The 71,800-nt window shown below is 42.8% G+C and overlaps 2 protein-coding genes, 1 long non-coding RNA gene and 3 other non-coding genes across 9 annotated transcripts; 4 read left to right on the forward strand and 2 right to left on the reverse strand.

The window, feature by feature from the left end:
• Positions 1 to 11,557: 11,557 nt before the first annotated feature.
• LOC144696117 (synapse-associated protein 1-like) lies at positions 11,558 to 43,664 on the reverse strand. 3 transcript variants are annotated; one of them, XM_078567418.1, is made up of 9 exons: positions 43,496 to 43,664; positions 36,437 to 36,555; positions 31,243 to 31,309; positions 26,565 to 26,638; positions 22,206 to 22,345; positions 19,511 to 19,659; positions 19,234 to 19,292; positions 17,339 to 17,492; positions 11,558 to 15,115 (listed from the first exon to the last, which is right to left on the reverse strand). In XM_078567418.1, exons 1-9 carry the CDS (start codon positions 43,662 to 43,664, stop codon positions 14,988 to 14,990), a joined length of 1,059 nt encoding a protein of 352 aa, XP_078423544.1. In that variant the 3' UTR covers positions 11,558 to 14,987. The 3 variants fall into 3 exon arrangements, with proteins under 3 accessions (XP_078423544.1, XP_078423543.1, XP_078423545.1); XM_078567417.1 differs by having other exon boundaries at positions 11,558 to 15,118; XM_078567419.1 differs by lacking the exons at positions 26,565 to 26,638; positions 31,243 to 31,309 and having other exon boundaries at positions 11,558 to 15,118.
• Positions 43,556 to 46,397, forward strand: LOC144696118 (uncharacterized). Of its 2 annotated transcripts, none has more exons than XR_013580071.1 (5): positions 43,556 to 43,693; positions 44,810 to 44,901; positions 45,459 to 45,519; positions 45,893 to 45,946; positions 46,209 to 46,397. It is a non-coding gene; the product is annotated as an uncharacterized LOC144696118 (long non-coding RNA). The 2 variants fall into 2 exon arrangements; XR_013580070.1 differs by lacking the exon at positions 43,556 to 43,693 and adding an exon at positions 44,113 to 44,204.
• LOC144696176 (small nucleolar RNA SNORA16B/SNORA16A family) lies at positions 44,462 to 44,609 on the forward strand. Its single transcript, XR_013580093.1, has one exon. It is a non-coding gene; the product is annotated as a small nucleolar RNA SNORA16B/SNORA16A family (small nucleolar RNA).
• On the forward strand, positions 45,186 to 45,321 carry LOC144696177 (small nucleolar RNA SNORA44). Its single transcript, XR_013580094.1, has one exon. It is a non-coding gene; the product is annotated as a small nucleolar RNA SNORA44 (small nucleolar RNA).
• Positions 46,056 to 46,130, forward strand: LOC144696188 (small nucleolar RNA SNORD99). The gene has a single exon (XR_013580102.1). It is a non-coding gene; the product is annotated as a small nucleolar RNA SNORD99 (small nucleolar RNA).
• Positions 46,398 to 68,583: 22,186 nt separating the features above from the next.
• Positions 68,584 to 70,277, reverse strand: cited4b (Cbp/p300-interacting transactivator, with Glu/Asp-rich carboxy-terminal domain, 4b). The gene has a single exon (XM_078567420.1). The coding sequence runs from the start codon at positions 70,261 to 70,263 to the stop codon at positions 69,580 to 69,582; it is 684 nt and encodes a 227-aa protein (XP_078423546.1). The 5' UTR covers positions 70,264 to 70,277; the 3' UTR covers positions 68,584 to 69,579.
• Positions 70,278 to 71,800: the final 1,523 nt, after the last annotated feature.

Raw genomic sequence — 71,800 nt, forward strand, 5'->3', positions numbered from 1 at the left:
AGCAGCACATACAAGGTGTGCACATGGCGGGCTGCATTTTGAGGGGAACTCGGAGGTGAGTACACAGTAACGCTGCATAGCGCTCGCCTGGGTCACCTGTTGGACTTCAAGGTTGAGGCGCGTTGTAGGGGACGCAAGGGATGCCTGCGGTTGAGGCACATTTTGGAGGGGTGGGCAAGGGCTGTCCTGCAGTTGAAGGTAACGCACGGGCACATGCAGGGTCAGGGGGAGGGAAGAGGCTATGCTTTAGGGAAACTTTGTATTGTAGAGGCCGTTCCTCTGCAGCTAAGACAGTTCAGATGCAGCCACATTGAGATGATTGGAGTCGGGCCTCTAGCTTATCTGCCCACTCAAGGCAACGCAGAGGCATCAAAGTACCAGCAAGTGCTCCAGAGCTTTTCACACCCTGGGCACAGACTGGAAAGTAATGCCCATTTTAATGGCCTGCAGAACAATTGGACAACTGCACATGTTGTACAATCTCCTTGCTAAAACTGGCCATGGAGCAGTCACTGCTGGAGGTGCTCACAGCCCCTTGCAATATCAGCCTCCCAGTTTGGGCCAGTCTCCCCCATGGTTCAAGCTAACAGTGCAGCCTTGCAGTGCGGGTTAGGAGAATGCCTGTGCCTGAGTTGAGAGCACAGCATGCAGTCCAATGGGCAAAGCTGCCGCCAATCGGTCTGGTGGAATTGGAGGTGGGTGGGGTTTCAGGCAGCCATGCAGCGCACTAAACTCTGGCCATCCAAGTGGTGGCCAACACTCTCCAGGATGCATTAAGGGGCCTTCAGACTTAACCAAGACAAGTTCTTAGTACACCCATGCTAACCCACGCATCTCTCTCTTTCACCCTGAAGGAAGGGTACATCAGCATCATGGAGCCTGGTGAACTAGCTGTATGCCTCATGGCTTACAGAGAGTAAAGATGACTGAGAACAGAGTGATCGAGGTGCCTGGCTGTGCAAAGGGAGGAGCAACACCCTCTGGAAGAAAGGGCTGCTGGGGCTCCCGCACACACCGCTGAAGAGCCACAGCGAGCCATGGTTGGGTCTATAGATGCCGCCTGTAATTCCTGCAGATGACTGAGAACCAGTGTCGCCAAAGACTGTGCATGTCCAGGGAACTGGTCAGTCACATCTGCCAGCAAATGCAGGATTTGGCACCACAGGTAAATGGAGGGGATCCACTGCCAGGGCTCCACAGGTAACAATCTATTGGATATCTCAAGCCTCCACTCACAAATGCATCCATGAGGTCACAGATGCCATCTTTGCAAGGACATACAACTCTGTGCATTTTGCCCAGGACCAGGACAGCCAGGATGCAAGGGTGATTGGATTTGCCCAGATCAAGGGTTTCCCACAGGTGCAGGGTGCCATCAACTGCACTCATGTGGCGCTCAGATCTCTATCACAACAAGGGGTCAACTATGTCAACTGCAAGGGCTTCAATTCGCTGAATGTGCAGCTGGTGTACGACCACCACAAACGCATCCTGCACACGGTTTCCAGGGAGTGTCCATGACTCCTACATCCTGAGTTGGTCCCAGATCCCTGGAGTCTTCCAGGGTCCACAGAGGCTGCAGGGTTGGTTCCTCAGGGACAAGGGCTACCCGCAGAGGCCATGGCTGATGACACCCATGCAGCGGCCTCAGACTGTAGCAGGGCGAAGGTATAATGAGGCTCATGCTGCAACTCGCAACTTGTGGAGCAAACCATCAGGACGCTGAAAATGAGGTTCCAGTGCCTGGACCGGTCTGGTGGAGCCCTGCAATACAGTCCACAGAGGGTGTCACGCATCATCGTCTGCTGCGCCCTTTACAAACTGGTGCTGCAACAGGGAGACAAGCTGGCTGAGGAGATGGAGGAGCTGGAGGTCACAGGGATGAGGCCCTCGCACTGGCCAGATGAGGCAGGTGCTCCGGAGGCCCTCATAGCTGCTAGATTCGTGGAGGATGATGACATCATGCAGTGAGGAGACATCATGCAGTGAGGAGACACTCACATTGTATCTATGAATATTTGACTCCAGACTGGCTTATGGCAGCGCACATACCCTCTGTGATCAGTCTCCTATCACGGAGATGCAATGGAGGCCCTAATAGTCACTCGATTGCAGGAGGATGATGACGACATGTAGTGAGGACACTCCATAGATCTTCACATAGCCTCTGAGAATGTCTGACCTCTGTGCGGCCAAGGACATCTCGATTGCGCTCTGTGATCAGGGTCATATCATAGAGATGCAGCCATAAATCTTTAAATGCACCTGATCCTTTGTCTGCCTTCAGCACCTGACCTCTTCGGGAGCACAGTGTCACTGGTCACAGATACTGAAGAGATGGGGGCCAGACCCATCTTAAAGGTGCTGAGAGCACACAGAGAGAATGACGGAACTATATGACACCTGCCCACTACATTCTGGCAGCAAAGACAAGCATCGTCAGGCATCAGTAATGTTTCCAGGGAGTGTGAGGCTGGACCATCACTGTGGTCTGAAGGCTGCACAGAGCACAGGGAAGAGGCCCTGGACTGAGACACCTGCCTTTATCTTGTGCAGAAAGGTTTCACATCTGAGTGACATGAACACTGCTCATCAGAACAAGGAGCCATAGGCGGGGAGACATTCTTGGGAGTTTATTGATAATAGTGAACAGTATGTACAAGTGATTAACATCCGTGGTTGGCCCCCATCTCTTCAGTATCTGTGACCAGCGACACTGTGCTCCTGAAGGAGCTCAGGTGCTGAAGGTGGACAAAGGATCAGATGCTTTTAAAGATTCATGGCTGCGCCTCCATGCTATGACCCTGATCACATCTTCTTAACTTTCCTAACCCTGCCGCTAAGTCTTGTTGCTCCTTGGTCATCCACAGTGGAGGTGGAGGCAGCCTGCTGACTGCTACACCCTGTCTGTGATGACCTTGGTGGGAGTTGTCTGGATGGCTGAGACCTGGAGGGCCTTGGCCTGCTTTCGGGGTCCTGCTGTGTGGCAGTGGCCCCTCCTCAGCCTGTGGAGCTGGAGCTGCTGGGTCACAGGAAGAGGGGATTCGGATGGGCCGGACCTGGCTGGATGGCTCTGGGGGGTACACCTGCTGATCCTCCTCTCTATGGGTGCCCCAGACTGTCTCCTTGAGTAGAATGGTAAGCTGGAGTGAGATCATGCCACCCGACACCTGTCTCTCATACACACTGTTGGAGGCCAACATGGCATCAGCGATGGAGTTGAGCCCGCACAGCAGTGCAGGAGCGACGTCCTGGACAAAGGTCTCCATGGTGGTCGCCATTTTACCAGTTGACCTCGGTGCATTGGCAAGACGGCACTATCGCCTCAGCCTGAAGGCAGACGGACTCCTCCATCATGCCTTGCAATCTGAGAAGTGCAGTGGACATCCCTTCCTGATGTTCCAGAGCTTGCCTTTGCATCTCCAGCAACTGTGACATGACCGAGACCAGAGGCTCATCATCTGACTCAGACTCAGCCGATTTCTGGCCTCAAGCAGCCCTCCGAGTGCCGGGGACCTGGGAAGTCCCTGCTTCCGCCTGTTGTGGATCAGAAAGTGCGATGTGCTCACCAGATTGTGATCCCGGGGCTACTCTAAAGCTAGGTCCCACCGAGGTGTGTGTCTCTGCGCTGGTGGAGGGTGTGGGTGAGCGCTGTGACGGGACTTCAGGGAGGGTACCTCCAGATTCCTCTTCAGAGGTTTCTTTGGGACTTGACTGGAGACGCTGGGTCATGGACTCTGTCGGCTGTTTCCCAGATGTGCCTCCGGAAACAAGGAGAGATAATTAATGCATGGCAGTGGCCTGTGAAACAGGACACATCACTCACAGCATGGTTATCTGATGGATGTTGCACTGCTGGACTGTCACTTGGTAGAACACCGCTGACCTCACTGTCAGCACAGGACCGGTCCAGACGCTTACCGGGCAGCTAGATGGCTCTATTTTCAAAGTCCGTGAGGACCTTGGTTTTGGGATTCCGCCACTGGTCTGCGACCTCTCCCTCTTGTTTTGTGCCAGCTTGTCCTGCACGAATAGAGATGGAGAGAGTGTAAGCAGGACACCTGCCAGGCCAGATGATAAGTATGTTTGGCATGTGTGGGTGGTGAGTGGTGCCATGGACAGGATGGGGACAATGATGGTGAGTGTGAGAGAGTGAATGGTGATGTCCCTTGAACCAGCAGTGAGGGAAGGCCCTGTGGATGTGTGATGGGTTTGTGAGTGTGTGAGTTGAGAGTGATGAGAAGAGTGACTTACCCTGGCGGAACAGAGCAGATCATTTATCCTCTTTCGGTTCTGGGTGGCTGTCCTCTTTTGAAGGTCATTGGCGCTAACCACCGCTGTCCCCGCCTCCCATGCTGGAGTGGTGATGTTGCTGCTCATCCTGTGGCCAGGCGGGTAGTAGAGGACATCACGGCCAGCCTCCACTGTGTCCAAAAAGCGCTCGAGGGACGCGTCATTGAACCTGGGGGCTGCATGTCTTCTTTGCAGCAGTCGGGGGCTGGAAGCACTGAGAGGTGCGTGCATGGCTGGACTTTAATTGTGGCATCTGGTGTGCTGAAGCAGCGAGGTGATGGCGTGGTGGATGAACGAGAGCCTGCCCACCATGGGTTTGGCATGTTTTGCAGGAATGCAAAATTAATGGGGCGAGTTTGGGACAATATAGCTTGACATTGTTTTCCCGCCCGCTACTGCACTTTGTGCAAATCTGGGACAATTCTGCCCCATCTGATTTAACCTAACAACCCTTGGGTTCCATATTATCCAACTAGCTTATTTATCCAATGCTCTTTATGTGCCCATCTTTACAGTACAAAGTCTTAAAGAGTCATAGTTATTTACTACACAAAAGGAGGCCATTTGGCCAATCAAGTCTAAGCCAGCTCTCCTTGGAGCAACCCAGTCAATCCCAATCCCCTGCTCTATCCCTGTAGCCCTGCAAGCTTCTTTCCTTCATGTGCCCATTCAATTTCCCATTTTAAAATAAATTCCTTCACGGGATGTGGACATTGTTGATCAGGCTATCGTTTTTATTGCCCACCCCTGATTTCCCTTGAGGGGGTGATGGTGAGCTGCCTTCCTGAACTGCTGCAGGCCATATGGTGTAGGTACATCCAGGTGCTGTTAGGGAGGGAGTTCCAGCATTTTCACAAGTGACAGTGAAGGAACAGTAATATGGTTCCAAGTCAGGATGTTGTGTGACTTGGAGGGGAACTTGCAAGTGGTGATGTCCCCATGTATCTGCCACCCTTGTCCTTCTAGGTGGTAAGAGGTTACAGGTTTGGAAGGTGCTGTTGAAAGAATCTTGGTGAGTTGCTGCAGTGCATCTTGTAGATGGTACACACTGCTGCCATTGTGTGTTGGTGGTGGAGAGAATGGATTTTGAAGGCAGGGGTTCTGATGCCAATCAAGCAGGCTGTTTTGTACTGAATGTTGTTGAGCTACTTGAGTGTTGTTGGAGCTGCACTCATCCTGGCAAGTGGAGAGTATTCTATCACACTCCTGACTTGTCCATTGTAGATGATAGACAGGCTTCAGGGAGTCAGGAGGTGAGTTACTCACCCCAGAATTCCCAGCCTCTGACCTACTCTTGTAGCCACAATATTTATATGGCTAGTCCAGTTTGGTTTCTGGTCAATGGTAACCCCAAGGCCATTGATACTGGGGGAATGAACAGTGACAGCAGTGTGTACCTTCTACAAGATGCACTGCAGAAACTCATCACGGCGACTTAGACAGCACCTTCCAAACCCATGACCACTACCATCTAGAAGGACAAGGGCAGCAGTTACATGGGAACACAACCATCTGGAAGTTCTTGTCCAAGCCACTCACAATCCTGACTTGGAAATATATTGCCATTCCTTCACTGTTGCTGGGTCAAATTCGTGGAACTCCCTTCCTAACAGCACTGTGGGTGTTCCTACGCCGCAGGGACTGCAGCGGTTCAAGAAGGCAGCTCACCACCATCTTCTCCAGAGTAATTAGGAATGGGCAATAAATACTGGCCTAGCCAGTAACGCCCACATCCTGTAAATGAATTTTCAAAACTGGTAATGCCATTGAATGTCAAGGGGAGATGGTTAGATTTTCTCTTGTTGGAGATGGTCATTGCCTGGTACTTGTGTGGCGCAAATGTCACTTGCCACTTAACAGTCCAAGCCTGAATGTTGTCTAGGTTTCGATGCATATGGATACAGACTGATTTAGTATCTGAAGAGTCGTGAATGGTGGTGAACATCAGCAAACATCCCCACTTCTGACCTATGATGGAGGAAAGATCATTGATGAAGCAGCTGAAGATGGTTGGGCTGAGGACACTGCCCTGAGGCACTCCTGCAGTGATGTCCTGGGATTGAGATGATTGACCTCCAACAACCACAACCACTTCATTTGTGCTAGGTATGACTCCAACCAGCAGAGAGTTTCCCCTGATTCCTATTGACTCTAGTTTTGCTAGGGCTCCCTGATGCCACACTTGGTCAAATGCTGCCTTGATGTCAAGGGCAGGCACTCTCCCTTCACCTCTGCAATCTCTCACCATTTAGATAATATGCTTCTCTTTTATTCTTGAGGTCCCAGCACTGATCCCCGTAGCACTCCACTCATTAAATCTTGCCAACCATTTATGCCTATTCTCTGCTTTCTGTTAGCCAGCCAATCTTCTAACCATGCCAATATGTTGCCCCATATACCATGAGCTTTTATTTTCCGCAATAACCTTTGATGTGGCACTTTATCAAATGCCTTCTGGAAACCTAAGTACAGAAAATCAGGTTCCCCTTTATCTGCAGCACATGTTCCTTCCTCCAAGAAAAGTTGGTTAAATGTGATTTCACAAAACCATGTCGACACTGCGTGATTACCTTGAACTTATCCAAGTGCCCTGCTATATCTTCCTTAATAATAGCTTCTAACATTTTCCCTATAACAGATATTAAGCTAACCGGCCTGTAGTTTCCACTTTCTGTCACCCTCCTTTTTGAATAGAGATACGTTTGCTATCTTCTAATCTAATGGAACCTTCCCTGAATTGAAGGAATGTCAGAAAATTAAAACCAATGCGTCAACTATCTCATTATCCACTTCTCTTAAGACCCTACGATGAAGTCAGCCCGCAGCTCCAACAATTTACTCAGTACTACTTCTTTGGTGGTTGTAATTTTCCTGAGTTCCTCCCCTCCCTTCCATTTCCTGATTTATAACTGCTTCTCGGACGTTACTTATATCCTCTATAGTGAAGACTGATGCGAAGAACTCCTCCTGTTATTGCTTTCTGCAAAACTCTGCTTGAAGTTCCTCTTGGTTTATTAACATATCAAAACCACTTCTTACTGTTGGCTTGAGACTCTTGCAGTCACTCTGGCTCTTACTCCAATTACCATATTTACACCCCCAACAGTGTGTCTTCCAGTACATAAGAAATATGACAGAGTTATTAACAGAAGAAAAATATTACAATTTCTTGTTTTCTTGACAGTGGTCATAATAGCATGTTTGAACCAAGGCTGTAATGAGGTCAGGAGTTGAGTGGCCCTGGCAGAGCCCAAACTGAGCATCAGTGAGCAGATTATTGCTGAGTAAATGCCCCTTGATAGCACTGTCAATGACTCCTTTCATTAATGATCAAGAGTAGATGATGGGGCAGGATTTGTCCTTGCGGACAGGACATACCTGGGCAATTTTCCACATTGCCAAGTAGATACCAGTGTTGTAGCTGTACTGAAAACCATTAATCATTTCTATTGCCAACAACCTTGTGGGCAGGGTGCTCCAGGTCATTACTACTCGTTATGCAAAAAGTTCTTCTTCATATTCCCCCTGTATCTCTTGCCGAAAACCCTAAATCTGTGTACCCTAGATCTTGTACCATCCCCTCAGCTTATCAGTGTCATTGAGGTGAAAAGAGAGCATTTTTGAGTGAACCATTTAAAACAAATTCTGCTGTTCGCTGTTCTATCCTTGCTCTGTATTAGAATAACGTAAAACACATCTGTATTCTGACAATATGAAATGTAGTGAATTAGTTTTAAAAATATATTGGAACACTTATTATACAATATTTTGTTTACCAAATGTGATTTTTATTCAAAAGATCTGAAGAATATTTGACATATGTTAAAAGGTAATTTTAATTAGCAATCAAATTGCTGTTTTGATATAGACGTAAGTGTAGTATATTATATCCCCAAACCCATCTTGAGGCAGTAAGTAGTATGTTGTTACTGCGCATTTTTATTTTGACTGATTCCTTGAAAAGGAGTCTTGTTTTTTCACTAAAACAGAAGAAATCACAACCTAATGGAATGGATAAGGTTTTCAAAGACTTCACTGGTGTGACATTAAAGCATGGATCTGTTTTATTCAACATGTAACCAAAGCTGGAGGTGGATTTGGGAGCGAGCCATTGTATGGCTCAGTGGACCATAAGGTGATAATAATAAACAGAATGACAATCCCAAATTTGGTCCATGACTGTGTTAAATAAGTTTTTGGGAGGAGCACAATGAACAGACTGTTCCTGATCATTACCCAATGATCCCAAACACAGAGTGTATGTACATTCCTGGTTTAGGTTCTCTTAAGATCAATGATGGAATGTGTGCTACACTGTGTTGACAAGGTGGAAGGTGGTGTGGTAACACAGCACATGAATGTACCAAAACACTATGGCAAGGAGCTCGTACCCATGTCTTCACAGAACAGGATTGTAGATGGAAAAATCCATACAAAGCAAATGGGGTTCCAGAATTTATCTATAGGGTATTCAATGCAAACGCAAAGGGACAATAAAGAATCAGTTCAAAACATTAGTTAGGTCACACTTGCAGCACTTTTATAGGAAAGATGTTGGAGCCATAGAAAAGATGCAACACTGATTTGCTAGCACATGAAGGATGAGCATATATAGTTATGATAACTGATTTGAAAAGCTAGGTCATTTTTATTTGATCAGGGCAGAGTAAGAAGGGATGTTATAGAAGCTTTAAAAATTATGTAATGTAATGGAAATTTCCCCGAATATAGGGAATTTTGGAAAATTAAAACCAACGCATCAACTATCTCAATCACCACTTCTTTTAAGGCCCTAGGATGAAGTCCATCAGGACCCAGGGATTTGTCAGCCGTCAGCTCCAATAATTTGCACAATACCTCTTCCCTGGTGATTGTCATTTTCCTGAGTTCCTTTAGCCCTTCTAATTCCTGATTTACAGCTATTTCTGGGATGTTATTTGTATCCTTAATACCACTAAATCACCGACAAGGGAGCATAAATTTTGCATCACGATCAGAAGCATTGAAGAGATTCTCAGGATGGTGAAGGAGGAAAGATTGTTAGTGAATATCAAGAAAAAGTAACAAGGTTAGCTTGGCCATATCCTAATGCATGAGAACTTGCTGAAGGAGCTGATTGGAGGAAGACTAGAGGGATGTAGATGAAGAGAAGGAGAATAACGATGCTGGACAATTTGAAATTGAAAATGGGAGACCCCATATGAGCAACTAAAGGGGAAAATACGAAACCCAGGAAACATTACTACTACCACATCATTTTACAGTCAACCACAGGGAAAGGGTTTTAAGTGACAGCTAAACATTGCCCCTCAAGGAAATAAAAATATAAAAGGATAGGTCAGCTATTTACGCAGTGAATTCAAGAACAGGTTTTAAAAGTTACACAAGCTCGTTACTCAAAATGGTCCATCTCAGAGAACATCTAGTTAAATCGTTTAAAAGAGAAACTTCAATAAAGTAAATTAGTCATAAAAATCACTATTGAAATAACAAGTTAATCTGTATGATGGTGTTTTCTTAAACACGGAATTGCTGGGTCATTTATGGAAAAAAGTGTACTTTAATGTTAGCTCCTTGGGATGTTTTGCTGTGTCAGAAGCACGGGGTACAGGAATTGATGTTACACAGAAGTTCCAGCATATCTTAAGCTGTTTTCAGTTACACTAATTTCTGGATGAACAATTAAGAACAAATTATATATACACCATTGAAAAAAATCAAAGCATAAAAACACAAAATGACCCCAAAGTTCACAAAATTGGGCCTTTTAAATTATTGGATGCTGCAGAAATACAAATTTATAAGACAAATCCTCACTGCAAAGGATACTGTGGAATTGTAAAGCTTTCAAAGTGAGACCTTGTTAAATTATGGGAAAGTTGATTTTCTCTGAGTCATGGTGAGATTTGATACAATTCATGATATGTTATCAGCAAGAAATCAGAAACAGAAGATTCAGCTCAGTAATACAAAGTACCATCATTCTTGTCCACACACTAGTTTATTTGGTGGCAAATCATTAAACCATTGCAGTGATTTTTGGACCTCAAACTAAAAGGTATGTAAAAACTTGTTTATGCCTTGTTTATTTTAAGAATTCAATTGTTGTTGAAGTTCTGCGTATGTGTTGGAGAGGGGAGTGGGGCACATGGTGAAACCCTTGTTCAAATGAACAACAAAGCAAATAAAAGTGGACGTAACATACCTCTGGACATAAACTAGCCACTTGTAATCCAGATAGAGGCTGATTTTTATGGGCCCTTTGTGAGCTTCTTTAATGGCTTAGTGCACAAAGAAACCACAGAGTGTGGTACCAAGGAAGATATATATGTTGTAAAAGCAAAATACTGCGGATGCTGGAGATCTGAAATAAAAAGAGTGCTGGAAAACCCCAGCAAGTCTGGCAGTATCTGTGGAGAGAGAAACAAAGTCAATGTTTCCAGGCCAATAGGACTCTTCTTTGAAGCTCAATTGTTGAGCATAGTCATGACTGAGATGAATATATTTTTGGTTTTTAGGGGAATTAAGTAATATAGGGAACTGGCAGGGACGTGAGGTCCAAGCACAGCCATGTTTTTACTGAATGGTGAAGCAGCTTCAGTGGGCCATATGACCCTACTCCTGTTCCTTATGTTTTACATGATTCAGCAATTTAGCAAATAGTTTACGCTTGAGAAATGGAAGGTCCTGCATATATAAGTGCTAGAAATTGCAAGTATACGGATATATAATTTTAAAGCATAAAATAAAATTGAGATGAAATAAATAAATTGTCGTTCATTGCCAAGGAAAAGGGAGAATTTTATTTATTCTTTCATGGTATGTGGGTGTCACTGGCAAGGCCAGCATTTGTTGCCCATCCCTAATTTCCCTTGAATTGAGTGGCTTTCTCAGCTATTTTGGGGGCAGCTAAGTGTCAACCGCATTGCGGTTCTGGGGTCACATGTAGGCCACACCAGCAAAGGATGGCAGATTTCCATCCCTCATAACATGAGTGAATCAGATGGGTTTTTACAGCAATGATGGCTGCCATGGTCCCCATTACAGATACCAGCTTTCAATTCCAGATTTATTAAGTGAATTCAAATTCCACCAGCTGCCGTGGTTGGATTTGAACCCGTGGCCCCAGGTCATTAGCCTGGGCCCCTGGATTACTTGTCCAGTGACATTACCACTACACTACTATCTACCCTTTATCTAAGCATTTTAAACTTAAAATGTCTGGGTAAATTAAAATATAATTCTGTAATGTAAATACTCCAGCCACATTAATACATATTTATTTAATTAAATCACAATGGCAATATAGTTTGTGTAACAATCTCTCACACTCAGAATGTAATTGTAAAATAGTCTTTCAGATTACACACAGAACCAGATATTGAAAAAATGTGCAACATATTAAAAACAATGCTACATTTGTACTGAAGAAAACACAGGTAGGCTTGTGTTTGGATCATGAGCTTGATCTTCTACAGTCTCTTCACAGTATTTGTTCTTTAAATGGTTTTCGGGATGCCTTTATGTTTACAAGTTGTCTGAAGTAGCACCTGTCAAATTGCAGAACTTGTAAGTTTCCCAACTACATAAGGATTGTCTTAAAACTTGTGGCCACAGAGCCTTTTGACCGGAGAAAATAATATTTAATTCTTCCTTGCTCCCTCCCAATTTTTCTACCTCTCCTGAAGCTAATGGGTTCAGGCTGCCCGTTGATACATTTCCCAAGTGACCATTCTTTAGATGTGTGCCAAGGCAGTGAATGATGGGAAGCTATTTGGTTGCAAGGGGCACAGGGATTGAGAAGAACAGCTGAGCCAGATTCTAACCTCATCCAATGTTTATACACATATACTCTCTGGCAGGCTCAATGATAACAGGTGGAGACGTGAACTCCCGGCTGTTGTTTTTTTATTCATCCATAGTTATGGATAAAGAAGTGTATTTTACTACTCCAACGGCTGCCTAGGATGAGATCCAAGTCACTAATCCCAACATGGGACATTACACGTCCGTATGGCTCAGCAACACTAATTAACCCACTTTAGTAAAACAAAATTTGATCCAGTAACATGTTTTGATTCATTTCGTAGTTTACACTAAACATATAGAAGGTTTTCTGTATTTGTACATTGCAACTTCCACTTCATAGGCACTTGGCTATAAAGAACTTTGAGATTCACCAAGGTCATAAAAGACACGAGATAAATGCAGGTTTTTCTTTCTATCTGCAAGATTACTACTAACAATAAGACTTCCATTTATCTGGCGCCTTTAACAACCACAGGGCAACCCACAGCATTTCACTGCCAATGAAATAAGCATTTCTATGAAGTGATTATCGCTGTTGTAATGTTGTGCAAGAATTTCAGTGTTTGCCAAGTTCCATAATACCCAAAAAGTGCTTGAAAACAGCAGTTACGAATTTAAAATACTGAACTTTTGAACATCAAGTCCATGTTTCTGCATGTTTAAGAGGACATAAATGAAGGAGAAAATTTTGTTGAAAACAATTTTATAAACAGAATTTTGACCATTTAATGTCTGTTGGGGAAAAATACATAATACATAATTTTCCCTTTTTGTCTTCAGGGGAAAAAAAAAAAATCACAAAACACTTGGCAGAAACATACATTTTTGGCATACTAATGGAATCCAAAACATCTCTGCCCACACAAGTTAAACCATGCGTTTTTTGAATATGCATGTATCTGTGAAAGAATTTGGTCATTCTGTTCAGAGGGATGGGAATAGAAATTCCACATGTGTTTTCCAGCCACACAGTTTTCTCACTTCAATCGAGGGAAAATTGTGTTTTGATGAACACGTAAGCAGAGTTTTTACTCCATGATTTTTATGTTTTCTTTATGCATTCTTTTTAATTTTTACCTTATAAATATAGAAGAAATTTAAGTTGTACCAAACAGTGATAGTTACCTTTCAAGTGCTAATCCTGTCTTCATGCATTTTACAGTGCCTTTGTCAAAATGCTGCTAGGATATTCAGTAACGGCCATGTCAGAAATCAAGTTCCACACTATTTAAATAGTCTCCAAAACTAAAACAAGAGCCTATATTTTAACAACTTCTAAAGCACTGCACAAAGCATTGCAACAACTCTTTACTAAATCAGATACAGAATTTCACAAGAATAATTATGGCTCTCCAACCCACACCATTATGTCGCTCCATTGTTAAATGGCTAATCTTCTGAGCAGTGATTTTGTTGGGTTAGGAACTTCACAAGTCAGAAATATGAACTGAGCATTCCCCCACCTGCCAGTGACAATGATTCAAAGATACTCCAGGTAAACTAAAAACTGCTAAAAGATTTCAAATTTTGCACAGCATTTATTTTCACTTTACACTTTTTTTTTTGCAAAAGTGTTTCTTTCACACTACTCCCACTCCAGAATCCACTTGGGTGAGTCACTTTTCCATTTCTATTTGTCCCTAATAGGAATCTTTGGGTGAAATTTATATAACGGAATCTGTTAAAAAAAATAATTCTAGGCACAACCACAAACATATGCAATATACACAAGGCATTAAGGGCTTCAAAAAGAAAATCAAAGTAGATCTGGTAGACATTTTTACTTCACTTCCATATCACATTTTATATGTGAAAATGCAAGGAAGGCCTCGGAGCCCAATAAACACTGTTCACCCCGACACACATTCCAGTTTCACTGTATTACTAAAGTCTCGTATGCTTGAACAGAATAACTCTACAGGCAACAAATAACTTAATCTATCAATTAATAGATAATTAATTATCTATCAATATTTTGATAGATATCTAAATATCTATTTATATAATCTTTCAATATTTTAGGGTCGTCCCATCTAAGATAAGACAAACAGCACATGTCACAAATCAAATATGGGATCTTCCTGTGTTATTGGGAAGACAAATCCAGTATCTGAACTAGTTTCTAAAGCTCCTCCTGAAAACAAAACACAAAACCATCTTTGCCCAAGTCACTGATTGAAGTTCTGAACAAAATCTTGGCTCTGCAAAGAAGTTCTTCCTATTGGTTGCTCACTCGGTGTTTTCTTAAAATGGTCCAAAACAAGGCTACCAAGTTATACCAAATATTGACTATCTTTAGGGTACATTTTATTCTCCTTGCCTCCATAATCATTACTTCACCCCACAGGCCTTTGATGCCACGGCCTTAAGTTCAGAACCCACCATGCAAGGAACTGGGAATCCTGCATCTTACTTTGGTGTAATATCAATGTGCTATGTCGCCATGGACCCTTTGGTCAACTATGTATATCGGATTGGCTAGGCACAAAGAGAAGATTCTACAAGGCATTTATGTTTTTTTTAAAAAAAGTCACAGTTTATACAGAGAGAAATTAAATATTGTTAACAAAAGAAGTGACTTTCAGCACTTTGGCTACAATTGAAGCCTACAATACTTACGGCATCTTCCATTTCTAAAATGTTTTCCATCATTGGAAATGTACACGAAGTACATTTGTTTGCATCATCAGAGTCCAAAAAGTACAAAATGCGGTAATAATAAAGCTAGTGGTGCTGAGATATAGTTGAAGCTTAAATCCCACTGCAAGGAAACAAACAATTTATCGGTAGCATTCTGTATTTCTTCAGATAATGCTCTAATGGAAAGCACTGCCTCAGAAAAGCTGAACTCGTATTATGGGATCATGTTTTCCACCAAGAGACCTTTAGTCGTCTTCTTGAAGCATCTCCTCAATTTCCTTCTCCCAGGCATCACTGACTTTTGCTTTCACGTCAACAATTTCAAACTCCTGAAGTTCTCTTTGTAGCTCCTTCTCCCACTCTGGAATGTCATCTGCTTGAGATAGAATGTGATTAATCTGTGAACATTTACAAATATTAACAAATAAAGGTTACATTTAATAACAAATGCAACTAAAACCTCTGGACTAGGAACCAGCCCAAAAAAAAACCTTCAGTCAGGTTTCCTAGTCTAGATCAATATCCAGTAATTTGTCATTTAAAAAAAAATCTATGCTGTGTCACAGACAAGGACAGGATCAAGCCAAGTTGTAATGTTCCACAATTATTGCACAGGTCACTGGACTTATATATATTATATATATGAGGGCAATATGTTATTAAGTCGACCCAGCGTATAAGATGACCATAAATTTCCAGGCCCAAAAACCATGTTTTAAATATACTCGACATTTAAGTAGACCCCCCCCACCTTTTTTGCCATGACATGCTATCCTCATATTAGTAGTCAACCTCAATTTTTCATCCCACATATGCATGTTTTATTTATCGGTACTTTATAACCAAGCGCAAGGAATCAAGCAGGCGATACAAGCTGTATTCAGGAAGGCAGCTCACCGCCACTTTCTCAAGGGCAATTAAGGGTGGGCAATAAATGTTAGTCTTGCCAGCAATACCCACATTCTATGAACGAATAAAAAAATGTAGCCTTTAAATGTAGGACAGAGTCAGTTTGCTAAACCTGGTTATTAAGCAAATAAAGAATGCCTTGTTCTAGGAGGGTGGAGGTCTTATGGTGCAGTGGTAACATCTCTACCTCTGAGCCAAAAGCTCCGGGTTCAAGTCCCATCCTGGGGCTTGACAGCCATAGAAGGTGCGTTCGTAATGTGGCCAAAGCAGTTAACAGCTGCAAGTCCTTCCAATATGTCTGACGGCAGAGCAGGAGTGTTTCCTGGTCAGCCATACTGCAGAAGGCAACTGCAAACCATTGCAGTACTTTGCCAAGCATAATCATGGACCAATCCAATGGAAGTCTATGGTCACCAACATCCTCTTAGGGCATGGTACCTAAAGGAGGAGGAGAAGGAGTTCTACAACGCAGCTTTATTCAGAAGGCAAGGGGCAGAAGGAGCTAAATTTATTATAATTATTACTGCTGTCAATGTTTTCAGGGGAGGAGGGGAGCAAACATTTTAGAAAAAAGCTAGAGAAATGAAAACGAGTACTTTGGAAACAAAGTAACAATGTTAACAAAAGCAGCATACCTGTTACACATGAAAAACATGATTTCACAATGAAAGGTACGTTTACTAACAAGGGTGGAGCAGAGAAAAGAGTTAGGTGTGACAGCTGATGTACTGAAAATGGAATGTGATTTCTAAGTGACCAACACAATAGAGTAATTACCTATCAGTGCTTAGATTCTACTGCCAGTCTGAATTTAGGAAGTAGTTGTGCAAACATACTGAGACTGCATTTAAAAAGGAAATTATTCAGCAAAAAATTACTAAGCAATGTTGTTTCAGAAGTCCTCATAATAAACGCTAAGGTCAGAAGCATTATGGGAGAGCCTTACATTGAGTGCTTCCATTGACTGATCCTTGTTCTTATAAATTCCTTCTATTTCAAAATGTAATAAAACTCTAGAGCCATGCTAAAGGCAAATAAACAGAATTCCTGCTACACCATGTATGTCAGAAGATTAAGGTAGGCGGAATCAAACTGAAGAATTGTTTAGCGGTGCTTTTTATCATGGAAGAATGTAATTTGTAACAGTATTGTACCTTGGATACAAAGCAAACTCGCTCACTCACCAAAATCAAGAAATAATTACGGCTGTCCCCCATCATTAGTGGAACCAAACAACGGCTTCACGTACAAGTGTTTAAAATGTCGTTTTCTTCCAATAGCAGCACTTGACAAAAGGGTTGCACTTTATTATTTTAAATTACATAATCGTATTGTGTTTGATAAACTGTGAAAATAAATGCTTACTGAAAGAAACTGTATTCTCAAAATTAAAGCATAGAGCTTCAAAAATCAGACACAAAATGGTGAGTACCGCACTGAGCCATTGGGGCAATTTGGGGGGTTGCCTTGCAACTTGTATGAACTATGGTACTCAGATAAAAAATATTACAGTCCCGTTACTCTATGGGTACATTTTAAAGTGAGGTTTGCACAGAATGTCCATTTCCAGGGCAAGCGTGCCCAGAAATAACGTAGCTTTACTTTTTGTTTGACTATATATCATTTTTGCTTTGTCCAAGGACTAAATAAAATAAGTTTTAGCTGGATACTTTTCTGTTGCACCTACCATCTTCAATAGAAGCTGCCTGGTCACCACTGGTCATGCCCAATTGTTCCATGCCCCTCAAGAAGTCTTCCTGGTTTAGGGATGATGTGTCATATGAATCACTCACAAACTCATTAGCAACTGGACTTGTTGAAATCTTGTCTAAACTGTGAACCTATAAAATAAAGACTTTTTGTTTTTACAATAAATAATTGGAACGTATATTAAAACAATTCTTGCCATCTACCATGTTTTGCCAATACTCTGAACAAGGTCAGATACAAAACTGTCTTTCTTCATTACAACTAGGGAATGTTGAAGGCTGTGAACCATCCCAACGAAGCTAGTCCCTAAACTCACTTGACATCAACACTGAGGATCCCAGATAAATTGCCTTCTATTTTAAAATGTAGTAAAACTCTAGAGCCATTGGATAATCATTGGACAATCATAATAAACATGAAATAAAAACAAAAAATGCTGGAAAACCACACACCATCCTTACTTGGAACTATATCGCTGTTCCTTCACTGTCGCTTGGTAAAAATCCTGGAATTCCCTCCCTAACAGCACTGTGGGTTTACCTACACCACATGAACTGCAGTGGTTCAAGAAGGCAGCTCACCATCAGGTTCTCAAGGGCAATTAGGGATGGGCAATAAATGCTGGCGAGGCCAGTGATGCCCACAGCCCGTGAAAGAATTTTAAAAAAATTTCAGGAGGTCAGGTAGCATGTGTGGAGAGAAAAGAGTGTTAACATTTCAGGGAAACTAGGGATGCCAGAGAAGGAGAGATTAGGCAGGGTGACCAAAAACTAGAATGAAGTAATGGGTTTTGAGACTGTTTCAAGAGGACAGGTGGAGAGGCCAAGAAGTCAGGGAGGGATGTAATATTTAATGCATTTGTAGGCCAATGCATTAAATGGGAATGGTGGGTGAACAGGATTAAGTGTGGCACAGGGTACATGCAGCTGTTTTTTTGGACAAGTTGGACTTTTTGGAGATTGGGGAACAAGTCGAGTGTGGATGCGATCGTTGTACAAGAGATTCAGTGGTGGAAGGACTGAGGTAGGGCAAAGGTGAGCTACGCTTGCACTGCTGCAGATGCTCTGGTTGGTCACATAAATGGCAATAGAATCATGCAAAGGCAATCACATGGATCTGGGCAACAGACAACAGGTATTGGAGGAGTAAAATACAGAAAACAGTTTTGGTACTCAGACACTTTAGCAGCAATTTTTTTAAGTTGCGAGAATGTTAAGATAATTGATTCTATTCTGTGTTCATAATATGGTGGAATGGAAAATACTCTAGATGATCAGGCTTGTCTGAATATAAATTACTTTACTAGTATTACCGAATGAAAAAAGAATTTGAGTTTAGTGATTACTTATATTGTAACCCTGACAGCAATTTATTCCCATCAATTTTGCACCATTTTGACTTTATTTACATTTACAAACTGAATGTAGATTGAGAATTCCAGACAAAACAAAGCATCGCTATAGTAAATTTTACTCAAATCTATATATTTTCCTCTGGATTTCTCCCTCTCAAAATATCCATAACTAGCAGTACTATATATTCACAAGGGATGGGATACTGAAATCTTGATGTGTGGGTCTAGGTGCTGCACGTGGACTAAACTGACTTTGTCATAACTGGGCCCAATCTTACTCTTACCTGGGAACCAGATAAGCACTGCAGAAAGCAAATACTGAAGCTAACTATAATATTTGCCACTAATGTTGCAGCTAAACGTTGCCAATCCAGCACAAATACAGAATCAAATCTACAAGTCAGTGTTCTGTAGCATGAAGCATTTACTTAGTAATCATGGTATTGTGATGTTTCATAATTCAAGGAATAAATTTATGTAAATTAAACAAAATATATAAAAAACACAATAAGACTTACTTCTACGGATTCATTTTGTTGTTTCATTGGGACTGGAGGTGTCTTTGACAGAGCTGAATCTAGTATAAAGGAAGCAGACATATTTTTAAGACCATATCAACTCACAAAGTAGAAAATATTTTATACGTTGGAATTTGTCAATTTTCTTCCTGCTCCAAATCACAGAGTGCTATTGGCCTGAGTTTGGAGGGATAGAAAATGCATAAGCAATAATAAAACAAAGCATAAAGTGGCCCCTTTTGTTATTCTGACTTAAGAACAGAATACAAGTAATCACCTGTAACTGTGATGTTTTGTCTCAGATGATGCTCCGACTCCTCTTTGGAGTTTTCAGCCTGCTGAGCAGATAGGGACAAGAGTTGTGCAGATTGTTTAATGAGAGATACTCGGTAGAAATAGTTTCTCCAGAACTGCTCTTCTTTTACACTGCAATGAAAGACAAGAAAGTTTGTGCAAAACACACTTCCAGGCATAGGTATGGGTATTACTTATGTGACATTTCAGAAGCTTCAAATGTGCATCACAAAACAATACCAAGCTTCACACTTCAATAAATGTGTAACACAAAATATACAATATTCTGATTTTCCTTATGGTAACCAGGAATGGGAGGAGGCTAGAGTGGAGCTTAAACACCAGCATGGACTGAGTGGGCCAAATGGTCTGTTTCTGTGGCATATATATCTTATGAATGGAGGGGTTTTATTATGATCTAACTGTTTGCTCCATTGTCAATAGTAAAATGGACTGACTTCACCCCCATCCCCCCAGCAAACCCCTCCACCCTGCTTTTCCTAGACAAGCAATGTGGTAAATTATAATGGAGACCATTTGTTATGCCAGTGTAACAGAGATCAGCTGACACAGCACAATTCATCTAAAACCAGCCTGGTCTATATGGCCAGTGCATTTACTAAACAACCCACCAAAGCACCTTAAATGACGCTGTCTAATGGATGTCAGTGTGATGGAGAAGGCTGTGGAAATTTGGAATTATGGGAAGCCATCTTGTCTTTGGAAAAGTTTTTTTGCCAATAACATCAACAAATTCATGAAAATTTAGTTTACACTAAATTGTACGAATAAGGATGTGCTGCAGTCGCAAAACATTTAGGATTGGTGACATAACAGATTTTAACACACTGCATTGTTCAACGCTTTTTACCAATTAATCTTCTTATTCTTTTTAAAGCAGGGGGCTCAATTCATCTCTGCCACACAGGAATATGTAATACAGCCTGCAAAATGAAACCTGGACTCACTATGGTATGTTTTACTACATTAAAGATGCTATATAATTGCAAGTAGCTGTTGTTGTTTTGCTGGGTTTTGATCGACATGGAAAAACAAAAGCGCATCAAATAACATTTTGCATAGTATAACTTAGTAAACACTCAGTATGTGATATAATCATCTGCACTGCAATGGACAACTCATGAATCTATGCCAAAACATTACTGGCACGTGTAGATTTATACCGGCATGTTTGTTATGTGATTATCTGCTACTGTGCAAAAATACTTCTATTACAACTCAGTGAAAATGTCAACAGCCAATCTCCTCAACAATACAATAGAGAGATCAATAAAGCTGGACAGTTAACAAGGAACTCAATAAGCCTTAAATGGAGTATTTATTTCCCTTTGCTGTAAGTGGCGGGCTTTCAGGAGGGTCTTAAAAGAAAGAGAGGGAAACATTTAAGGAGGAAACATCACAGCATAGGGCATGAGAGGCTGAAGGCACAGCTGCTGCTAACAGTGAAGCAGAGGGAGGTAAGGTTGCACAAGAGGCCAGACTCAGAAGAACAGGGAGTTTGCGGGTGGAGAAGGGAAGTTCAGAGTTGATGAGGTTACAGAGATAGGGATGGATAAGGCCATGAGACAGTGGCTGAGGGGCGAGGTGGAGTGTGGGGATGGAATCAGCAGCAAGAATACCGAACTTGTAGCAGAGGCCAAAGATAAAATTAAGTAGTGTAAGCATGGGTTGATGATTCAATAACCTTTAATTAAAAATATAGTTTTCGCATAAATAAAAGTATTTGTTGGTGATTTTATTTTACATAAACTATTAAATTAATTCACCTCGTGGCCCTGTTGAGAGAGATTAATTGGTCACAGTCTGCAATGGTTTTGTTTATATAGTTGTATAAAAGCAACAAATTACATGCACAACAACAACTTGCATTTATATAGCACCTTTTACATAGTAAAATATCTCAGCACGCTTCACAAAAGCATTATCAAAGAGAATGTGACACCAAGCCACATTGCAAGCTATTAGAACAGATGACTAAAAGCTTGGTCAAAGGGGTAGGCTTTATGGAATATCTTAAAGTAGGAGAGAGAGGTAGAGAGAGGAATTTCAGAGCTTGAGGCCTGGACAGCTGAAAGCACATCAGCTACCTCGGCTCTAAGCTCTGGAATTACAGCCCCTCTTCAGCAATCCTCTCCACTTCCTTTAAAGACTTCATTGGCTGTAAAACATTTTGGAAAGCATCCTGAGGTTATAAAAAGTTGCTATATACATGCATGTCCATCAATGCAAATCTTTCTTTCATAGTCTTTTCTGCATTTATAGGTGAACTAATTCCCATGGTATTGCATTTGGTAAGTTATGAGACACACATTGTGTTGCATACATTGTATTATAGTGTTGCTAACATTTACCATGTTTAAGGCTACAAAATGTTATTGATGTAAATTAGTACAATTTACTAACATTATATAATGCTATAGCAGGTTAATTGCTGCTGGATATAAAAAGTAAATTCCTTGCTCCAAGTTAAAAGAATTTTGCATAAAATGACTTATTTTAAATTTAAAAATATCTATTTTTGACCTTTAAAATTTGATGGCTGAAACAGCCTTGTGTAAAGATAATTTACAACCTAAAGTGATCCATCTGTACAAATATTCATTGGGAAAGGTGTTTCTTAATAAATGGAAAGAAAACAGATATTTGTGTTCACTTACAGCTTTGGCACTAGTTCAAAACGCATTTTGCTCAACACCTCATCTTCCCGAAGCATCACAATGGCAACAGGTGCTATTGTGTTAAAATCAAAATTAAACTGTACACCTGCAGGGGGGTCCCGAAGAAAGTTCCGACGTTCCTAGAAAAGCAAAATGAGCACACAAATCCTTACAAGTCTGGACTATTTCTTGACTAAATTCAAAGTTTTTAGCTCAATGTCACGTAACAATGGGCAGAATTTTCTGCCTACCGGGCGGACGGACCGGACCCAATCTCCGGCGGGCGGGGAGCAGATCCCCACCAGAGAAGCGGGCCACGCCGCCATTTTAAGTGGGCGGGCCAATTAAGGCCCGCCCAGCGTGATGCCGGGCGAGAAGCGCTATGCGCTCCCTGTGCGGGCGGGAGGGTGCCTCAGGGAGATCGCTGGAAGTTGTTCAAACATTAATAGAAAAATTTTAAAAATCCTTAACATGTCCCCCTCATGTGACAATGTCACACGAGATGGGGCATGTTAATAAATTTCACTAAAACTTTATTTAAGTTTTTTAAACCCTACACGAAACCTCACCCCGCTGGTGGATGAGGTTTCATGTTTTCTCAGAAGCCCGCTGGGGCTCCTGACCTGCCCACCAACCTTAAGGCTGGACGGGCAGGTCCTTTAATTGTTTTAATTATCCTGTCAATGGCCTCAATAAGGCGGATTTTGCTGTGCCCTCGCCTTCCTGAAAATTTAAAAGGGGTGGGATGACATTGGGGCGTCATTTTGCGCATCGGCGAGCGGACCCCGCCCCCTGCTCGTCGATGGCAAAATCCAGCCCAATGTTTAGAATGCAAGTGACTGGATAATACTAGCTTTGAAATGTGAAAACATTATAGCCTTTTTCCAACTCCACAAATCTCTATTGCTTATCCATAAACAATGCATAGCCTACAAGTGCATAGGTTACAAGTGTATGGTTTTATTTAGCCTTAAATTCTTTACATCTCACTCTTTTCAGTCTTCCACTGAGGTTAGTTTAATGAAAGGTAACTTTGATGACTAAGTTCTTTTAAAGTTATTACATAGAACAGCCCAACTGAATATCTGGTCAACTATTAAATGCATTCACTGTGCCATTCTGAAGAATACTGAATGCTACCTTCAGAATGATGAGTGTGTAATTTCCCATATTTGGGGCCCGGAATGTAGTGCTGTGTTAGTCTGAAGCAACACAATATCTAATCTAAAGGCACTTTACAGCCTTTTGGACTTAACATCGAGTTCAACAACTTCAGATCATGAACTCTCTCCTCCATCCTCACCCCCTTTTTCTTAATCCCCTTTTCTCAATATTCATTTTAATTTTAAAATTTTTATTTTTACATCCACTTATTTTTATTTATTTTCATTCATTGTTTTATCCCCACCTTTTATCCTATTTTCAAACCACCGTCCCCTTCTCCCACCCCACCCCCACAAGGGCCATCTGTCACTTCTTTATGTTGTTCTTTCCAGAGTGCTTACCCCTGTCCTGCTATTATCACATGCTGCTTTTTGACCTTAATCAGAACCTCCTTTAGCCAGTACCACTATCATTAACACCCTTTTGTCCATGACATCTTTGGCAATCTCCCCTTTGCGTCCAACTATCAATGGCCTGCTATCCAGCTTCACCTGCTCCACCCCCCTCAAACAATATAAATTTCATCACATTTTTACTTCTCTTTAGCTCTGAAGAAGTCATGTGGACTCGAAACGTTAACTCTTGTTTTTTACCTCTCCACAGATGCTGTTAGACTTGCTGAGTTTTTCCAGCATTTTCTGTTTTTGTTTCAGATTTCCAGCATCCGCAGTATTTTGCTTTTATTACAATATCTAATCTCTCTGATCAGCTAATGACAAAAAAAAGTTGCACAAACTTCAAAAATCTCATTAGCTCTTTTTGCAACTCAATATGCAAGAACGTACTGAAAGCTCAAGATCAAACACTGTGCCAACCAATGTTATAAGGCTACTTACTGGCATTAAAACTGGAAAACCTAAACCAAATCAGTGCTGCAGCCAGAAAACTTAATCACTTTGAAGATGGGACAGTTGTTATTAGTGTTTACTTTTCCAGAAAACTGGTTTATACAATAATTGAATTATACATTTTGTTTACAAACCATTTTCAGGAGCATGCATTAGTACTGACAAAACTAGTAGTTGCACAGCAGTAGTATTCGCCTTAGAACAATGTTTGGTCGGTCTGCTGGAATGGTCTTGTGAGGGATGCCCGAGGAAGGATGTGAAGGCATTGGAGAGAGTACAGAGGAGATTCACAAGAATGATTCCCGGGATGAAGACCTGTAGCTATGAGGATAGATTGGAGAGGTTGGGACTGTTTTCTTCAGTGAAAAGAAGGCTGAGAGACTTGATAGAGGTATTCATGATCCTGAGAGGTATGGACAGAGTAAATAGTGAGAGACTGTTCCCACTCAAGAGAACAACAAGAACTTGAGGGCACAGATTCAAAATAATTGGCAAAAGGAGTAAATGTGATGTGAGGAAATTTTTTTTCACTCAGAGGGTGGTTGGAGTCTGGAACAAACTTCCTGAAAGGGTGGTGGAGGCAGGTTCAATCGAGGTATTCAAAAAGGAATTGGATTACTACCTAAGAAGAGAGAATGTGCAAGATTACGGGAATAAGGCAGGGGAGTTGGATTGAGTGGATTGCTCTTTCAGAGAGCAAGTGCGCACTTGAGGCCGAATGGCTTCCTTCTGCACTATGTACTATTACACCGTGATCCTGGTCACCCAGAATAGGGAGCAACCCTACACTATCTAGCAGTGCAGCAGGGCTGCGTTGATGTTCTTAAGATGGTTAAACAGGTAGAGGCTGTGCTCAAACCTTTGACTCAAATCATGAGGTGATATTGTTACTGTATAAAGTACTGGTTATATGACTATTTGCTGCACACTATGCAGTACTCAGCCTCATATTTAGTGAATAAATTTTTTGTCTTTGGAAAGGGGCAGTTTAGGACAACAAAAAATTCTAAATTATCGGATTGGGACAGCAAGGATTCTTCAAGTTATTCACACACACCATTTTTCAAATTTTGGAATTGTGAATTAGGGCAAACAGATGACATGTAATGTTTAATAGACATATGGAAAAAATTACCTGTGTAAGGGACTGACACAGGTAGTATATGTGGTCAAGATACCTTTTGTAAATAGAGGGATATGCTGAGAGTGTGGCAGCATTTGTTGAGATCAACAAAAGGGAGGCAGAGGGACAAATGGTAATTTCCTGTTTGCAGAGGTTCCTGTTCTATTCCTCCGCATGTCAGCTTTCTGGTTCCTTCTCCTCCCGAGTGTGTTGTAGTGCTTGCAATGAGGATTCAAATTTTTAAATAAATTTTTGAAAAATTTATTCTTGCACGGGATGTGGGTGTCACTGGCAAGGCCAACATTTATTGCCCATCCCTGATTACCCTTGAACTGAGTGGTTTGCTAGGCCATTGCAGAGGGCAGTTAAGAATCAACCACATTGCTGTGGGTCTGCAGGCCAGCAGGTAAGGACAGCAGATTTCCTTCCCTTCAGAACATTAGTGAACCAGGTGGGTTTTACAACAATCGATGACAAGTTGTCATGGTCTCGGACTAGATTTCAATTCCAGGTTTTATTAATTGAACTTAAATTCCACCAGCTGCTGTGGTGGGATTTGAACCCGTGTCCCCAGAGCATGAGCCTGGGCCTCTGGATTATTAGTCCAGTGGCATTACCACTACGTCACCATCTTGCCTCCTATCACCCCACCCCACCCAATTTATATATTTAAGTTCATTTGTGCTACATAATACCACAGCATATCTGTCACAGCATTCCACAGCATATCTCTTCGAATTTTGTATTTCTCCAATTTGTTTACTGAAAGTGCTAACTCATAGGCCCCGATATTCATGGAGAAGCAGGAACTCTGCAGGAGAGGCCATTCATGGCCAAAGAATCCGTCATGGCCAGGGACATTGAGGTCCTGTAAAGGTGAATGGCAGGACTGTATCACAACTTTTTTGTTAGGTTTCCTGCCCAGTAGCCAGCCTAATTGACAGCACATCCTTATCACTATCTAGCAATTCTTGCAGAAAAGTTAACACTGAGCGAGGGTGGCATTGGGTCCTAGTGCGACTTCCTTTCCAAGGCTCCGAGGTCAAATAGTCAACTTAACTCACTGTCTAGACACACTGATAAGGAATATACATCCAAGTGAGGAATTGAATTGTCACCATTGTATAGGGAATTGCACAAGTCACAGGCTTTAGGACAAGAGAAAAGAAAATAATGAGTCAACTTGGGGTTAAGGGATCAAAGTGGCCTTAGGAAGCAACTTACTGTAGACAGAGAGAGAACCTGCTGCCTCACAGTCTCCTCATTATTATAGCCGGCCCATGGTGGAAGTGCTGAATCTGGAAATAAAACCAATATGGTAATTAAGAAGCAATTTTCTTGCTTTTTAGTCAGCAGTTCATTGGTCTGCTAAATAAGAGTTATGCAGTATTAGGAGTGGAAAGAAGTTAGGAGAATGGTGTTTAACTCATCTTTTTACTAAATATCTTGGTGTTCTGATTTAGAATTTACCTGCCAATGGGGTAACACTGCTAAGATCAGCCTTTTCATTGCCACAAGCTGCATAAAATTCAAAAAGACAATCCAGCGAATAAAAATCTAAAAAGGGATGGGCTATATTTACATAGTCCCTTCATGATGTCCCAAATAATTGCACAGCCAATGATGCACGTTTCCGGGTGTAGTCACAATGGCAATATAAGAAAGCATAGCAGCTGATTTGTGTACATGATCCCACAAGCAACGAGATAAATGACCAGACAATCTGTTTTTAGTGCTGTTGGTTAAGGGATAACTATTGGCCACAACACTGGGAAAATTCTGTTTCCCTTCTTTGAATCGTGCCATTGGATCTTTTATGCCCATCTAAGCGGACAGATAGGGCCTTGGTTTAATGCCTCGTCCAAAAGATGCCATCTCTGACAGCACAGTACTCCCTCAGTACTGCACTGAAATGTCACTCCAGAATGTGTGTTCAAATCTCTGCAGTGAGGCTTCAGCCCATGACCCTCTAACACAGAGACAAGGGTGCTACCACTGACACCTAAATAGCACTGGGTTTTAAGGGGTGAATTGGAAAGGCTCTGAGTTGTAGTTTGTACATTCCTATACTAGGTCACATAGACAGAAGATCGCAGGTGCAAATTCCTATTTCTTGTGAATTAGTCTTTTGTAGCAAGGGCAGCAAGTTGAGAAGCTGCAACTTGCCTTGGCTTCCTTTACTATAGCAGAATAGGAGCCAGGAATCCTACTCCCAATTGCTATCCTGTGACCCTCTCCCAACTCTCTGCTAGGTCAGAAAGTGGACCTGCGTCAGTGAGAGCAGAATTGGGGTCACCTGAGATGCCCCACGTGGTCAAATGGCCTGCTCACCGTTCAGATTCAGACATAAATCTTAATCCAGAAACAATCACCATATTCAGAAGAGGAAAAAATTTGAAAACTTATTTTAAAAAACAGAATAAAGCCCTGATTTAAGATGACTAGCAAATGGACCAAATTAAATTTCTAATATGCATGTACTTTTCAACACACCCAAAGATAATCATTTCATATTTAATTAATGGCCCACGTTTAAAGGAAGGTAAAAATAAGAGACACCTTTCGTAAGCTCCCCACAGCTCCTTCCTCTTTGATGATTCATTCAATGCAACATTAAGCAGGAAAGGTAAGAGTACAACAGCAACAACATGTATTTATCTAGCACCTTTAATGTAATGAAACATCCCAAGATGCTTCACAGAAGCATTATAAAACAAGACACCAAGCCGCATAAGGAGATATTAGGTCAAATGGCTAAAAACTTGGTCAAAGAGGTAGGTTTTAAGGAGTGCCTTAAAGGAGGAAAGTAAGGTACAGAGGCAGAGATGTTTAGCGAGGAAATTCCAGAGCTCGGGGCCCAGGCAACTGAAGGTGCAGCCACCAACGATGGAGCAATTAAAATTGGGGAGGTCAGGACTGCCGCAGGGTAGATATCTTGGAGGGTTGTGGGGCTGGAAGAGAATACAGAGACAGGGAGAGATGAGGTCATGGCGGGGGGGGGGGATTTAAAAACAAGGATGATAATTTTAAAATCAAGTTGTCGCTTTGCCAAGAGCCAATGTCGGTTAGCGGGCACAGGGATAAGGGAATGGGACTTGCTGCGAGTTGCGAGACCAGTCAAGAGCGAATTGCAATATCGAGTCTAGAAGTAACAAAGGCATGAATAAGGGCTTCAGCAGTAAATGAGATGGGGCAGAGTTGAATGCTGTCATGGAGGTGGAAATAGGCGATAGTGATGGCACGGATATGAGGTCAGAAGCTCATCTTGGGATTAAATATGACACCAAGTTTGCGAGCAGACTCGATTAATCTCAGACTGTTGCCATGTAGAGGGATGCAGTGGGTAGTTAGGAAACAAAGTTTGAAGCAGGCACTAAAAACAATGGCTTCAGTCTTTCCAATATTTAATTGGAGGACATTTCTGCTCATCCAGATGCCAAATATGGAATCTGATTGATTGGCAACAGTACAGGAGTTGAGAGAGGTAGAGCTGGGTGTCGTCAACATACGTGTGAAACTGGGCAGTCAAGTTTCCTAAAAACAAAAAACTGCGGAGGCTGGAAATCCAAAACAAAAACAGAATTACCTGGAAAAACTCAGCAGGTCTGGCAGCATCAGCGGAGAAGAATAAAGTTGACATTTCGAGTCCTCATGACCCTTCAACAGAACTGGGTAAAATTAGGAGAGGGGTGAAATATAAGCTGGTTTAAGGTAGAGGGGGGGTGGGGGGGGGGAGGAGAGGAGTTGGGGGGAGAGAAGTTGGGGTGGCGGGGTGGGGGGGGGCGGTGGTGGTTGTAGGGACAAGCAAGCAGTGATAGGAGCAGATAATCAAAAGATGTCACAGACAAAAGAACAAAGAGGTGTTGAAGGTGGTGACATTATCTAAACGAATGTGCTAATTAAGAATGGATAGGATGACACACAAGGTACAGCTCTAGTGGGGGTGGGGTGAAATAAGACTAACAGGGCATAAAAGGTATAAATTTTTTTAAAAATGGAAATAGGTGGGAAAAGAAAAATCTATATAAATTATTGGAAAAAAACAAAAGGGAGGGGGAAGAACCGGAAAGGGGGTGGGGATGGAGGAGGGAGTTCAAGATCTAAAGTTGCTGAACTCAATATTCAGTCCGGAAGGCTGTAAAGTGCCTAGTCGGAAGATAAGGTGCTGTTCCTCCAGTGAAGCCCATCGCTCCGACTAGGCGCTTTACAGCCTTCCGGACTGAATATTGAGTTCAACAACTTTAGATCTTGAACTCCCTCCTCCATCCCCACCCCCTTTCCGTTTCTTCCCCCTCCCTTTTGTTTTTTCCAATAATTTATATAGATTTTTCTTTTCCCACCTATTTCCATTATTTTTAAATTTATACCTTTTATGCCCTGTTAAGTCTTATTTCACCCCACCCCCACTAGAGCTGTACCTTGTGCGTCCTCCTATCCATTCTTAATTAGCACATTCTCTTAGATAATATCACCACCTTCAACACCTCTTTGTTCTTTTGTCTGTGACATCTTTTGATTATCTGCTCCTATCATTGCTTGCTTGTCCCTACAACCACCCCCCCACTTCTCTCCTCCTCCCCCCCCCCACCCCTTAAACCAGCTTATATTTCACCCCTCTCTTAATTTTACTCAGTTCTGTTGAAGGGTCATGAGGTCTCGAAACGTCAACTTTATTCTTCTCCGCCGATGCTGCCAGACCTGCTGAGTTTTTCCAGGCAATTCTGTTTTTGTTTCAGTCAAGTTTCCTGCTTGGATTGCTATTTAGAAATGCGTGATGGAAATCTGCATGTATAAAATCTAGGAGAGAATGGGCAGAGAGTTTAGTTGCATTGTTAAATAGTCCACTAAAGTTCAATGCCTAGCCCCATTAATGAAGAATGGCCATTTGTCCAAGGTACTAAGTGGATGAAGAGTAGGAGAGATCGCTTACTGTCCTGGCCAACACCACCAAAATAGTTAATCTGGTCATTAGTGCTGAGGCCACACTATGCACAAATTGGCTGTCAACAGTTTTCTTCCATCACAAATCTACATAACAATAGTGTCTACACTTTAAAAGTACATCATTGTCTGTTAAGTACTTTGGTACATTCTGACAATGTAGAAAACACTCTTAAATCTCAAGTTCTTTCTTTGTGCATATGAACATAAGAATTAGGAGGTCACTCGGCCCCTCAAGCCTGCTCCACCATTCAGTAAGATCATGGCTGATCTGAATGTAACCTCAACCCCACATTCCTGCCTACCCCCGATGACCTTTCACCTTCTTGTTAATCAAGAACCTATCCAGCTTTGCCTTAAAAACATTCAAAGACTCTGCTTCCACCGTCTTTTGAGGAAGAAAGTTCCAAAGACACTCAACCCTTAGAGAAAAAGTTTTTCCTCATCTCTGTCTTAAATGAGCGACCCCTTATTTTTAAACTGTGACCCCTAGTTTTAGATTCTCCCACAAGGGGAAACATCCTCTCCACATCCACCCTGTCAAGACCCCTCAGGATCTTAAAGGTTTCAATTCCAGAGCTTGGGGCCCAGGCAGCTGAAGGCACAGCCACCAACAGCACAGCATATTGTAATGCCTTCACAGTCTTTATGATATACAGTGTAAAGAAGTACCTGTCTCTGAGGTTCAAGTCAATAGCTTGTAATGCTATCTATTGAGACCTACGGATGGTTTGTTTTATGTGAAATTGGGGAGACACAGATTAAAGAACTCTGAAAAGAAAATTAAGATTATGACACCGGGAGCAAATAACACAAATCTTAAGAGGAGATGGTGAACCACTTCACTGATTTTGAAAGAACAATAAATACAGAACTGATATTAGAAGAGAATCGTTAGATAGCATTTTAATAATATTTATAATAAGCATGGGCCATTTGTTAAAATGAACCAATATAGTACCTGACTTCTTCAATTTCTTTTCTTTTACAAATTTTTCTTGTTCCTTTTTGAAATTTCCAATAATTGTCTACAAGTTGCAAAAAAATGAAAAGTATTAAGCTGATTAACAATCACTTTTATTCTATTGTAGCAAATGCCTTGATGGGCTTAAAACACATCTATAAGAATACCAGAGCATAAAGACATTGGTTGGTAATATTGTATATTCAGATCTCCTTAAACAGGCTGATTTTAAAGTTCCCATCAGTGGAAACAATGCTTGGGAGGGTTAAAATCACCACATCCATATACTAGCCCAAGTACTGTTCCCAAATGGCAACCTTGAATTCGGCTGAGGCTCCTGTTGCAGGCAGATGGGGCCTGAAATTTAAACATACAAGTCGCGGCCCAATTAGGTCATTGGCACTGAATCTGTATGTTAAATTTGGCATTCGGGAAGACTGCAACAGGCCAACCCCTGGTAGCCAAACCATAGTGGGGATGTGGACTGGGCAGAAGAGGCTACAGCAAATTCGATCGAGGCAATCCTGGTATATTTAAATGATGCTTGGGAGTTAAAATGACTCAGGACTCAGACTGCACTCCCAGCCGGGGTTTCCCTCCTCTTGTACCCTTCTCACCTGCCAATATGTCCCCAATTAAAATCAACCTCAATAACTCAGTAGGCAAAAGCACTGAGAGATAAAGAGTGCTGAAGCTCACAGACTAGGGCAGGCATTCAAACTCTTGTTCACAGTGAGTAAGCCAATTTCAGACAAGGGAACAGTGACAGCAGCATTGCTGACCTCAGTGTCACCATCTATTGAAGAGAAACAAAAGCATCAGACTAGCATTTCCCTCCTTTATGCTATCCAGCAATCCTGCTGGAAAATGCTTACGTTAATAGGATTGGGCCCAGCTAAAATAACCTCTAAAAGAAGCAGCCTGAAATAGCACTACTTGGCTAAGATATCAGAGGTTGCAACTGCATATGGAGCTGTACCCCAGCATGAGAAAGCGCCTTGAAGAAGAGAAGAAAACAGGAGCTGAGGTGAAGGAGAAGAAAACAGGAAGGACTTTTAAAAATAAAATTAAAACCTTGCATTTTCCAATTACTGAATACCTAACCAATTACCTACATCTTCTAGACTTATTTTTTAACTACATCATTTTACATCAAATCACAATCTCAAAATTATAGAATCAATAAAATTTTTTTGAATTATTCAGTTCAATAAGGAACAGAAAAAAAGCAAAAGCTCCTAATAAAAATGAAATTATTTAATATTTTTTGCAGAATATTTTCAACATTAACAAAGGTTTAAAAAACTTCACTGAGCAACGCCAAGTCTGATGTTTATAGTTGGTTGAATCAACTAAACCGTGAAATGTTCAGAGATGAAGCAGAGTAATGGATTAGGAAAGTCTGGATTCCAGTCATCTCGTCTTTAAGTATATACTAACCGCAAAATATTTCTCGCTAAAGATAAGTATGAAATAAATATCTTGAAAATGATTTTTTCTTCTCAAGCAGAGGCATTGACACAAAAGGGCATTTACTGCACCAATTGTGGGGCATGCGCAGGGTTTTAAATGCACTGACATCTGAGGACTATGGGATAACAGCTAGCGCTGCTTGAGTGGCAGGATAATCAAGAATTTCAGTTATACAGTAACAAAATCCAGCTACTTTACATCCAGTTTACCCAATATTTTTACTACAAAGGGACATATTAAATTGGAATAAACGTCCTTCCTAATCCCAAGAAGTGCATCAAGTGTTGCAGCACTTACCCAAAGACTGTGGAAATTGATCGATTTCTGACAATGCTAATTTATTGGAATTAAGTCACTGCAAGAGTCAGGACTCTACAGTTGACCTGAGTGCTCATATGACAGGGAAGGAAACAACTGCAACTAGGATTAAAGTTCCCCTCATGGTTGCTTTCCAGTGAGCTCTGCTAGATAAGCTAATCAGGCAGGTTAATGTAATAGGTGTGGACCTTTCTGAAGTAGAAAACACACCCACAATTTAACTTGTCTGTTCTTGCCACAGATGCTGTCTGACCTGCTAGAAAATACTCGAGTGCGCATTAGATGAGCAGAGTGATGGGCTCACCTTTGATACTCTGTCCTAATTGGGTTTCTCTCATATTAAGTTATGCATGCTGGAACTCAAGATCTAATAATTTAAAGGCACTGAAGATTTAAGCATCACAGTGCTACTCTTTGTTATTTGTGTCTAAAATTTTGTCTTATAATCAAAAATAAGGTATCATTTGCTGGTGTTCTCTCCTGATACTGTAAGAAGCTGTTTCCAGTATTGCTGTGCCTCACAAGAAATTGTAATGCCTACATACATACGAACATATAAATTAGGAGCAGGAATAGGCCATTCATCCCCTCAAGCCTGCTGCACCATTTGGTAAGATCATCGCTGATCTAATTGTGGCCTCAACTCCACTTTCCTGTCTACCCCCTATACCCTATAACTCCCTTGTTAGTCAAGAATCTATCCAACTCAATCTTAAAAATATTCAATGACCCTGCTCTTTGGGGAAGAGAATTTCACAGGCCAATCATCCTAAGAGAAAATGATTTCTCCTCATCTCTGCCTTAAATGGGAAACCCCCTTATTTTTGAAATGGGTCTCCCAGTCCTAGTCTCTCCCACAAGGGGGAACATCCTCTCAGCAACCATCTTGTCAATTCCCCTCAGGGTTATATATGTTGATGTATCATTTATCATATATATAAGATCACCTCTCATTGCCTGTTGCATAAAGAAGTATCTTTGCAGCTTTTAGATAGTTGAAAGTTTAGAACAATTTGGTTCAGCAATGCCTTGGCTCCACACCTTCTGAATCAGAAGGCTGCTGATTCAAATCCCACGCCAGGAGCAGACTACACTTTACTGAAGCACTGAGCAGATGCTGTTACTTGGGTGAGACATTAAAATGAAGATGGTTTACCTGCTCCAGTAGACATAAAAGATTCTGGGCATTATTCAAAGAAGAGCAAATTCTCCTGGTGTCCTAGATAACATTTCTTTCTCTCTCAGTCAAAAATAAGTGCTAACCGATCATCCACTTCAGTTGTTGTTTCTGGGACTTTGTTGTGCACAATTTAATTGCCACGTTTGCCTGTATAACAGAATTGTCTAGGAATAGACTGCCAACCTAATCAGGCACATTATTTAAACGCAATTTCTTTCTTTTATGCAACTTCATGATTTCAAAATATTGGTATATTCAATGCCATATTCAATGCTCAGTGCCACAACAGTGGGGCAAGGGGAGGATTCCTTATACTGTTGAATTCAATTCACCTGCGATCGTATTGAAATCCTGAGGGACTGTTTAAGAAGAAGCCTAAGAAGAAGGCACCCAGAGTCGGCTAGAAACTTTTTTTCCCAATATGTTCATCCATATGTTTGCCTCTACCTTTTCTTTCACTCTCCTTCTTGCTTTTATTTCTTGTCTCTTTATCCATTTTACTTCAATTTTCCTGTTTTCTCTATAAAAAGATTCAGAATGTGATGTGGAGAGAGCAACATGCCGAGGTTGAGGGAGTCAGGTGCATCGTTCGATCTGCTGGGGAGCAAATTTTAAATGGAGCTGGGGAATGGGCCCCTGATGTAGAAGCTGACTCATCCCAAGGACTGTCCTGGGCAGCGGTTGTGCAGGTGTTTAAAACATAGCTGCTTGCTGTGAGGTAGACTCAGGTAGAACTAAATTTGTTGCTCTCCTTGGTGCATTACGAGAAGGGTGACGTCCAGCAGGTATCTTGAAGTTACTTGTTCAGTATTGTATTGGGGGTATTCTGGAAACAGTCACTTATAAATTCTCCTACCAACAGAGTGTATGTGGTACAAGAGACCGAGGTAGAAAAATGGAAACAACTAGGCAATTTTTTAAAAAAATGAAAGTCGACCATTTGGTTTATAATTTTGGTATTAATAAAGCAATTTTTGCCAATGCTATTTAGATTACAATAGTCCATAGATTATGTGTAACTGATCGTGGTAACTGTAACAAGAGCACCCTCTGCTGCACAGTCTCCCTCTGCAGATTCATTGGCATATGTACTGGTTGCCTAGGAGCCCAGCAGTAAACTTTTCTGTAATTATTTGTCACCTCCCTCATTGTTTACAGATACTCTACCCTCATTACAGTTTGAAGGAGCCAAGAACTTGTATAATGTGTGAAGAATAGTTGGCAAACACCTGCATTTTAAATTCTGCAGTTATGTAGCCATTCAACTAGGTGCGTTTACTAAATAAAAAGGAAAATTCAGTGGCACAGAGCACTGGCTCTTTTGCTACAGCTTGGTATTAAAAAATAGATTTATCATTGGAAATTTAGATTAGCTATGGCAAACTGTCATTGCCGCACAATAATAAGCACATTCCAGTCCTTAGCAGTTCAGAAGTACTGCAGAAATATCTCGCTGTAACATATCCCTATATACACATGGTGAATCTTAGACAAATGCTCTTTCCGTACTTCACAATTTTTCTGTCACAGTAACTTTGTTAATGACTTACACATCATGGCAGTTCTAAGCAGTGATGTCCACAAGAGCCTGAAAACTCAATCTATAGGACTTGATTTTGCATTGTACTGTATGGCTGTAAAACCTATACAACTCTTGTGGCCATTGATGTTTAGCGTTACAAGTGACTGACTGCCAAACCTGACTATTTGTAGTTGTATTAGCTGTAATTTGCCAACTGTTAGGCCAAAAGAGTAGCACCAACAGAAAAGGCAAGGTGAGATCATCTGGTATTCTGTTCATATCCAGGTGTCATAGGTCATGACTCCAGCAGGGGGTGTGATCCTGGCATGGACACGATGAGCTGAGTGTCCTCCTTTTGTGTTGTAATGACTATGACTCTACGACTACGGAAAAAATCAAAATCGATCAATAATGCTACCTCCTCCAAGTGTTATTTATAGTGCACTAGATAATGAATTTGCATTTAATTCCTGGGCATGTTATTTTAAGAAGAGACAAATGGTATACAAAATAAATTAAACCCGTAATTATCAACGTTGTCCCATCACCACTACTGGTTTTATCAAATGAATATTTCTGACCCGGTAAAATACAAAGGGAACCAGCGCACTATCTTTACCACTCAGTGGAATATCCAACTTAATACTCATAACCTTGTTTTAACAGATAATTTCTTGCAATACTGTAGTTGTTCAAACCATGTCAAGGAGATTGTCTATTTTATGTTCCTCTACAGATTTCTTTATTGTTTGGGCAGTTTCTCGCACTGTGTCCGATACTTTCTTTGTAGCAGATGTAGCAACATCCCGTAGGTAGCCTGCAATTAATTAAAAGATACATTTAAATAAGACACAATTATCTTTTACAAAACACTTTTTAATTTTAAAATATTCTTTATAGGTTTAGCAAAGCATTGTTTTATGAAATTGCTTCCCAACAGCAATGTAGCATGAAAGGCACTGAGACACCACTATTTCATAGGTGAACTTTTGTTCCATTTTGATAGTGTACAGTCTTCCCTTCGAATATTTCCTTTGTCTTCCCAAAAACAGAGTGCATGAGGCTTTACTGTTTCTACACATTTGCTGATGTTAATGAACATTTCTTTTGACATTCCTTTTCTTTTTAGCATTAAAGTCTGAATAAACTCATCACATTTTAACTATATTTAGTTTCATCCAAGTACGGAAAATCACACATCTGTGCACACTTCCTGACAATTATCCCAATTATAAATCCTAGGTGTACATTTGTAATTGAAACTGCCTGTGTAAACTTGTCACAGTATAATCATATCTCCTTCCGGGGGAAGTTCTGTACCACTGACGGTTGAATGCAATTACTGCATAAGTTTACACAAGCGGTTTCCATTATAAAAATACGGACCTAGGAATTTATCTTGGGAATATATAAAAATAGACAAAATCTATGACTTTTAAATGGTGAGTAACTTACATCTGCAAACCCTCGTCCCACTATCCCTTACCATCGAATTCTAATTCATTCGTAGGATACACCTGACTGCTATATGCATGCGATCTTAATCTTAGGTTTTATAAGCTTCTATAGGCCAGGAATCATCCTTCATCTTTTCTTCTTGAATAGCATTCTAAATGTCAGAGCTGTCATCACTGGGGAAACATTGGAGCTGACACAGATTGCAAAACCACTTAATAAGCGATGGCTAAGGAACTAGGTCGCACGTCAATCCATAATCAGTGACAGTGTCACTGAAGTGACACTTGCTGTATGTCATATGATTGACATTACTTTATAATGGAATGTTGTGAGGGATAATCAGTGCAAAGGGATTGCAGTGCTGAGGAAACTAATAAGAAAACACCAACTTACATTTATATAGTACCTTAATCAATGGAAAACATCCAAGTCATGCAATACTGCAGAAATGTATTCAAATATGGATGCTGAGGCAACGGAGATATTAAGAAGAGTGACTAAAAGATCCAAAGAGGAAGGTTTTCAGAAGGGTCTTGAAGGATGAGAGAGTGGTGGATAGGCAGAGGTGTTCAGGTTGCGAATGCAGGGCATAGTGCCTAGAAGGCTGAAGGCTCAACCATTAATGATGGAGTGATGGGAGTGGGAGATGTTTAAAAGGACAACGTTGGACGAATGCAGGTTTATTGGAGGGTTTAAGGTTGGAGCAGATTAGAGGCAGGGAAGATAAGGCTGCAAAGGCACCCAGACACAGGGGTGAGAATTTCAAACGGAAAGCACTGGGGAAACGAGCGCCCATCTAGGTCAGTGAGCACAGGGCTGTTGCATGGTGGAATGTGTGTGTGTTATAACGTGCATTTATATAGTGCCTTTAACATAGTAAAACATTTCAAGGCGATTCACAGGATCCTAATCAAACAAAAATTGACAGAGCCAAACAAGGAGGTATTAGGATAAGCGACCAAAAATAAGGTTAAAGAGGTAGGTTATATGGAGCGCATTAAAATGAGGAGAGGTGGAGAGGTTTAGGGAGCGAATTCCAGAGCTTAGGACCTAAACATCTGAAGGCGCAGATGCTATGGTGGGATGATAGAAATCGGGGATGTGTTGGAGAACACAATTGGAGGTTATAGAAACCTTAGAGAATTATAGGGCTGGAGAAAATTATGGAAAAAGGGAGGGATGGATCAGAAGAAAGACTCACATTTATTTGGCACCTTTCACAACCAAGGAACATCTCAAAGTGCTTACAGCCAATGAAGCACTTTCTGAAGCATGGTCACTGTTATAGGAAACATGGCAGCCAATTTGCACACAAACAACAATGTGATAATGACCAATCTGTTTTTGGTGATGTTGATTGAGGGATAAACTTTAGCCATGACACCAGGGATTAGTCCCCTGCCCTTCTTTTAAAAAGTGCTATGGATCTTTTACAGCCACCTGAGCAGACAGACGGGGCCTTGGTTTAATGTCTCATCTGAACGACAGCACTTCCGACAGTGCAGTACTCTCTCAGTACAGCACTGGAGTGTCAGCCTTGATTGTTGTGCTCAAGCCCTTGGGGAGGGACTTGAACTCGGAACCTTGTGACTCTGAGATGTGAGTGCTATCAACTGAACCACGGCTGACACCCATGGAGGGATTTGGATACAAGGATGAAAGATCCAAATTTGAGGCATTAATAGACAGGAAACCAACTTGGGTCAGTGAGCACGAGAGTGACAGGTGAATGGACTCGGCATGAGTCAATATAGTATTTACTTGTGTAGTTGGTAGCTCAGTTTGGATTCCCAGATGTGTGAATAGTTTCCAAGTAAAATTAAGCCTCACACATGAGAGAGCTGTGAAATTTCAGGATTTCTAAAGAGGCATTTTTGTAAATGTATTGTTTGTAGACTGCTATGTCCCGCTCCTCCCCCTCACCATATAAAAATTCACAGTACCAGCAGGTGGTTTCCACTGCTCCACTGGAACTGACAGGCCAACAGAAACCTGCAGCGAACAAGTCCTATCCTTACCAACATGTCAAAAGACTGCCATTTCCAGCCGTGTAACCTAGCAGCAGTCAGTCTTGATCTCAACAGCCATTTGACTAACTCAACCACTTGACTAGCTCAGCGAAGTGGATGTGCTAGCCAATTCAGACAGCCTACAGGGTCTTCTTGCCAAGTCAATGAATTAGCTAACTTTCCCAAGCTGGTCAGATTCTTATGCGATGCCTCTCACAGTGCATCTTGCCCCAACATGTCTTTGGCACAAGAGCAGAGAACATTGTAAATCTCATCTCAAATTTTGCACTCAAGGCTCATTAAAGGATTTTCCCTTACCGAGGTTTGAACCCCCCTAACCCCACACAATCTTGAGATTGGACACCTCCATTCAGACCAGATTAAGGTAAGAGGATTGGAGTATTGTTGGAACATTATTTGGCTGCTTAATTTTATCTGTAATACAACACGAACACCCTGGAAATGCAACTGTACCAGGAGTGCAGAGAATTAAGTGCTGATGATCAGAAGAAGTAGTCACTGTAGAAAAAAAATTTCAATTTGGAAACGAATAACAATGGTGGACAATGTTCCAAGAGCAAAGATGTTGGAAATCTGAAAAAAAAAACATGCTGGAGATACGCACCAGGTCTCACAGCATCTATGGAGAGAGAGGAAGAGTGTTAGTGTTCAGGTTGATGACCCTTATCCATAGCCCAGTCCACAGGAGCTCAGGCTTCAGATCAGGCCTGTTTTTATTTTACAGCCTGCTGTGTCTCTGGGTCAGAGGGGGCAGTGTGGTCCTCATCTATCACAGCCTCCACACCCTGGAATCCACACCTTTGCTGTTGCTCTCTCCAACTTCAAGAAGCTCCCTCAAGACCTAACTTTGCAACTGCACAAGATTCTTCTGCCCAAATGTTTCTCCCAAAATTTCATTCCATTTTTGGGGGTAGAATTAGTGGGCTGTTGCTGATGGATTGGGTGTGGGTTTTACATTCAGGGTCGAACAATACACTAACAGTGATCTCCAAACTAAACCAACACTGATCAGTCAGCTACAAGCATTGGGAGTTGAAACAGATGATTAACAGCTCAATCATCATTCAGGTCCCAGTTTATTATTCAACATGAGAAATGAATTTTGACATTTAAAAAAAAAAATTTCTGGAAAAACTAGAATTTAAAAATCTTTAATAAACAACCTTTATGATTGATGTTTCATCAAAACTAAAATTTGGAACAACTTAGGAATAAATTTCTTCTAAAGACTATAAATATAAGATTAAGGCTTTTATTTTTGCCAGCATTTGTTCCCCAAGCAGAGTTGCCCAGTGGCATTAACAGTCAACCATGTAGTAAATAACTGCAGTTCCATGCATGGTAGACTGGATGATTCCCTTCCCTGAAGAATGTTAATGAACCTATAGCAGGACTGTCAGAAGAGATTTGATGAACTGGCAAAAGCATATCCCATTCACAACTATCAAAATAGAGTGACTCCCATAAGCCTGCCTCATTTACCAACTCCACAAGTCAGAGATGTTTGGCTGGTGAACATTAAGAAGGACGTGAAGGACATTGACAGCGGAAATGATTTACAAAAATAGTTCCAGGGATGAGTCACTTCAGTACATGGACAGTTTGGAGAAACTGGGGTTGTTCTCCTTGGGGGAATAAAAGGTTAAGAGGAGATTTGATAGAAGTGTTCAAAATCATAAGCAGTCTAGACAAGATTCAGAGAAACTGTTCAAATGGCAGCAGGGTCTAGAACAAGAGGTGATTGACAAAAGAACCAACAGCAGAATGAGAATTTTTTTTGTTTTAATGCAGAGTGGTTGGGACCTGGAATGCGCTGCCTGAGTGTGTGGTGGAGGCAGTGTCAATGAGGGCTTTCAAAGGGGGAACTGGACAAACACCTGTATGGAAAAAAAGTGTGCAGGCCCACCAGAAAAGGGCAGGGGAGTGGAACTAGAGGAGTTGCTCTGGAAGAGAGATGGGCAGAGGCACGAGGGGCTGAATGACCTCCTTCTGTGTTGTAACCATTCTGATTCTAAACATGACCCTCTGTCTTGAGACAAAGCTTTTATTTCATAAACAAGGGGAGGGGGAGAGGTGGTGGGGAGGGGGGGCAAGGGGAGGGGGAGGGGGAGAGAGGAGGGGGGGGGAGAGGGGGAGAGAGGAGGGGGGGGAGAGGGGGAGAGAGGAGGGGGGGGAGAGGGGGAGAGAGGAGGGGGGGGGAGAGGGGGAGAGAGGAGGGGGGGGGAGAGGGGGAGAGAGGGGGAGAGAGGAGGGGGGGGGAGAGGGGGAGAGAGGAGGGGGGGGAGAGGGGGGGGGAGAGGGGGGGAGAGGGGGGGGGGAGAGGGGGAGAGAGGAGGGGGGGAGAGGGGAGAGAGGAGGGGGGGAGAGGGGGAGAGAGGAGCGGGGGGAGAGGGGGAGAGAGGAGGGGGGGGAGAGGGGGAGAGAGGAGGGGGGGGAGAGGGGGAGAGAGGAGGGGGGGGAGAGGGGGAGAGAGGAGGGGGGGGAGAGGGGGAGAGAGGAGGGGGGGGAGAGGGGGAGAGAGGAGGGGGGGGAGAGGGGGAGAGAGGAGGGGGGGGAGAGGGGGAGAGAGGAGGGGGGGGAGAGGGGGAGAGAGGAGGGGGGGGAGAGGGGGAGAGAGGAGGGGGGGGAGAGGGGGAGAGAAGAGGGGGGGGAGAGGGGGAGAGAAGAGGGGGGGGAGGGGGAGAGAAGAGGGGGGGGGAGGGGGAGAGAAGAGGGGGGGGAGGGGGAGAGAAGAGGGGGGGGGAGGGGGAGAGAAGAGGGGGGGGGGAGGGGGAGAGAAGAGGGGGGGGGAGGGGGAGAGAAGAGGGGGGGGGGAGGGGGAGAGAAGAGGGGGGGGGGAGGGGGAGAGAAGAGGGGGGGGGAGGGGAGAGAAGAGGGGGGGGGGAGGGGGAGAGAAGAGGGGGGGGGAGGGGGAGAGAAGAGGGGGGGGGGAGGGGGAGAGAAGAGGGGGGGGGGAGGGGGAGAGAAGAGGGGGGGGTGGGGGAGAGAAGAGGGGGGGGTGGGGGAGAGAAGAGGGGGGGGTGGGGGAGAGAAGAGGGGGGGTGGGGGAGAGAAGAGGGGGGGGTGGGGAGAGAAGAGGGGGGGGTGGGGAGAGAAGAGGGGGGGGTGGGGGAGAGAAGAGGGGGGGGTGGGGGAGAGAAGAGGGGGGGGTGGGGGAGCGAAGAGGGGGGGGTGGGGGAGCGAAGAGGGGGGGGTGGGGGAGCGAAGAGGGGGGGTGGGGGAGCGAAGAGGGGGGGTGGGGGAGCGAAGAGGGGGGGGTGGGGAGCGAAGAGGGGGGGGTGGGGGAGCGAAGAGGGGGGGTGGGGGAGCGAAGAGGGGGGGTGGGGGAGCGAAGAGGGGGGGTGGGGGAGAGAAGAGGGGGGGTGGGGGAGAGAAGAGGGGGGGTGGGGGAGAGAAGAGGGGGGGTGGGGGAGAGAAGAGGGGGGGGGTGGGGGGAGAAGAGGGGGGGGAGAGAAGAGGGGGGGGAGAGAAGAGGGGGGGGAGAGAAGAGGGGGGGAGAGAAGAGGGGGGGGAGAGAAGAGGGGGGGGAGAGAAGAGGGGGGGGAGAGAAGAGGGGGGGGAGAGAAGAGGGGGGGGAGAGAAGAGGGGGGGGAGAGAAGAGGGGGGGGAGAGAAGAGGGGGGGGAGAGAAGAGGGGGGGGAGAGAAGAGGGGGGGGAGAGAAGAGGGGGGGGAGAGAAGAGGGGGGGGAGAGAAGAGGGGGGGGAGAGAAGAGGGGGGGGAGAGAAGAGGGGGGGGAGAGAAGAGGGGGGGGGAGAGAAGAGGGGGGGGAGAGAAGAGGGGGGGGAGAGAAGAGGGGGGGGAGAGAGGGGGGAGGGGGGGAGAGGGGGGCGGGAGAGGGGGGGGGAGAGCGGGGGGAAGGGGGGAAGAGGGGGGGGAAGGGGGGGTGGGAAGAGGGGGGGTGGGAAGAGGGGCGGGGGTGGGAAGAGGGGCGGGGGTGGGAAGAGGGGCGGGGGTGGGAAGAGGGGCGGGGGGGGAAGAGGGGCGGGGGGGGAAGAGGGGCGGGGGGGGAAGAGGGGCGGGGGGGCGGGGGGCGGGGGGGGCGGGGGGCGGGGGGGAAGAGGGGCGGGGGGGCGGGGGGCGGGGGGGGAAGAGGGGCGGGGGGCGGGGGGGGAAGAGGGGCGGGGGGCGGGGGGGGAAGAGGGGCGGGGGGCGGGGGGGGAAGAGGGGCGGGGGGCGGGGGGGGAAGAGGGGCGGGGGGCGGGGGGGAAGAGGGGCGGGGGGCGGCGGGGGGGAAGATGGGGATGTTGTTGTGTTTGTCACTCACTCACTTCCCATCCCTTTGGCCTGCTCCAGAACCGCTCCCGCTCCGGTCCCTGGCGGCGGCGCCTCCGAATCCTCCGCCCCCGCTGTCAGCAGCAGCCTCTCCTCCTCGGATGCGGCGGACTGGGGCTTGCTGCCGCCTCCCAGCCAGTCAGTGATGGAGAGCGGCCGGAACATAGCGACTCAGGGCAGGCCTCAGGCTGTGGGTAAACACGGGCCCTGGGCAGGGCGGGGGGGTGGGGTGTGTGGAAATAGGGGGGATCACGTGACCCTCCGGTTGCTACGCACCTCTGACCCGCCGGCCCCCCGCAAAGCACTCTGGGATTAGTAGTCCATTCCCCCAGCCCATCACCCACCTTTCGAAAACCCCCTCCCAAATCAGGACCCTGGAGACTGCCGGCGCCCCTGGACTGGACTGGACTGAACTGCTCGGCAAAGTTTTGAATCGGTTTCTGCTCCATCGCGGACAGCCTGGGGAACCACAATGCGCAGCGGCAGGCATGGCGCAGGCGCGGTGGAGCGCTACGGTCAGATGACATTATCCGACCAATCAGCGAGTGCGACCGTCAGTCAATAAAAGGCCGGCGCGCCGTCTGGATGCCCTCTTTCTCTCGCTCTGCTGCCATGGAGGTGGAAGGGTGATGGGTGTAATCCAGTGCCATCCTCCACTTTATGTGTTGTATAACATTTTAAGACTCCTGCCACTATTTTCCTAAGGTATTAATTTATTTTCTTTTTTGACTATTTTTTGAGTATGTCTTTTTTTCCCCCTGTAGTTTTTGGGGGCAATAACTCCCCCCTCCCTCAACCCAACCCCACTCTACAGGGTGAGTAACCTATTTAATGGAAGAAGCCCTGACTGACTTTTTAGACCCTGATACCAAGGACGGGTGTAAGTGATTCTATGTTCTCCGCCTCTGCTCTGCCCTGGATGTGCACAGATAGATGGCCTTCCTAGGTTGAACTTCAGAAAGCCAGGCCCTGATCGAAGGCATGTGGAGCTTGATCCTGTAGCTCATGTGGTCAAAACAGGCGCCTAGATTAAAAATTTATTTCCATTGACGGTCGCTGCTCAGTTTTATTGTTGTATCTGATTTAGCAACATAAGAATGGAGAACAATGTCAGTACCTTTTTTTAGATTTAAGATTGGTAGCATTTCAGCAATTTTATGTTAAATATTACTAATTACCACTATTGCTGTGTTGGGCTATTCTTTTGTGGTGTTTTAATTGGTGTGAAATGATGATTAGCAGTATCGGTTTATCAGATTTTTTTTTTGTACCCCTGGCATTTTTTGACCTTGATGTCCTATTTATTACAGATGTTTTGTTACAGAACATTGACTTCTGTCTATAGCCTTTGCTGCTATGTGCAGCATTAACTCTCCCAGGTAAAGCTTCAAAGATGATTGTGGTAAGTACGATGAAAATTGTTAACTCATTCCTGATGTGGCCACCAAGGACCTAGTGAATGATTAAAGCTAGTAATTCAGTGCGGTTAAGTTGTGCCGATGGTTTTTTTTCCCATTAGTTGCTAATCTTATTTGTAATTAATCAGCAATTTAGAGGGGGAGGGTCGGCGGGGGGGGGGGGGGGTGGGGGGTGGGTGGAAGAGGGAGAGGCTTTAAAAACCTGGATTTTTAAGTATGGCATTGTCAAACTGGCATAAATTTGTGTAGGCCTGATGTTGCCATCTTGATGCATGGTAACCGAGAGCTGCAGCTTCACAGTTAGTAGTTGTGGATTCTCCAACAACATGCAAGAGAAAATTGGGGAGACTTTGACAGCATTGGTCCTGTATTTCCTCTGATTGTCACTCTACTCTCCTACATCTTACAGCAGTTGGTGTAACAGTGGGTGTTGAGTGCTTTCTGTTTAGTGAGCCTAACTCTGATGTAGATGCTTATAAATATGTCTACTGTTTTAAATCTGTGTACATTAATTGAGCATGAGTTTTGCGTTCTTTTGCAGGGCCCTCCAGATTGGTCATTTCTGATGTCGTGTTCCTGTTGTAGGTGATGGATGCATGCAGGTAGGTTTAACTGGTGCGCTGGATCTGGGTTAATGGTATCTTTGTTGAAATAATTAAATCACCTTGGGCATTCTACTAATATTGATCTGCTATTGCAGTAATAGATGCTTGGTGTAATGCATTAATTTCATCATGTTAGCAAAGTTAGACAAGAGTGCTAGTTGCATATCCTCCACCCTTTCCCATAAGGCTTGTTCCACCAGTCTTATGGTCAATTACGGAGGTATAGAATAATTAAATGACTGGAGCATCATCTGGATTGTTCTATGGTGGTCAGAGTTGGTTAAGACATGCACTTTACTTATTGAATAGATATGTTTCACAAATTACTGTTTAATCTAACTTATACCAATTTTGTTTAGGTTGCTTACAGAAGTTGAATGGGAGATTTCTAACCAAGATGGTTAGTTTGGATGCACCCAAAATGGTAAGCGTTCTTGACTTTCAATCTTGTGTGGCTGACAGCCTTCTATTTTGCTGTCTGGCAAATGCATTCCTAAGCTTCATGCATTTCCAGTGGTTAATGCTGTAATATTGCTGATCAATGATGATGATTTTTTAATATTGTGGACTGTTGGATGATGCTTGCGGATATGGGGCTGAGATCAGTGGTGTTGCAATGTGATTTGTTTTTGAAAGTAATTCAAATTTTCAGCTGTTTCATCTTGGTTTTTGGGGCTTGCTTACAGGTGCAGTGATGGCCACAGTGGAAAATCATGCAGTGCTTTGAACCTTGGAAGCAGCGTCATCTTGGAATATTGACTCCCACAGACTCTGATGTCTGACTGGCTATGTTTCTACTGTTCTATTAACAACTTGAAGCTGATGCAATTTATTGGTCTGCTGGTGTATTAATAAAGCCTATTTTTCTGGTTAAAGGTTGTATTTGTGATTTGTTAAGGTTAAAGAATATCTTTACCAGTGAGATCTTGACTGCAAAACAAGCCTGGTATTGGCTGTTGAGGGGTTGGTTCCAGAGTATGTACCTAGCTGTGATAACCAGTGGACAGTGAGGAGCTGAGTTTAGTTCTTGTCCTCCTTAATCCTGTGGGGACTGGTTGAGGAGGATAAAGCAACAAGAGTTTTGGGGGATAGCTGAATTTTAGTAGTTTGGCTAATGTTTTCAATATTGCAGAAGTGAAAATGTCTAAAGGGAATTCATTTGAGCTTAATTTGATCTTTGAAAACCCATTCAAAATGGTTACTGTCAAGTGACAGCTGAGCATGCATTTAGAAACTTAGTGGGGATGTCTTAAGGCTTACAGTCAAGTTAATACTGAAAGTCAAGGATGAAGCTTTACTGAGCAAAATAATTAATCCATTCAAATGTCCTGGTCTACTGTGCCCATTTCATGTGAGCATTGCATTTACTGTACTGTATAGTGAGTTGTGGCTCAGTTGGTGGCACCCTTGAGTTAGAAGGCTAAGTCTGACTTCAAGACTTCAGCACAATGAAAGCTGCCACTCCTCCAGTGCTGTACTGCACTCTGGGGAATGTGTCCTGACCAATCAGTGATTTGAAGTGTCCTGAGGTTGTGAAAGGAACTATATAAATGCAAGCCTTTTCCAGAAGATGTGACCTGTTACAATCTTCAGGCTGTGGTTATTGCAGCAATCTGGACCTAATGTTGGGGGTGATTATTAACATGGATAGAGGAGAGGATTGGTTAATGGACAGGGAGCAGAGTAGGGATATATGGGGCATTATCAAGTTGGTGGGCTGTAACTAGTGCCACAAGGATCAGTTCTGGGACTTTGGCTATTGACAACCTATTAATGACTTGGATACATCACAACAACAAACTTGGACAAAAACTGATACATTCTCACCTAGCTTTGTGCTGAGGAGGGTACAGAATGCTAAGAGATGGGTTGTGAGCAGGTAACAAGATGGTAGGTGGTGAAGTATGGGTAAGTGAGAAAAGCAGAATATTTTTTAAGGTGTGAAACTTGTAAGTGTTCCTCAGACTTAGTGCTGATACAAAGAACACAGCATGCAGGCACAGTAAACAATTAAGAAAGCAAATGACAGGTTGGCCTTTATTGCAAGGGGTTTCGAGTACAAGAATAAAGCCCTAATGCAATTGTGTGGGGCTTTGGTGAGAATTTAGAATGAGATGAATGCATTGGAATATTCATGATTATGAAGGGGCTTGACAGTGCATATTGGGGTTACTTACCCCTAGTTGGCCATTCTAGAACAAGACCACAGATTGAGGATAAGGGGCTGATCACTGAACTGTAATGAGAAATTTATTCACTTGAAGGGTTGTGGATATGCCATTATTGAATAGGTTTTGGATGAGATGCAGATTTTTGGTCATGGGTGGGGGAAAAATGGAGCTGAAGCCCAAGATCAGCCATGATCATGCTCAATGGTGGAGAAGGCTCTACATATCATATGGTAGCCTTCTGCTCATATTCCTTATGTTCTTAATCTGTCAGTGAATATCTGCAACATCATGTTTGCTGATTGAACAATGTTCAGCACTAGTCTCAGGTACTGAGACTGGGCTGAGAAGTGACTAGTAACTTGTGCCACACAAGTGTCAAGCAATGACAATTGCCAACAAGACCATCACCCCCTGACCAATGGCATTACCATCACTGAATCACCCACTATCAACATCCTGGGGGGTTACCATTGACCAAAAATTGAACTGAACTGAACTAGCTATATAAATACTGTGGCTACAAGAGCAGGTCAGAGGCTAGGAATCCTGTAGCAAGTAACTCACCTCCTGATTCAAAAGCCTGTCCACCATTCACAAGGCACAAGTCAGGAGTGTGATGGAATACTCCCCAGTTGCCTGTATGAGTACAACTCCTGCAACACTCAAGAAGCTTGACACAATTCAGGGGGAAGCAGCCTGCTTGATTGGCACCCTATCCACAAACATTCACTCCCACCACCGATGCACAGTGGCAGCAGTGTGTACCATATACAAGATGCACTGCAGGAGCTCGCCAAGCCTCCTTTGGCAGCATCTTCCGAACCCACGACCATTACCATCTAGAAGGACAAGGGCAGCAGACACATGGGAACACTACGACCTGGCAGTTCCCCTCCAAGCCACTCACCATCCTGACTTGGAAATATATCGCTGTTTCCTCACACTCGCTGGGTCAAAATCCTGCAACTCCCTCCCAAACAGCACTGTGGGTGTACCTACACCACATGGACTGCAGTGGTCCAAGAAGGCAGCTCACCACCACCTTCTCAAGGGCAATTAGGGATGGGTAATAAATGCTGGCCTAGCCAGTGATGCTCACATCCTCTGAGTGAATTTTTTAAAAAGTATATTGCATGGAGGAAATGACCTAAAAATTAGAGCCAGACCTATCTGGAGTGAAATTAGGAAACACTTCTCTACACACAAAGGGTGGTAGAAGCATGGAACACTTGTTTACAGTTGACAATAGACGCTGGATCAATTGCTAACTTTAAATGAGATTGATGGATTTTAATTAACCAAAGGTATTAAGGGATATGGGGCAAAGACGGACCCATTGCCCAAGGGCCAGTTAACAGCACATACCAGGGATCCAATATGTACCCTTGCTGGAGTATATGTGTCAGTGCTATGTCAGACAGTGCATTTATGTGTTGAGTAATGGGGAGCTTTATTAGGGGATATTGAAGTTATCTAAGCATAATTTGCAGAGAATCCTAATCAATCAGTGGATTGTTTTTTCTTTATTCATATGGGAGGTGGGTATCACTGGCTGTAGCCAGTATTTATTGCTGATCCCTAATTGTTGTTGAGAAGGTGGGGGCTGAGCCACTTTTTCGAATGCAAGCAAGTGGCTTGCTAGGTCATTTCAGAGGGCATTTAAAAATCAATCACACTGCCATGATATGTAGGCCAGACTGGGTAGGAATGCAGACTTGCTTTCCTAAAGGGCATTAGTGAATCAGTTGGGCTTTTACAACAATCTGGTAGTTTTATGGCACCAGTTAATTATACGTGTTTTTTATTCTAGAGTCATTTAATTAATTGAATTTAAATTTCCCTGTTACCATGGTGGGACTTGAACTCATATCTCCCAATTGTTAGGCTAGGCTTCTGGATTACTAGCCAGTAACATAATCATTATGCTCCTGTACTCCTTTGAACTCAGGGCAGAGATGAAACGAGAAAAATGAATGCACCATAATATCCAGATTTCAGCCTAGTGTTTAAAAATAAATTGGCAACATACTGTATTTTTCCCATTTTCTGCATCGCTAATGGAAAGTGTAATGGTTTTGAATCGATCAGATTACATTTTGTTTGATAAATTACTTCAATTTCCTCTTTAAGAATCAATTTTAATGATTGAAACTCATTTTCTGGGATGGGACTCTTTATTGACTATATGTGATATAAGGGGAATTGAATGGTCTGAAAAGCTCAGTGGTGAAATAATGCTAAGAATCTAATGAATAGGGTTGCAAGACACTGCTTTGATCCTCGGAAACTTCCACCCTACCAGCTGTTGGCTATGTAAGTGAGAGATAATGTAGCAAACAATATCCTCAGGGTGGTCAGTGCAAGTAAGTAAAGGCACATCACGTTCCCCGGCTCACAGACAGTTTTTTGTTATAATTGTCAGCCTGGAGTTGCAGTCGCAGGACAACATGAAAATCAGGTAATTCCATTGGTCAAGCAGCTGTCAAAATGTCACCAAGAAGGAAATCCCATTATTAATGGTATCACAGACAATTGGCTTCAGCTGAATGACCCTTTCTGGAAAGCCTCCAAATCCTACTTTTGGTAGCTTGTTTTTTTCCTTCAATTTAATGAGCGTGAATTAGTTGAATAATAGAGGAATGTGTTTCTATACCTCAGCACGTCCAGTCCACAAAAAGCAGGGCCAATCCAATCGCACCAATTACCACCCCATCAGGCTATACTCAATCATCAGCAAAGTGATGCAAAAGGTTGTTGACAGGACTATCAAGCAGCAATTACTCACCAATAACTGCTCACTGATGCTCAGTTTGTATTCTGCCAGGGTCAATTGGCTCCAAACATCATTATAGCCTTGGTCCAAATATTGACAACAGAGCTGCGTTCCAGGGGCGAGGTGAGAATGAATGCCGTTGATACTAATTCAACTGAGGAGACCTAGTAAAGTGAAAGGCAATGGGAATTGTGGCCAAAGGCTGGAGTCATACCTAGCACAAAGGAAGATGCTGTGGTTGTCGGAGGCCAATCATCTCAGTTCCAGGACATCGCTACAGGAGTTCCTCAGCACAGTGTCCTAGGCCCAATTATCTTCAGCTGCTTCATCAATGACCTTTCACCATCATGAGGTCAGAAGTCAGGATGTTTGGTAATGATTACACAAGTGTTCAATAGGATACGCAATTCCTCAGATGCTGAAATAGGCTGTGCTTGCATGCAGCAAGGCCTGGACAATATTCAGGCTTGGGTTTATAAGTGGCAAGGAACATTCTCACCACATAAGTGCCAGGCAATGACCATGAGAGAATCTAACCATCTCCTATTACATTCCACAGGATTACCATCACTGAATCCCCCACCATCAACAGTTTAAAAAAAATGTATTCTTTCACAGTATGTCAGCATCGCTGATGAGGCCAACATTTATTGCCTATCCCTAATGGCTCTGGAGAAGGTGGTGGTGAGCTGTCTCCTTGAACCGCTGCAGTCCATGTGGTGTAGGTACACCCACAGTGCTGTTAGGGAGATTTTGCTCCAGCGACAGTGAAGGAACGGCAATCTAGTTCCAAGCCAGGATGGAGCGTTGCTGGAGGGGAACTTGTAGGTGGTGGTGTTCCCAAGCATCTGCTGCCCTTACCCTAGGAGGTAAAGGTTGTGAATTTGGAAGGTGCTGTTGATGGAGCTTTAGTGATTGCTGAAGTGCATCTTGTAGATGGTACACGCTGCCTGCAACTGTGCATCGGCGGTGAGAAAATTAATGTTGAAGGTGGTTGATGGGGTGCCAATCAAATTGGCTGCTTTGTCCTGAATGATGTTGAGCTAATTGAATGTTTTTAGAGTTGCACTCACCAGGCAAGTGGAGAGTATTCCATCGCACTCCTGACATGTGTCTTGTAGATGGTGGACAGGCTTTGGGGAGTCAGGAGGTGAGTTACTCACCACAGAATTCTCAGCCTCTGACCTGCTCTTGTAGCCATAGAATTTATATGGCTGGTAAAGTTCAGTTTCTGGTCAACGGTGATCTCCAGGATATTTATAGTGAGGAATTCAGTGATGATAATGCCATTGAATGTCAAGGGGAGATGGTTAGATTCTCTCTTGCTGGAGATGGTCATTGCCTGGAATTTGTGTGGCTTGAATGTTACTTGCCATTTATCGGCCCAAACCTGAGTGTTGTCCGGGTCTTGCTGCATATGGACACAGACTGCTGCAGTATTGGAGGAGTCAAGAATGATGCTGAACATTGTGCAACATCCTAAGGATGACCATTGACCAGAAATTTAATTGGACCAGCCATATAAGCACAGTGGTTACAAGAGCAGGTCAGAGACTGGGAGTTCTGTGATGAGTAACTCACCTCCTGACTCCTCAAAACCTGTCCAGACAGAACAAGTCAGGAGTGTGATGGAATACTGTCCACTTGCCTGAATGAGTGCAGGTCTAACAAACACTTAAGAAGTTTGACACCATCAAAGACAAAACAGCCCGCTTGATTGGCACCTTGCCCTCCATAATAAACATTTACTCCCTCCATCACCAATGCATAGTGGCAGCAGTGTGCACCATCTACAAGATGAGCTGCAGTAACTTGCCAAGACTCCTTCAACAGCGCCTTCCAAGCCCACAGTCTCTACAATCTAGAAGGGCAAGGGCAGCAGACACATGGGAACACCACCACCTGCAACTTCCCCTCCAAGTCAGTCACCATCCTGTCTTGAAAATATATCGCTGTTCCTTCACTATCGCTGGGTCAAAATCCTGGATCTCCCTCCCTAACAGCACTGTGGCTGTACCTACACCACATGGACTGCAGCGGTTTAAGAAAATGGCTCACCACCACCTTCTCAAGGGCAATCAGGAATAGGCAATAATGCACACATCCCTGAATCATAAAAAATGGATGCAATAAACTTTTTCTATTACCCTTTTAAGTGCCTTAGTTCTTTAATGATAGAATACTGTTTCCTGTTGCAATGAAAAAAGTCTCGTATGGTGCAAAACATAAAAATTATGATAAGAGAATAAAATTGTAAAAGAGAATATTTGCAGTGATAAATCTTTTCCCAGTTTTCTTACTCTAAGTTAATGAGTCATGCTGAGTACAGTTCTGCAGTTGTTGACAGCTTTCTGATACCTTGCCAAGGGGTTGGTGCTCATGTATGAAGCAGGACGTTGAGATTGAAGGAAATTTGACAATGTGCACATTTTCTCTTGTGTGCAGGGGTTGGGGGAGGTCACTGGACAACAATCAGGTCTGATTTGTTTTCTTTCCCTTCATAGTCCAAGGTCATCGAGGCTAATTCCACCATCCCACATAATGACAGAGTCGTTTACAAAACATGGGATCAAACCTGCATTCTTGTATGTGACATAGTGAAACTCTGGGCAGTGCTTTGTTCCATTGGGTAGCAATAACAGCAAAATCATCTGCCAACCGTTCAGAGCTCTGTACAGCTGTGTTGTGAAGTCATTGTTGTTCACCTTGGAATATTAAAGTGCTGCATCAGGTCACTCTATATTTCTATAAGGTTAGCAATATTTTGCTGGCTGTACAACAATCAAGCTCCCTAATGCAAATTGTCCCAAGCGGGTCTCATTGTTCAAAGTGCATTACCTAAATTCTGAAATACTAATGAGCTTTTAGCAAGGCCAATGATTTGCAGCCCTGTACTCCGCATTGTGTGGCCCAATTGGGGCAACTTTTTCTTCTGAGAACCTGAATCAAATTCATGTGGAATGAACTTGGCTGCTACCACAAGCTGGATTTCTGTACAGTGCAAAACACTTGGCATATGAATAAAACACTGACAGTGTATAAGCATTTCTCTTTAAACAGAAGTGATAATCTGAATACACACATTAGACATTGATTATGTGCAGAGGCATCAGCCTGTGAAAAGATTAGAAAACATGGTGCAGATTTCAGGTTTTTCAACAGAATAAATGCGTGCGTGCAGTAATGTAAATTAATTTCAGACTACATTGGTTAAATATCTTGAGAGTGATCTCTTTGTTTCTGTCCCAAAGAGTTGACTCTTACATGATTGTCCTGCTACTATGCTAGCTGCTCCCAGTACCTCTCCCATGAAGCCATTCCTCACATGTGTGCCTAGACAGTGTGCTCAGGTGCTGTGTCTCTGCTGTATCCTCACCTCCTTCTCACCTACCCACCCAACAACCCTCCTTCCAATTCCCCCAACCGCTGGAGCATTGAATACTTGGTATTTTGCACCTTATCCTCATCTCTACTTTGTCCTTTCCAACTTCTATACCTCAGCTGCCAATTCCTGATCACTTCGCTCCTCTTTCTGCCCACTATGCTAGCTGACATCGCCAGTGGGTAAGTTTTCTCAGGCAAAATCTAGTCGTGGTATTTTTAAAATTAATTCTTTGGGATATGGGTATCACTGACTAGGTTGGTATTTATTGCCTTTTCTGACTGCCCTTGGGAAGGCGTTGGCAAGCTGCCTTCTTGAACTGTTGCAACCCATATAGTGAAGGTGCTCTCTCAGTGCTGTTAGCCAGGGACTTCTAGGATTTGAACCCAGTGATTATGAAGGGGAGGTAGTGGCAGTGGCATAGTGGTATTGTCACTGGACTGGTAATCCAGAAGCCCAGGGTAATGCTCTGGGGACCCGGGTTTGAATCTCACCGTGGCAGATGGTGGAATTTGAATTCAATAAAAATCTAATATTCAATAAAAGTATAATCTAAAAACCCATCTGGCTCACTATGCCCTTTAGGGAAGGAAATCTGCCGCCCTTACCTGGTCTGGCCTACATGTGACTCCAGACCCATAGCAATGGGGTTGTCCCTGAGCAAAGGCAATTAGGGATGGGTAATAAATGCTGGCCTAGCCAATGATGCCCACATCCCACGGATGAATAAAAAAGAAGTGATACATGTCCAAGTCAGGATGGTGTGTGACTTTGGAGGGAAACCTGGGTTTGAAGCTGTGACCAGGCTGGTGGAGGTGGCTGATATGGGAAGTGGTGCCAAAGAGGCCTTGGCAGGTTGTTGCAGTGCATTCTATGGATAGTACGCATACAGCCACAGTTTGCTGGTGGTGGAAGAAGTGGATGTTTAGGCTGATGGGTGGACCATTGACCACGTGGACTCTTATGTCCTGGATGCAAATGAACTTCTTGAGTGTTGTTGCAGCTGCGCTCACCCATGCAAGTGGTAAATTAGGAGTTGAGTCAGTTACTGTGGAATTCACATTGCCTTAAAAGCAAAATACTGCTGGAAATGAATGCTGGAAACCTGAAATAAAAGCAGAAAATGCTGGAAAAACTCAGCAGGTCTGACCACATCGGTGGAGAGAGAAACATAGTTAACGTCTTGAGCCTGTATGACTCTTTTTCAGAGCAGGTGCTGGTGGTGTAGTCATAATGTCACTGGACTAGTAATCCCAAACTAATGCTCTAGGGAGTGAGTTTAATCCCACCATGGTAGCTAGTAGAATTTAAATTAAATTAAAAAATCGTGAATTATAAAGCGGTAATGTTGACCATAAAACTATAACTGACTTTTGTAAAAAAACACTTGGCTCTGAAGAAGAGTCATATGGACTCGAAGTGTTAGTCCTGTTTCTCTCTCCACAGATGATGCCAGGTTTGCTGAGTTTTTCCAGCATTTTCTGTTTTTAATTCACATTGTCTTCTTTGTTGCAACTTATGGTCTTTCTCTCCAATACTCCACAAGTCCTCTCCTCCCAATGTCTTCTATCACACACCCTTTGGCTTAGAGATACTGGGTGGTGCCATTAACCAAAGAATAATTTGAAGCCATGTGGTAGAAAGTTTCAAAAAGCTTTTTTGCTTTTTTTTCTCGGTCAATTCTGACGACAGCTCATTGACCTGAAATGTTAACACTACTTCTCTCTCCGCAGATGCTGATGAGTATTTCCAGCATTTTCTGTTTTTATCCCAGCATGTTGAAGCTGGGCAGGAGATCCTGTTATACATTGGAGCTTTAGGCATGTATAGCAGACATCTGAGTGATCACGAGTGATTATCTAGCTTAGGACTGCTGATGTTATGCTTCTTCTGCAGGTGTTCCTGAAGGTTCTAGATCTCCATGCATGATTGCAATTCTGTCAAGTGCTCATGCATGATTGCATAGATGTGAGTAGTGCACTCCTCCAGTGTCATTACTGGACCTTGCAGGATACTTGGCCAACTTCTAATGACAGAAATAGACACCGGTGTTCAGATATTAGCTGCTGCCTGCACCTGCCAAGCGAATACCCAAAATGTAATGGGATGATTTGTTAAGCTAATGAAAGTTGAGATGTTGGATACATATGGAAATATTGCCAAACTTAACATCATTTTGAAATATTTATTGCAATATAATTGCCCAAGAGATAGTTTTAATTTTTTATGTCACAGCACGTTAACATTAGATAATAAGCCCCATCCAGCACACTGTTGTTAGCTGATTATAGCAGAAAAACATTTAAGTCGTTTGATGACATTCTAAGAGTTAGCCAGCTTACTTTAATTTGTTTAATGTCTCCACTAAAATAGCAGGCATTAATATTACGCCCAGTTATTTTTAAGTTAATATTCCATTAACTTCCTTAGAACTGGGTATTTTTTTAAAACTCCTGATCTTGTGATATGAACAATGCTGGAATCGCCACATTTATTGCCCATGGAAAGATCTTGGTGAGCTTTTCTTTGAGATGCAGCTGTCCATGTGCTGCTGGTTCTCTCATGATGGTGAGGCAAAGAATTCCAGGATTCTGACCCACTGACGATGAAGGAATGGTTTGCACCTAGCAGTTTTGAAAAATCTACAGTCACCCTTTAGTGTGCATCATCTTCATTCATATCAATCAGTCATACCAAAAAAACTCGATGTAAATGAAAGTCTGACTGATGTTTCACTTTAAAGCACATTGCTGCTAACCCAGTAATGGATCAACCCCAGAACTAGTTAAGAACCCTATCTATAATGGAATCGCCCAATGTAAAGTCCTTTTCCAAACCAACAGTTTCTCCAATCAATTTATGAAAAGCAAATTAATATTTCTGAGCAGGTATTTCTCACAGTATGTCCCAAAGCACGATATGCCTTCACTGCCATGTTCCATTACAGTGATGTATGTTTTAGAAATCAAAGGACCAAACTGCAGCTCCTACAACATCAAGACTATTGCATTTGTTCGTTTAACAAACAGAGAATTTTGCTTCTATATAGAGCCATTCACAACCTCCTAATGCCAATCAAGCACTTTTGAAGTGTAGTCACAATGCAGGACACTGGGGAGATTTCCCATTCTTCTTCAAAAATAGTGCACCACAATCTATTACATCCACCTGACAATTTAATATCTCAACTGAAGGACACCATCTCCAACAATGCAGCGCTCCCAGTGACGCACCGGAGTGTCAGCCTAGATTTGGTGCTCGAATCTCTGGAGTGGGAATTTGAATCTACAACCTTATAACTCAGATGTGAGAGTGTTGCCACTAAGAAACAGCTTACACAATGAATATGCCCCAAAAAGTGATTGTTTGAGTCTCCCTGACCTGGAAGGTCCTAGTTTGGACACCAGGTTTACACTGCAGAAGCAATTGGGATGCAATGGTTAATGTGTATGGTCGCATAGTGGTTGTGTTACTGGACAGTAATCCAGAGATGAGTGGTAAAATCCCACCAGTTAGGGAATTTAAATTCAGTTAATTAAATAAATCTGGAATATAAAGTTAATACTAGCAATGAAGACAATGAAACTCTCAGGTTGTTATAAAATCCCAACTGGTTCACAAATGTCCTTTAGGGCAGCAGACATGAAGTCCTTACCCAGTCTGGTTTATATGTGACTCCAGACCCACAGCAATGTGATTGGCTCAAAACCGCCCTCTGAAATGGCCAAACAAGCCAAGTTGCCACCACCGCCTTCTCGGGGGTCATTCAGGGTGGGCAACAAATGCTGGATGTGCCAGTGACTCCTGCATCCTGTGAATGATTTAAATTTTAAAAAAGTGGTCTAGCAGCCTCTGCAGCCCTCAATTGAGAAATGGAAAAAAAAAGAGTCAGGTGACTGCAATGCAAATGTTGGAATGAGGGTGTCAAGAGGATTTGGCAAATTGCCTGGTTCACAGTCAAGTAACCTGTTAATGTGAAGAGTGACTGAATGGGTCAGGGACTAGTGGGCCTCTGGAGCAGCCCATTCTCGAAAGGCTGGGAGAAAGATCCCTTATTCAGTTAAAGCTTATTCAGTTCAATCAATAGAGGGCACTGGTGTGTTGTTTTTAGCCATTCAGCTAAGTTTCACCTTATCTCAAAGGCTGGATTTTCCAGAAGTTTAAATCAACAATTCTACTTTATTAATCCAGTGGAATACTGTAAATTGTGCAAATGTTTGACAGCATAAAGTGGTGTCCTTAACATTTTAATGTGCGTGTAGGAATATAAGGAACTGCACACCTAGGAGAGACATTACAACTTCTTATGCCTTGTTATGACAACAGTACAATGCAAGGACTTCAGTAGTTCCATGGCCCTGGGCTTCCAGTTGCTTGCCATGTTAATTTACCACCTTGCTCTCAGGCTCACATTTCAGTTCTCAGCCTGCTGCAAGTCTTCAGTGAAGCTCAACAGGAGCTTGAGAAACAGCTCCTCATCATACAGTTAGGCACTTTACAGCCTTCTGGACTCGACATTGAGTTCAACAACTTCAGACCATGAACCCTGTCCTCTATTTTGATGTTTTTTTTTGCTGAGTGCCAGTCTGTATCTTGCTTTCATGTTCTTGTTCTCAGACAGAGCTGTTCATTATTCTGCCAATAATACTCACTCTGGACCAATGCTTTGTTTCTTTACTACAACCATTACAACTCCCTTTGCTTTTTGTTCCTTGTCATCTTTATTATTTAATCTCTCCCGCCCTCTACCCTATCCCAGACTTTCTCTTTTGTTCTTTCTCCCCTTTCCCCCTTTCAGCAGCATAGAACCCATCACATTCCTACCTCTCTTCAGTTCTGAAGAAGTCATACTTGACTCAAAATGTAAACTCTGTTTCCCTCTCCACAGATGCAGCCAGGCCTGCTGCAGAGGCTGCTAGACCACTTTTTAAAATTTAAATCATTCACAGGATGCAGGAGTCACTGGCACATCCAGCATTTGTTGCCCACCCTGAATTACCCCCGAGAAGGCGGTGGTGGCAACTTGGCTTGTTTGGCCATTTCAGAGGGCGGTTTTGAGCCAATCACATTGCTGTGGGTCTGGAGTCACATATAAACCAGACTGGGTAAGGACTTCATGTCTGCTGCCCTAAAGGACATTTGTGAACCAGTTGGGATTTTATAACAACCTGAGAGTTTCATTGTCTTCATTGCTAGTACTAACTTTATATTCCAGATTTATTTAATTAACTGAATCACTTTCTGTTTTTATTTCAGATTTCCAGCATCTGCAGCATTTTGCTCTTATTTCAGTAGTTCCGTGTAGTTAAAGTGGGACTTATTCCAGCATTTCTACAGTAAAAACTAACTCAGAGCACTTATCATAGTGTTTGTCATGTCAACAAGTGGAGTTCCTGTTTATTTGACATGGCACAGCCCAAGCAGCTATACCCTTATCTCTCTATCTGGAAATATCTCCCAGTTTTTCTGTCCAGGACTGTCTGGATCATGCACTCATGTGACACGTGTTCAGCGCATTCCTCATTTGCAAAGCTGCTTCGTGCACATCAAGCATCTTAGTACCTCGCAGGAGAAGAAAATTAGATTTGGCCTCACTCTCCTGGTGCTTGGCTCAGAGATGGATGAGGTAGAGGACTGGATACAGGCCAGGCAGAAACTCGTTTTGGTCCTGATTTTAACTCACTTAGACAGAGCTAAAATTGGGCCCCCAAGGTTTGTACCATGGGCCACTTCTGGAATTGGTCAGCAAGTAGGATTGGAAATTCAGCCTTTGCTGATAATTAAAATTTATTGAAAACAACAATTATTATTATTGACTTCACATCAAATGACACAGAAATAAGCACATGCACTTTAAAAATTGAATGGGTAACTACCATTGCCAACCTTTGCCAAAGACAAAAGAGCTTTCTTCCAGCTCATTGTGTGTTCCAAGGCCTCTTCCAAGGCTGATTTGGGACCAACTGTTGCACAATCCTCATTGAAAACCATGCCAACAAGATCTATTGATTGCTGTGTTGGTGAAGGCAATGCGTAAGCCAGAGATCAGGATAATGTCTAAGATGCAATCTGCAGTCTGAGCTGTATTGGCTAATCTCAGCAGGACAGTGGTAAACAGTAGTTAACCTCAGTTAACCCTGGACTAGGGCTGGGGATGGGTTTGCGGGGTGGCGGAATTGGTCAGGCAGGTTGCCAATTATTGTGTAGTGACCGACCACTGCCGGGAAGCATTGATGTGAGGGAGGGCAGGATCTGGTGTGACTGTGGTGGCCTCAACACTCTTAACAGCTTTCGAACACTCACTTTCTGGGCTCACACACGAAGAGTAAACTTGGGCAAAACACTGTGGGGGTGTTGAAGTTAATAGTACCCTGACATGAATCACCACCTTCAAGAATGGAGGGCAGAATATTAATTAAAAACAGAAATGATTCTGTGGCGCAGATTTAAGTTCCACAAGTTCTTTGCTCCTCTATAACCATCAGGTCTCCCCAAACTGTGCTTGTGCTCAGTCCAGTGCCATTTTGTAACCATCATGAAGCCCTGCTTTAACATTTTGCCTGTTGGAAACTACAGGTTAAACTGGCATAAGTGGGACAGTGTTTTTTTCTGTAGGAAACGTCTGTAGGTGGCCAAACTGAAGTTCCTTTTATTTTCAATTGTGCTTTATGACCTAAGCATCATTTGCAATAAAGTGGAAACTTTTCATTTCACTTGTGTGGGAAACCACAATTTCATTTCATTTTTGATGGTAACTGACGTGCATCATACTATACAGAGCACTGATAGTTTTATAGCCGACGGTATTGTTTCCTGATGAGCTGGTGAATCTTTGTAGGCAAGTGCATAGTTCTCATAACAGCAATTTTCCTGCATCCTTTTGCACCCTTTTTTTTAACGATCTGTTCTATTCATTTCAGAGTTCAATGCAGATACGTGTGTGTCAACACGGGTATAACATTAAATGTCATGAGAATAACTTTGGTCACAAAAACGTCTGAACATCTTTATGGTGTTAGAGAGTGTCAGTGTCAGATCAATGTCAACATGTGTTTGTGATAACACTCACCTCTGATCAAAATGTTTTGCTTCTTTAATGGCAGGGCCAGCACCAATTGCCTGTGAACTGAGTGGCTTGAGTCCATTTCAAGGAGTAGTTTATAGTCAAGCACATTGATGTCGGACAGACAGTAGTAGATTTCCCTTCCCTAAAGGGGCATTAGTGAACCAGGTGAGTTTTTACAGCAGTTGTCATGGTCACCATTAACTTTATGCTCCAGATATATTTTTTGAATTCAAATGCCACCAACTACCATAGTGGGATTTGAACCCTCATCCCCAGAGCATTAGCCTGGGTATCTGGGTTACTAGCCCAATGACATTCCCACTACACCACCAGCTTCTCTAATGGTGTATTGGTCCAGCTCCCTCAAGGACATAAGTATATAATCTAGGTTAAGACTTAAAGTACAGTGCTGAATGAGTGCTGTATTGTTGCAGGCGCCATCTTTTCAGTAGAGATGTTTAGATGAGGCCATGTCCCAACTGTTCAGGTGGACATTGGGAGATCTCAGGACACTTTTTTGAAGAAAAGCAGGATCTCTCCTGGTGTCCTGATCAACATTCATCTCAACACAATGAAAACAGATTAACTGTTCATTCTTCCAATTGCCGTTTAGTCATTTGGTGGCACAGAGCTTGAGTATTGCTGACAAAGGAGACACTTCTTGTTGAAGCTTTTCGTCTTGCACTCATCAGGACAATTTGCAAGAAAATATCAATGTCAGGTAAAACGACATGTTTATGTTGTATGAGAAGAGAATGCTGATTGGTTGGAAAGTGGACTCTGATTGGTAGGGGTGTTGCAATGGAGAATACACCAGTTTATTGTGACTGACAGTCAGCTGCCAAGCATTGTTTAAAATTTAAACCAGGCAACTTGACTCTGATTGGTCAAGACATTGCCCTGAGGAATGAAGCAGTGAATGGCTGTCACTTATTTTGTTCAGGCACAATTTGTGTACATGTTCTTGCCGTCTGCAAAGAACAGGGCCCTGTGTATTAATGTATGTAGTTTCCAGTACATGCAAATGAGCCACATTGTGCGCCTGACTGACAATATTAAATTGGTTGTCAGGCTAATCCTTGCACACTGAGGATTATTTAGCAAATGTTGTCCAATTACGGAATCACATCTAATGTTGGACACTATGCTTTGAGCTTTGCAAGTAGGGGCTGGTTGGGAATGGTCCGTACCTCGCCCGTTGCAAGCAGCGGAAGGGACACACTGTTTGATACTATCTGCCAGTCTTTGGGACATATGGTCTACATACCTAGCATCACATTGTACATTCATACACCACATTACCCAATTTTGTGATAGGCAGAACGTCTTTTTGCCTTTACAGCAGCATCCTGTTAGTGGTGAATACCACTTGTGTTGCTACTGCACAGCAGCAGCGTGTAACAGTGAGCTTCACCTGTTTATCAAACTTTTGAGAGACCTTGCCCTTCCAGGGTAATCTGAGGTAGACTGGGCACTTTTCAGGGCCGAAAGTGATGCCATTGGGCTCAATCACGAGTTTGTGTGATGTACAGCATAAAATGATCTGATCAGGGTGGCCATTGTTCTGCAGGATGTCGCTGATGTGCCTTATTTCAGCATCAAGCTTGCACGGTGATCAAATGGCTCATTACGAGGTTGCTGATAAGGGTAATCTTATAGCGCGTGGAATTGTAAGAATCCCAATGCGTGTACTGACCAGTGAAGGTAGGCTTGCGGTTGACTGTAGCAGAGAACCCCCCAGGCAGATTTCTCAACTAGTACGGCAAGGAAAGGGAGTTCATTCGACTGCCGCAATTCAAAGGTGAATTTGAGCGCAGGATTGAGCCTATTAGACATGCAAGGAAATTACTACATGCAGCTACGAATTTAAATATAGCAAATGTATCATCCACATATCGGAAATATGCATGGGCTGCCCAAGACACACAAAAGTGATGCCCCTTTATGCCTTATCTTATCTATGACCAATTCTGCACAGCATGAATTGGTAAGAATTATGCTGACATTCAATTTAAAATTGTTAGTCGGGTGTTCCAGGATTCTGATCCAGGGACAGTGAAGGAACGGCAATATAGTTCCAAGTCAGGATGGTGTGTGACCTGAAGGGAACTTGCAGGTGGTGGTGTTCCCATGTGTCTGCTACCCTTGTTCTTCTATGTGGTAGAGGTCACAGTTTTGAAAGTGGCTGTTGAAAGAGATTTGGTGACTTGCTGCATTGACATCTTGTGGACGGACTGAATGTTTAAGATAGTGGATGGGGTGCCAATCAAGCAAGCTACTTTGCCCTGGATGGTGTTGAGCTTCCTGAGTGTTGTTGGAGCTGCACTCATCCAGGCAAGTGGAGAGTATTCCATCCCACTCCTGACTCGTGCCTCGTAGATGGTGGACAGGCTTTGGGCAGTCAGGAGATGTTGTCTATAAAACAACAGTGGCTGCATTTTAAAAGAAATTGTTCACTATGGTGTTCTTTTGGGACACCCTGAGGCTGTACAAGGCACTATAGTAACATGAGTTTTTCATTGCTTCTATAAATGAACACATTTCACTTTGGAAGAGAATTTTATGCAAAGTCCACAAAATTCAGTTCGTATTAAACAATGGAAGATTATTGTCTCCACAACAAGGTCTGTCTGGATAAGATTAAAGATTGTCATATTTACATAGCATACTTGGAAAGACTTGGAAAGTGTTTATAAAATTTTATGTATGACCATCAAGGGAAAAGAATAATTTCAATGGGTAGGGGGCATCTTTATAATCATGGTGAGGTCTAAGCCTCTGGAAATCCCCATTGGCTTCATAAGACTTGAACGTTTGTGCAGAAGAGATACACTTGAAATCAGTTTGAAGCTGATTGTGTATCTTTATTGAAGTAAGGTTTGTAATACTGACTCAATAAAACTGCCTAATACCAGTTTCATTATGATAACACTGGCATTGGAAATTTCTTGTTTTTTTAAAAAAAGGAAAATCCCTTTATCAGATTCTTCGTACTTGATTGTTGATAATGTTTACAGGTATTTGACCATGCGGGCAACATTATGGAGCTCTTTGCTTGATATTCATATAAGCACAGTTTCCATTAAAAATCACTGTAAAATATTTAAGGGGCACAAGGTCCTGGCTCTTTTTCCCATTCCTTAGCCGATTGTTGTTGAGGCCAATTGTAGCACCCCAATTGCTGCCCCAAGATCAGCAAACAGTGGCATTTATTAGGGATCAAGTACGACCTTCTTGGGCTATATATTGCAGCTTTACACTAAGCAGTGTTTTATCAATTAGGCTATTGAAAGAGGTTTGATATTTTTGACAGGTTTAAGCCACAATCTGAGTAGACCAAGAAAATTGCCTTTAACCAGGGTTAACCTGACAAGTAATTTTGACAACTTATAGCTTATCAAGAAATGTGGCCAACTACTGATCTTCTATGCATACATAGCTCGGGAAGGATGGTTAGTGTTTATAGGAAGGCACAAGCATTGCTTCACACTTATTACAATTAAATTAGCTTTTGGGCCTGCTCTACAGACTACAGATCACAAGCTCTTTCAGCTGAGGTATGTTGACCAGCTGTAGTCTCTTGCAAGTTACTTTCACTCCTTGAGTACACTTTGTGATACATTTGAGGAAAACGCTGACTAAACCTAGCCTTCCATTTCATGTGTAGGTGTATGTGATACATCAGCTATATCACTGGAGTTGTGTATAGTCCAGGAAAATGAAACTTAAACCAGTAATTTATTAAACAAGTAATTTCTACAAGAAGGTGATGTAGTCCAATGCTGCTCCATCAAGTAACTCCTTTGAGGGCCAGAGATGACAATACTACCTTTTTAAAATTTGTTTTCAAAGTGATACATCTTACCAAAAAAATATACATCCACCTGTATCCTGTTTGTAGATTACATACGATTTATAACCACAGGAGAGCATCAGAGGGCACAGAATGGGCTCCTAAGCTTAACTGTAAAACCAGCAGGCAACTAAAAGTAATGCACAGCTGCAGAAACCATTTCAATCCAACCAAATCCCTAGATGTGTTACTTGCCTTGAAATACATCCCTGTGTAATTGTTAATGCATTCATGCAAATACATAAAGTACAGAAGTTGGAACTGAGTGGAATATTTTTATGGATGAAAGGAAGTCAAGGATGTACTTTGTAACTCATACTAAACTAATATAACAAATGACTCACTGAATTTTTATCTAAACACGATACAGGAAATAACACAAATTGTGTATATTTCATTAAAAGTGTGATTGCTTTGAGAACTGACTTCTCTTGGCAAAGGATTTTATGCATTTTCTCTGCTATACAATTTACACATTTAAATGCTTTTATGTTTAAGTTAGGTGAAACATTTAGCCAACTGGAAGTACAAATCTATGTTATGTTAGCAATTATATCATGTTTTAACGTTCAATTTTCAACTGTTGGTGAATTTGGACGCTGCCTGCGTGAATTTATCAGGCTGTAATTGCATTCTCTGCCCAGTGAAGGTGCTGCAGTGATACTACTGCTGAGAGAATGTAATTGCAGCATGTTAAGTTTACAAAGCTTTCATTGCATACAAGAATTGGAAGTAAGAATTTATTAAAAAAAAATAAACAGAATATATGGCTGTATAATGGGGACTGATTCACATGAGCGTACTCTAGCACAATCTATCTACCACTCTCTAACAGAATTACCTGGAAAAACTCAGCAGGTCTGGCAGCATCGGCGGAGAAGAGAGTTGACGTTTCGAGTCCTCACGACCCTTCGGCAGAACTCGAATGAGGACTCGAAACGTCAACTCTCTTCTTCTCCGCCAATGCTGCCAGACCTGCTGAGTTTTTCCAGGTAATTCTGTTTTTGTTTTGGATTTCCAGCATCCGCAGTAGTTTTTTTGTTTTTATCCAACTCCCTAACCTTGCTTCAACTTTAAAGTTGATGAGTTACTGTGCGGAATGCAACAAGAGATTTGAGTTGTGATGATAAAATCTTATGTATAGCATCTACTTCAGTGCATGTATCACCCTTACTTCCTGTAGCTCTTCCCCTTTCCCACTTCATTAAAAGCACCTCTTTAGTTATAAATAAGCATATCCTTTGAACAATGCCATGGGAAATGTGCTAAAATATATATAATTTCTTCAGGCAATATTTTGATTGAATTATTAGATTCTGACCTTGTATCCTTCCTCCTACTCATGTTGTTTAACAAAACTATTGAACAGCTGTGTAAAAATCATAATGCATGCACACACTGGTGTAGCCTGTTTTTCAAAAATCCACTTAAGTCAAATATTAATCTCGAAATAGATATTTCAAGTCTTTAAACAGTTTGCTTTGCCCCAGCTACTTTCATTAAGGCTGTACACATTTCCGGTAGGTATAAAACAAAACAGGAAGGTGGTGGTTTCTTGTGGCTGTTTGCGAGGTGCAGGAGAATACTTGATTAAGCATTCCACACACAAGACTTCACAGGGTTAAAATACAGTAAGAAATAAACCCTTAGCAGTTTAGCTCATTTACATAGGAAAAAAAAAAGTCAAGAGCCTCCAGTTATCGAGGGCAAACAGCAACGACATCTGCAACAATTCTCAGGCCATTTGTATTATGTTATACAATCTATTTAACTGGCAAAGTTAGCCATTAGTACTGCATTATAAAATACACATTAATTATGAACATCAACATCCATTGATTTTTCTATTATCAATTTGGTTTATACATTGGATAATAAGGGGATCATTAGAGAATTGATTTGTGCACAATAACCATACACATTTGAAATGACACTATCAAGACGCCCAGATGATTCAATGGATAAGTCCAGACTGGTGTAGAACAGAGTAGCTGGGTTCCAACGTCGACCCTTGTTGTGAAATAAATTGATCTGCTTTTTATCTGGGATTTAAGCATGGTGCTGGTGCCACTGACTCTCAAAGCACAGGTCCAACATGGCCAGTGGCATCCCCAAAGCCAGCTTATTGAATTTGTTTAGCTCACTTGCCAGAAAGACTTCTTTTTCCTCCAGTCCTCCTGGTGGTCTGCCTTAGAAAATCTGTCAAATTTACCCCTGGCTGTCTTGGGAGCTGCCTGTTGGGAGCATCATAACTAAATCTAATATTAAAACAGCTTTAGATAATATCAGCTGGGTAGATAATATCAGTTGGCCAAAGTGACTCTGAAAGTGAAAAAACCAGCCAGTGAACCAAGTTACCATCCCCACTGCCCAAAAGTTGAATAACTTGCTATCACTCAGTTTCTAGGTTTATACATTCAGCACTCCAAAACTGCAGCCTGACATGAATCAACGTTTTCAGAAGGAAAGGTGAGGAAACTGGAAGATTAAATGGCATAATTATTGAAACATCATGGGTAAATGATCATACTACTGAGTCTCATGAGATTAACCTGCAAAAATGTACAGAAACAGCAAAGCTAAATACTAAAGCTAATCAGAATGATTTGCAACAGTTCCATTTTTGAAATAGGATGGTGAAAGTGACTGTGGCAAACCCCCATGGGATTATATTCCAATAAGATTAAGCACTTCGACTGTCACTTTCTTTTAATGAGGTCACATTCGTATTATACCGACAAAATTGTTCTCAGCAGTAAGCTCAACAGAACAGATTAAAAAGAGAAAATATAACAGGGATAAAAAGCCAAATTGTGACCAAGGACAATTTCAACCCAGTCCTTAAACTCAAATTGTAAAATCTATTTCTTTCAAAGCATCATAAATACAAATGATATTTAACACATGCTGGAAGCTGAATAGCTTTGATTACATTTGGCCTCCTATATAATATTAAAAAAAATAGAGCTTGGCTTTGCACTGCTCTTATTTTTCTCCAAATCACAAAATAAAAACTGAAGACCTGACAAATCCACATTCCCGCCCCCCCCCCCCCCCCAATCATAAACATTTTAAATAGAACTGCAGCCCTAGTGTCCAATGTTAAAAATAGAGGTGCAATGTCTATGGCTTATCCATTGAGCTCCAGGGCAAACCCCACCATCAGAAAGTGTATTGAAGACACACACATCCACTTAAGGAAGTTGTGGGCTGCCATCAAGATGAAATAATTTTAGAAGAAAGGGAGATGTTGATTCTAATAAACTCGAGAAAACAGAACTAAAATCAGTGGTGAATGGGAGAACTGACACGTTCACTTAAGCAATTGTGCTATTACTGTTTAACAAATATATCCCAGCTTTTCCTTTTCTGACTGTCAGCAACCAATTACAACAAAATTTCAGGAATAGCTGTTTCTTGAATGCTATTCTTGACCCCTTGGGTCGAGGACCTTGAATCTCGTGAGTTCCTACTCATTTTCTCAGCTTTGAAGACATTCTGTGTGAACTTTATGAGGTCAATTATTGTAACTCAAAGAAAATCCATCTTCCAACTGAATTGCAAGTTCCAGAATCAGGTATCCCTAGAATCATTTTAACCTTTTGCTTTCCTGAACGAAGTTTTATACGTATAAAAAATATTTTGTCCTGTTGAAAAAAAATCAAACCCAAGTTTAACTACAAACGTTCCATAAACTGGCTATGAAACACCAAGTGTTTAGTTTCTGCTTCAAGCCATTGCCAAACGTCAATCCTGGAACCTACTATGTCATGCAAATGATTGAAGAGGAAGAGAGAGGGAAAAAAAAGTTCGCAGTAACTTTAAAAGAAACGTCTTTATTCGTTTTTTTGTTTTGTTTTAAAAGTCTCGCTTCATCGATCAACAATGAGGAGCTGCAATTTGCTATCCAGAACAGTAGGTGGCGGAAGCAACTGGCAGTAGACGAAATTAAGCACTCCCAAAAAAAAAGCAAAAAAAAAATCCAGCGGTCAAACATAAAGTACAACTCGACTTTACATTGATCTTGTTCATAAAATAGTTAAAGTTATACATGATTGCATCAGTCATAAACAGCTCCGGAGGTGCCACTCTCTGAAGTCTACGTTTTAAAATATTTATACACAATACATTTAATACTCTGCTGCAGTCACAGAGTTTCAAATTTAGGTCGGAACAATGGTGAAAGTTCTGAGTGGAGACTCAAGTATCCTTTACAGGCAGCATTTGCTGTTGCTTAAAGAAACAATGCCCCATTGCAGTTGGGATGATCCTAAACGCCCCGCAGTGTTGTAATAATCCAAAAAAAAGGGGGGCATTGGAAATCAATTTAAGTCAAATTGTGGGCAAGCGAACAGGGCCCCACATTTGGTTACAGCTCCCAATGAAAGTACCTTTGTGAGTGATCAGATTGACATTACCTACGGAAATCTCTTGCAGAACTCAAAAAAAAAGTTTGGGAACACTTTTGCTTTTTTGATGAGTCTTGAGCTGGGTTTTAGGAAGTTCAAGGATTCCCACCACCTTACCCCCCAACCCCCACCCACCCCCCCAAAAAAAAACCCTACACACATACAACAGGGCAGCTGCCTCTTTAAAGAGCAGCAATGATACCAGACGTCAGGAGCGAGAAAGCGTCCACACACTCCAATCAATGAGCCGACCCCTTCTCTCTTATCCAGTGCAACGTTTTCGATGTTTGTTGTAACTGACAATCCAAGCGGGCCCACACCCACCCCCCCAACCCCAGCCCACCCCATCCTCCATCCACCCCACCCACTCACCCACCCCCCCAGCCCAGAGGGCAGGCCATCCTCAGCAGCTCACAGTGCTGGGTTGCTGTTTGTTGACCAAGTCTGAAATGAAATCGAATTCGTTCTGTCCCAGCCAGAGTTCGGGCAGCTCTTGAATGCGATCCAAACCCAGTTCCAACACAAGAGATGTTAAAACGTCCTCGTCAATGAGGTCGGTGTCCATAACGTTTAAGGAGAGGGAAGAGGGTGCAACGTGCTGGATGCTGGGCAGGGGGGTTTGGTTCATGGCATTCCGGTACTGCTGACCAGCCGCTACCATCCCGTTATTCATGCCAATCAGCGGGTGACCGTGATACTGGTTGTTCAGTTTCTGCAGATGCATAGTGGCCATCAACTGCTGAGGGCTAAGGGTCCCCAGAAACTGCTGCTGTTGTTGCTGTTGCTGCTGCTGCTGCTGTTGCTGCTGCTGCTGCTGGGTGCTGTACATCACGCTGGTGGGCATCTGGTGATGGGTCATCTGTCCGGCCAGGTTACCCACCCCAGGGCGAGGTCTCATGCCCCCGTTCGAGTCTATGCTGGCCCCGCCGTAGTGCAGAAGCTGGGCGCCCGGGTGATCTCGCCTTAATCCCGCCTGGGCGTGCTGAGGGCTCTGAAGGCTGTTTATCCCCATGCGATAATTCTGAAGTCCGTTTGTAGCATCAGGAAACCGCCCGGGATTCATGGACACCATCATGTGCTCTGCCATCTCGAATCGCTGCAACAACAAAAAAACACCAACGTCTGCAATGTAACCCACAGACACACACACACACACAACAAAAAAATATATACACACCATCCCGAAAATATGTTTGCAAAAAAACTTTGTTACAAAGTGCTTTCCCTTCTGGAGCACGTTAACTACAGTTCTTGTCAATTGAGCGAGCCCCCCCCAAAAAAAATAAAATAAAATAATGAAATGCAAGAGTCCAAACTTGATTCTTAAGGAGGTTCGTTAACTCGCGTTAACCTTCAAATTTCACCACGGACCGTTTTAAGAATTATTTTTTTTTTAAAAAAATAAAAAGTGCAACTGGAAGAAAGCGGGCCACAAAAAAACAAACTCCCCCCCAGCCCAAAACCTACCTTATTAAGCCTCAAAACAAAAAGACTGCGAAAACGAAGTCTCCGTATTGTAGAAACCGCAAGCGCCTATGAAATTTCGCTCATACACTCGTACATTACATTAATTGTTAAGATTCACTTTGTATCCAGCTCCTGAAGCGTGCCTCTTGTTACAGGGTCAGATGGAGATTATATACTGTTCCTGAACAGAGGCAGCGCGGGGTGGAGTTTGCAAACGTCTTGTGCTCCTAAATGATTGGCTCGCAGACCATGCGTAAGCGTATTATTTTAACTTTGGTATCACCCAGAGCCTCAGATAAGCCTCCTGTTTACTTTTTCTTTGACCAATGATTGGCCTCTTTTCCACCCCCCCCCCCCGCCCGCACCCCCCCAACCTCTCGAGTTTCCTGAATGCATCAAACTGACTCCCTACCGCGGGACTGTTTGTTTTTAATTACAAGGAAGGTTGTCTCTTGCAGGAAGCGCCAGACTCTCTCGTCTTATTTACATTGCAATTTGCCACGAAATGTGCCTGCAAGGATTGTGCCTTATTTTCTTTTTTTTTAAAAAAAAAACACAAGCACGTTAAAACCGCCAAATGATTTTAGTGGTTTTTGCAGTAAGAAATTACGTTTATTAATGTGCCACTGGCTCGGCCGTCTGGTGCCAGCCTGTAGTTACACCGCGAGTACACTAAGAGGGTGGCTGGTAAACAAACATGAACAATTAGAGTGAAAGCGAAGGTTAAAGTACTAATTACGATTCTACGTTGGAGAAATGGTCTCTAAAATTAAAACGATTAAAATGCCAGCGTTCAGACCAAGTTTGTCTTTATTTCTATCTTGAAATATACAGAGAGCCAGAATGTGAGAATGGCTTGATTCCTTAAGATGTCCTTTATAAAGCACACTCCATTGAGTAATAAAACTACACGGCATTTAACTTGACCATTAGTCTTCCTTATTTCTTATTCTCCTTATTCTTCCTTATTTAGTTGCTCTATGTTATCCAGACTAAATGTTCAATGTCATTCCTTTAAATTGCTTAATAATGACCAGGTACTTACTTCCCCGTTGCTTAAGAATGAAATCAATCTACAGAATTAAAGCCAGCTTTAGTGGAATTGTCATTCATAAAGAAAATGAATTCATGCAGTCTTTTATCTTCATTGCTTCACT

This window comes from Cetorhinus maximus, chromosome 21 (assembly GCF_964194155.1).
Source record: "Cetorhinus maximus chromosome 21, sCetMax3.hap1.1, whole genome shotgun sequence".
Classification (NCBI taxonomy): Eukaryota; Metazoa; Chordata; class Chondrichthyes; order Lamniformes; family Cetorhinidae; genus Cetorhinus; species Cetorhinus maximus.

Coding starts and splice junctions, on each gene's coding strand:
- cited4b (XM_078567420.1), bottom strand. CDS start 70,263: ATGGCAGAGCACATGATGGTGTCCATGAATCCCGGGCGGTTTCCTGAT.
- LOC144696117 (XM_078567417.1), bottom strand. CDS start 43,664: ATGTTCCGGCCGCTCTCCATCACTGACTGGCTGGGAGGCGGCAGCAAG. Junction 22,346..26,564: donor AGGTTCTCTCTCTGTCTACA/GTAAGTTGCTTC, acceptor TTGCTTTTCTAG/GAACGTCGGAACTTTCTTCG. Junction 15,119..17,338: donor GGCAGCTTCTATTGAAGATG/GTAGGTGCAACA, acceptor TTCTATCTCAAG/CAGATGACATTCCAGAGTGG.